At 37.5% G+C, this 66,150-nt stretch overlaps 1 protein-coding gene across 1 annotated transcript; it reads right to left on the bottom strand.

The window, feature by feature from the left end:
• Positions 1-7,566: 7,566 nt before the first annotated feature.
• Positions 7,567-20,478, bottom strand: LOC310641646 (phospholipid scramblase family member 5-like; the record flags this gene model as incomplete). Its single annotated transcript, XM_083364883.1, has 7 exons — positions 7,567-7,751; positions 8,459-8,620; positions 10,374-10,535; positions 11,918-12,138; positions 14,354-14,396; positions 18,350-18,492; positions 20,466-20,478. 7 exons carry the CDS (start codon positions 20,476-20,478, stop codon positions 7,713-7,715), a joined length of 783 nt encoding a protein of 260 aa, XP_083221009.1. The 3' UTR covers positions 7,567-7,712.
• Positions 20,479-66,150: the final 45,672 nt, after the last annotated feature.

Here is a 66,150-nt window from a genome sequence, read left to right as displayed (position 1 = left end):
TTCTAGGCAGATAAAGCCACTTGTGTGCACTCTGATTAGATACCAAATTGGAAGAACCCACTGAGACGGGTAAACTGAGACCTTGTAGCGCCGTTTTTTCTTTTGAGCTTGTATTGCCTAAAGTGCTGCATAGGATTCTTTCTGTAATTTGAACCTTGTGTTCTACAGTATAAGCTGAATTAATAATAATAATAAGTTGGAAGGGACCTTGGCGGTATATAAATCCAATAAAATAAGTAAATAAAATAAAATCTAGTCCAACCCTCTGCTCAGGCAGGAAACCCTATACCATTTCAGACAAATGGCTGGCCAGTCTCTTCTTAAAAACTTCCAGTGTTGGAGCATTCACAGCTTCTGGAGGAAGGTTGTTCCACTGGTTAATTGTTCCAACTGTCAGGAAGTTTCTCCTTAGTTCTAGGTTGCTTCTCTCCTTGACTAGTTTCCATCCGTTGCTTCTTGTCCTGCTTTCAGGTGCTTTGGAGAATAGCCTGACTCCCTCTTCTTTGTGGCAGCCCCTGAGATATTGGAACACTGCTATCATGTCACCCCTCACCCTTCTCTTCGTTAAACTACACATACCCAATTCCAGCAACCGTTCCCTATATGTTTTAGCCTCCAGTCCCCCAATCATCTTTGTTGCTCTTCTCTGTACTCTTTCTAGAGTCTCAACATCTTTTTTACATTGTGGTGACCAAAACTGAATGCAGTATTCCAGGTGTGGCCTTACCAAGGCATTGTAAAGTGGTATTAGTACTTCATGTGATCTTGATTCTATCCCTCTGTTAATGCAGCCTAGCACTGTGTTGGCTTTTTTGGCAGCTGCAGCACACTGCTGGCTCATATTTAAGTGATTGTCCACTAGGACTCTGAGATCTCTCTCACAGGTTCTTCATGGCAGGATTAAGAGTGAAAAATTACTTAGCCAAAGTGAATCCTGATGAACAAGATGGACCAATTGTTTGCTCAGAATATATGCCCAGCTTGGTAAATACATCATGATATCAATCGCTATCATATCATTACAATATCGATGATTTTGTCTATTGTCAAGCTTTCTAAACAGCTTACAATAGAAAGTAATTCAATCATGGAAATTAGTGCAAAGCATATATATGTTATTTTGATAAGAGCTACAGTATTTGTTCATAATGATAACAAAACTAAACAAACAACTTGCTTTCACACAGGTAGTGTTTGACTTACAACAGTTCATTTAGTGATCGTTCAAAGTTACAACGGCACTGAAAAATGTAACTTATGACCATTTTTCACAGTTACGACCTTTGCAGCATCCCCATGATTGTGTGATCAAAACCCAGATGCTTGACAACTGGTTCACATATATATGTGACCATTGCTGTGTCCCAAGGTCATGTGATCACCTTTTGCGACCTTCTGACAAGCAAAGTCAATGAGGAATCTAGATTCACTTAACAGCCGGGTTAGTAACTTACCATCTGAGTGATTCATTTAACAAAGATCGTAAAATGGGGCAAAAGTCGCTTAACAAATTCTCACTTAACAACAGAAATTGTGGGTTCAGTTGTGGTCTCAAGTCGAGGACCACATGTATTGTGTAAAATTATTCAATAAAAATGATTAAGAAAAAAACCTGGCTTCCACATAAAGTCCAATGTTTGGAACTTATATGGATATATTCGTGCAATTTTCTTGCCAACAGCACAAAACTATACCGCCATTGCCATTTTCAAAGTTTTTTTTAAAAAAAAAAAAACACACACACTAGCCTTCAGAGTAGAACTTCTCCAAATACATACATCTCCTGTCCAAATATTAAAAGGCAACCTTGTTAAATTTACTTAAAATTAGCTAAGTGCTGCCACCTAGTGACCCTTCATATATCTATGTATTATTGAGACATCTCTCTGTCTCCCTGTCTTCCCTCTAATCACAGGTAACTTGGTGGCTGTGGAAAGGAGAAGCTACTTTCGCCAGTGATTTCAGCAAATGGACCGTCCCTTTTTAGGCAACAATCTAAGGCCATTTCAGGGCAAGATCAATTTGAATGTATTCTTTTCAGCAACTATTTTTGTTGTGTACCTTTCTATTAGCTGAACCAAATTGATCACATCCCCTTTTTTATTACTGGGCTGCACAATACAATTTCCCCTGAATCCATATTTTAATATTTTCAAAGTTAATTTATCAAGTGCACTCCATACTTTTTCTTCTTCTCTTCTTCTTTCTTTCATATGCTGCTAACAGGGACTTGAATTTAGAGAGAAGTATCTTAAAATGAAGCAATACTGTCCCCTGCTGTTCAGATGTAACTTTGCAAGCTATAATGCTTTGAGCCTTTAAGCTGTTTCTTTCCTTCTCATCTGTAAGGGCACAGATAGGGATGTACTATGTGAAATTACTAATAATAGTATCTCTGCCTCAGAGATGACCATTTTTATCTGTAAATAGTAATTAGTAGACTATTCTTATGAACGTTGCACTCTACATAAGAAAGACTTGTAAGACTAACCCTTCTTTAAAAAATTATACGTTTGATTTCAGATACATTTCAAAGTGATGTTTTTGTTCTATAGAGCTGTTTCTGTCTTGGCATCTGGATACCTATAGGTCTGCTTGCTCCAACTGGAATAAGCCTGATCTATTAAGTCATATTCTGGAGAAATCCTTCTTTGTGCCTTATTTTCAGGTGGCTGAGGTCCAAAGGAGCTGCTTCTTGGTAGCTGCCTGGTTCTCTGTAACAGTCTCTTTATAAAGACCAAGCTGACACCTCCTTTCCACCCCCACCCCCCTTTGCATTTGAAAGATGTTGGAGACAGAACTACTTAGAGATTTTGCAGGCAGAACTAACCACAGGTGAAAATGATGTGCTAAGCTAAGCTGTTGATGAACCAGCTCTTTTGAGATCTTTAACCATTTAAATTTATTTGGAGTCGTTGTGAGGGATAAGATTAAATAATAAAAATGTCCAAAAGAGAACTTTACAAAGAGGCAGAGGAATTAAAACCTAAATGAAGAAACCGAGTGGAATTGCCCTTTAGTAATAAGAAAGAAGGAATGGAAAAGGAGAAAACCTTTTGAGAGATGCTAAAAAATTATGAGTTTGGATTTTAACTCAGTGGCATATACAATTAAGCAACCTAAACAAGAGATGAAGGGATAATGTGGCAACTGAGCTACCAAGATATATGAAAGAGCTTGGAAACATTAATAAACAACTTACAGAAGTGCTTTATCAAATACCAGAGATTGCACAGACTTCTAGCAAAACATATGCCAATGGTATGAAAAATGAGCTTGATATTGTAAAAGTTCAAAAAGATATTACAGACATTAAACAAGATTTAGCAGATGTCTAAGACCAGAAGAGAAGAAGTGAGAGTTAAAGGCATCAGAGAGAATGTAGAAAAGACTGATTTAATTGGATATCTTATCTCCAAGATTAATAACTTTTTGCCTGATATATAGCTTTCAGGCAAAGACTGTAGAATTCTAGGCTCATCTGAATATAAAAGCCAAGAAATGCAGTCACAAGATTTGTAAATACTTTGGATGAAAAACAAAGTTATTCAAAGAAGTTGTGAGCTAGAAGAAACAAACTAGGAAAGATATTGTTTTCAAGATATTAATTAATTCATTTATAAGACTTATAAGAAGACCCATCTTAACAGAAACATTTCCGAGCAGCTCACAGCAGGGGTGCAAAGCCAAAAATCCATAAAAGCAATTAAAAATAACTGGCACTACAACTAATCTCCTTCAATGAAGCCAAAACCTCCACTTCCAGGCTCTGTGCAAACTCTATTAAAATACCTGGAGGGAAGAACCGTCTCTTTAGGCCTTCAGAAAGATTTAGATGGTAGGGATCTACTGGATCTCAAAAGGAAGGGTATTCCACAGGGCAGGGGGATGTTATGGAAAGGGCACATCTCCCAGGTACCAAGATATGACAACCTTTAAGGCAAGGGACCTTGAACATGCCTATTGTACCTGATTTGGTGGGATGGGCAGACACCCACATGGAGAGATGATCCTGAAGATTATCAGGTCTTGTTCCAATAGGACTTCAAAGGTAATAATTAGCACCTTGAATTACATTGTGAAATAAATGTGGGAGGCAGTGCAGTTTGCAAAATAGATGGTAGAACTTGGGTGGAGGGTAGAGTGTAGAGTGCACAGAAGTAGTCCCGTGGGGAAATGACAAAAAAACCAAGGCATATATGACCATGAGCAAAGCCTCCAACATTTGATGCACAAGATGAATCTTTATAAAGTCCCCCCTAGCCACTTGTTCCTCAAATAGTAGCTGTGAGGACACTCACATCGTGCAACAGTTCTGTTGGAAATGTGGTACCCATCTAGAGTCAAAGATGACACCAGACTGAGCATTCAAAATGCAAAGCCATTCCAACTTGCCATACTTGAGATAGAGTTAGTTCTTCCTCATCCAGATCCACATAGCCTTTGGGCACTGAATCAGAACTACAGCAGTATCCCCTACCTGGAATCAGTGAGCAAGAATTCATTCACTCTTGCCCAAATGTTTACATAACTTTATGAATGGATTGGAAAAGGTAGAATTAAAAAAATAATTGAATTAGAAAGGAGCAAAGTAGGCAAGTAAAGAAGTTGCCTAGTAATTGCTAATATGTGTCAGATCCTTGAATTGTTTCATTACATTGCAAAGCATCAATATCCCAATGGCCAGATAATAGAGGAAATTCTTACCCTACAATAAGTAACATGTAAGAAGGAGATTTAAAAGAAGGCTAAAGATTCAGATGGAGCCGTGAATCCAGGAGGACGCCCAAGTTGCGAGCCCTATCAACGGGGGGTAACACCTCACCCCCCATCATTAGAGGTGGAATAACATGGTTAACCCGAGACGCCGATATGCACAGCCACTCAGTCTTGGCAGGATTGAGACGAAGCCTGTTTCTCCCCATCCAGACCTGAACCGCCTCCAGGCACCGGGACATCACGGAGAGGGCATCACTGGGTTGGTTCGGGGTAGAAAGAAAAAGTTGGGTATCATCAGCATACTGGTGATACCCCACCCCAAAACCACGAATGATCTCGCCCAGCGGCTTCATGTAGATGTTGAACAGGAGAGGTGAGAGAACCGACCCCTGAGGAACTCCACAAATGAGAGACCTCGGGGCGGATCTCTGCCCTCCTGTCAACACCGACTGTCAACACCGGGTCCTATCTAACAAAATGAAATTCAATGGAAAGAAAAGTAAGGATTTACATTTAGGCAAGAAAAATCAAATGTACAGGTACAGATTAGGTAAAACCTAGCTCAAAAGCAGTAATTGTGAGAGGGAACTTGGAGTCCTAATGGACAATCACTTAAATATGAGCCAACAGTGTGTGGCAACAGCCAAAAATCCAACACAATCCTACGTTGCATTAATAGAAGGATAGAAACAAGATCACATGAAGTATTAGTATCACTTTATGCAACCTTAGTAAGATCACACTTAGAATACTGTATCCAGTTTGGGTCACTATATTATAAAAAAGATGTAGACTCTGGAAAGAGTGCATAAGAGAGCAGCCCAGATGATTGGAGGGCTGGAGGCTAAAACATATAAAGAATGGAATTGGGTTTGTCTAGTTTAGTGAAAAGGATAGGGGTGATACGACAGCAGTGTTCCAAAATCTGAGGGGCTGCCACAAAGAAGAGGGGTTCAACCTATTTTCCTAAGTTCCTGAAGTCAAGACAAGAAACAATGGATGGAAACTAATAAAGGAGAGAAGCAACCTGGAATTGAGGAGACACTTCCTAACAGTGAGAACAATTAACCAGTGGAATGGCTTGCCTTCAGAAGTTGTGGGTGCTCCATCACTGGAGGTTTTAGAGAAGAGATTAGACAGCCATTTGACTAGAATGGTACAGGGTCTCCTGCTTCAGCAGGGGTTGGGCTGGAAGACCTCCAAGATCCCTTCCAACTCTTATTCAATTCCTTATTGCCAGCCTTACAAATAGATCAAGCCAAGAAAGAAATGCTATTTATGGCTAAAACCACTTTTATTAATATTGGCTGTAATAATATTGCAAGTCTGAGTGTGCTTCTCCTCCTCTCTTTTATTTATGTGAATTCAGGAGGTGTTTGAGACTTTTCAGTGTTTATCCCCTTATCTTCCTTCTCCCCGTCAAGGTCATCCTCTGTATTTTCAACAGTCAAACAGAGCATTACCTGGTGAAATCTTTACCACAAGACATGATTATGGACACTGAACTGGATGGCTTTAAAACTGGATTGGGAATTCTTGGAGGACAGGTATAGCAAAGGTCCTTGCTCCTGGAGACTCACTGTTACTTTACAGTTAGGTGCAAAATGACCTTTCTTGCAATTACGAGAGGGAAACAATAGCAGGAGCCTCATCTTTGGCCTGCAAGTATGTGGGAGGCATCTGGTTGACTTTTGTGAATGTCAGTCCTTCAGGGTAATTGAGACAAGAAACCAATACCATGAGTAGTAATACTACCTTTATTGTAAGGTTACAGTAATAGAATCATGCTAATGTTAAAGCATCTCTCTCCCCCCCCCCCGCCGCCTTTACTTTCCAGAGAACTAGGGAGGGTCCCTCTAAAATGCTTTCCACACTCCATTCCTTCTGTAGACTTTATCTTATCCAACTGTTGCCCTGACTTTTGCTCCTCCTGTCTCCAAAGGGTATTCCCACAGATCATTGCAGTGATCAACAAAATATTTGAAGAAGATAAGCCTGAGCTTCTCCTGCATGGCTGTTCCCATGTGCAGATAGAATAACTATGGCAATGGAAGCATATATTTATCTGTAAAGCACCCAGAGGCATGCATGTATGATGGGCAGAATAGAAATTTGATAAATAAGAAATTTATTTATTTATTTATTTTTATTACATTTATATCCCACCCTTCTCCAAAGACTCAGGGCAGCTTACAAGCTTAGCAGTAGCCTAAATTTAAATAAATAAATTTCAGAGTCACAGTTGTCAACCAAACATCCTTACCACCCTGTGCATTTGAATTATTTCATTTCATGTGTTATGCTCCTTCACATATTGCAGGGGGGGGAAAGACAAGCTTGTCAATGTGGATCTTTAAAAAGATACTGTCTTGTTTATGCATCTCTTAAATTTGAGCAATTTATCCCATCATCCACCATTGTCCCAAGAGATCGCTGTGTTAAACTTTCCCAGTAGATGATGTCTCTGTTAGTTACTGTTAATTGAACTCTAAATCTGAAAGCTTCTTGGGGTATAAGGAAATAAAACTCTCGCTCTCTCTTTTGCTAATAGCTGGGGCCAATACTTGCAAAACTTCAAAGGGGTTGTGAATCAAAGCTTTTCATCAGTGGGGCAGCTCGTCTGAGTTCTAATCTTTCATGCTTTCTAATGCAATAAGATCAAAGGAACCCAAAGAGAATTGCAGCCGCTCCAAAGCAATGTTGCACACACTCACAATAAAACAGTTAACAACCATCCCACAATTAAAAGAAGAAAACAATTATTTACATGAGTTTAATAATCATGATTATTGCCCCCTCCCCCTTCCAAAAAAAAATCAGATTGTACAGTTCAAAAGTAATATCCAGTGCTCAAGGGACTGCTGTAAGAAAATGAAAAAGAATTAGGAAGTGTCTTATGTATAAGTCTTCAAAGCCAAAGCAACCAATTTATGTTTCATTCTTACTTACTGAAATGTCGTTTGCATATTTTATTATTCCTATCATCTTGCTTGTTACAATCCATCCAAGGAATTCTCAAAGAACATTAAGTCCTACAAATAAATAAACTGTGAATGATGAACAAGATACAAAATGGCAACAATTAATATCAAAAAGCTGACTTGTAAGGTTTCATTACACCAAAGACTTTTATTGTGCTTATTATTATTTTTATTAGACGGCTGTTCTTCTGTGTGGTGCCTCTGGGCCAAGACAAATTTGTGCTAGAAGAAATTGGAGAGCCTTAAGTATCAGGAGGATATTATTTCTAGTCTTGTATGAATAAAGTAAGGTGAATAGCAACTAGTTGGTATGTAGTTTTCTTTAAAAAGTTATATCACAGCTCTTGGATTGCAGAAAGGAAAGCAGAGGTAGAACATAACTTGTCCAGACAGCCTTCCTTGCTGATAAGATTTTCTGGCAGGGTTTTAAAAATGCCATGTAATACATTTCTATCAATATTACACATTTGATATATTAGGGCTACAGCTCCCATAATTAATCTGCTTGTCCACCCATTGACTTTGATAGGACACAGAACAATAATTCCAAAATAGGAACAAAGGGATATACATTCCAATATAAGTCTATTGTATTTAGCACAGAGTTCACAAGCCTTGGTAGTAGCACAGGTGATTATCTGGATATACCTTTAAAAGCTATTACGTGATATGTAGCTTATTTTGGGAATGCATCAAAATATTATAAAGTAATCAGAAGAGAAGACTTGACCTTGTAAAAGAAGGGTAAACATACTTACTAGGAGAAAACAAGCACCGATCATCACAGCTTTGATTTTTACATCAAGGTCCACAGGAATCTGAATGCCAAAGTTGGCCGTATTAGTAAATATGTTATTGACAAATCCAGACCAATACTTAGAAATCTTGCCGATAGTTGACATATCATTTACGGATTTTACCTGTCGGGAAGCAAAACAGCATAGAAATTATTTGGAAAACTTCACCTGTGTATTCCTAAAACATTTTGCAACATAATTTCTCTAACTGTGATGAATTCTTCTAACACATTGTTGGTTAACAAAGTAATAAAGTGGTATTTACTGAGTATTTTATCTCCATTTGGCCAAGGATATTTGTAGCATGCTAAATGTTAGCATAAGTGAAGCTGAAGGTCAATAAAGGGGAATTCAGAGCAGATGAGGAGCGTTGTCCTTGTGGAACTAAGAGTTTTCCCTATGGTTTTGTGATTTGATGTTAGCAGCATTGTTTGTGAGCCATCCTGGATTATAGTACATCAGATGGGAGGGCAAGTGTTTAAAATAAATAAATGTTGGGATGGGCAATCTGTGTTCCCAGGCTGGATATTATTTCCAGCCATATTGTCTGTGTTCTCTGGAACCTTTTGGGTTGCGTTACCAAAGTTTATTTCCTTGTCATTTGGAAACAGTCCAGAAATAATGTGTATGCCTCAAAGAGAAATAATTTAAAATGAAAAACAAAGCAAATATCTCAAATCCCAGGAAAACCAAAAAAATCATGGTCCTGCCTACACATGCATTATATGGGGTTGCTTCTGACCCTGCAGGCCTTAAGACTTGATTGTTGTCTTGAATGTTGTATTGGAGTACATTTCAGCCTAGTTGACATTTTCTGTCTTTAGCTGGTGTTTAAAGCGTTATGTGCTTTTTGTATTTGTAATTGACTTTTCTAGTTATCCAGAGTCACTTTTGTTGATTTGGGTTATCAATAAATAAATGCATAGCATGGACCCACTTTTCCTCATCATCCTAGTCCTTGTAGTTCTTACTGCTTAAAACCATTAAGTGTGAACTCAACTACCACCCCTCTTTTAAGTGATGGACAAGTAAGGGCAAGAATATTTCAAGTGATGGATACCTGGTGTGCCTAAGAATGCCATTTTCTGAGAAAAGCCTTTTTCAACTATGGCACTTCTGCAAATAATATTCAAAAACTCTCTCTTTCTATCCCATTAGCAACATGGCTATGCTATATAGCAATTGCATTAAGAAAACCACCGATGGACTAAATTTTTCTGAATTTGGAATTATCTAAAACATTTATACCAATGGCTATCTTGTAAAAGCTAGTTGCAATCATTGATTTTACATTCACTGAACAGGTACTTTCTATTCTGTATATTGGCAGTGTTAGTGTGTGAGTATTATATTAGTCTGTGTGTGTGTGCGTGTGTGTGTGTGTGTGAGAGAGAGAGAGAGAGAGAGAGAGAGAGAGAGAGAGAGAGAGAGAGAGAGAGACTAACTTCCCTTTATTCACTTTTTCAAAAGTAGTATATCTTATTTCTCAGCTGCTCTGTAAATAATGGAACTATTGTTGATAATATATTGGTATAAATCACATTCTGTGGAGAATGGATATTGCTTTTCCAGGCTTTCATACATATGCCTATCTCCTAGGAGCTAAGAGAGCTAGAAGAAGACAAGGAATATAAGAGTGACTTGCATATAATTATTAATTGAAATTGTATTTATGGACTGCAAATCAGGATTTTCCTGAAACCAACGTCCTCCAGAGGATGTAGGTACTGCAAATCCTTCAATTTCCTGTCAGTTTGGCCAAACATGAACATTCCAGATAAGAAAAGGCTAATTCATTGACTCCCTCAAACTTCTGCCTGATATTTCTGATGCAGATTCTTATTACTGAAAACTTAAGTAATGTTGCGAAAACAACCTCGAAATCAACATCTCCAAAGCAACCGCATGTGATGTAAGGACCTGTGATCTTCAACACATCTTCATTACTCCCATTCCTGATTGTAAATATTGGTAGAAAGGGGTCCCATTTCTGCACAATGTAGCCAATTGTGGTTCCAGGAGGTGATTGAACTTCTAACTAGTAGGCAATGAAAAATACAATTAACAGCATATGGACACACCTGATGCATATATTCATTTTTCATTTGTTTTGTTCTTTAAATGGTATAGGTATAAAATGGGAATTCCCGCCAAGCTTTGCATTCAACCCTTAAGTGCTTCTAAAATTTGGGGCTGAATAATTATGTTTGACTGCTTATTAAGCTTATTATCTTAACAATTAGCAAATCTCCTGAGGTTTTACAATGAAAACATAAAACTATAGTTAGAACTGAAAAAATTAACATCACAATTAAAATACAATAATGTATGACTGAAGATGAAATTCAATAAACATACATATTGTACTAATTACTTTGCTAATTGATGTAATTTAGATTAACTACATTATTTTTTCCTAGTTCCACCCACCTTTGTTCTATCTCTTCTCAGTTTATGGAAGAAGAAACTCCAGGACCAAGTGGGGCCCTTTGCCATAAAAGTTCTCTTATTTTAAGGCATAATCTATTTATAAGTTACAATTAATCAGAGAATATGTGTTTATCCATTAATATGAAATGTCTGGAATTTTCGTATTACATTACAAGCTCTTTAGTCAATGTATATTCACCCACACATATAGATATATAGTTATATTTTCAGTTGCTCTCCTTATATCAGACATGTCAAACACAAGGCCCGGGGGCTGGATCTAGCCCGCGAAGTGGTTTCATGTGGCCTGCAAAGCCATCCTGGAAACAGTGAGGGAACAGCCCCCACTGCCTTGGCCCTGGCCCAGAGACCCTCCTTCTGCCAGAGACCCTCAGATCTGTCCCACTCCTGCCCAGGCCTCCATAGGCACCCTTGATGCAAACGATGTAGAGCTGGCCATGCCCACCCAGTAGGCCATACGCACTCTAGCCATGCCCACTCAGGCCACACCCACCTGGCCCCTTGAGGGCAACCGCAATGCTGATGCGGCCCTCAATGAAATTGAGTTTGACACCCCTGCCTTATATCATAAGTTCTTTCAAGACAGGGCTACTGGGCAAGGGAATATGGTTTTATGCTATAAAGTTGATGCTATATAAATGCTATTATTATTGCTGATTGTAATTATCATCACATCACTCCTTAGTGGGAAAGACTCACATGTGGACTGCTGGGCACAGAAATTATGGAAGAAATAAAACTGGAAAAGAATATCTCTAGAAATAGGAAGTCTTGCAAGACATTTATGAGTTTTGTTTTGTTTTTTATCCTAGCCCTCTAAAAATCTTACTGGGTTGAGCTGAATTGTTTTGAATTGAGTTTTCAATAGAATCCACTTTCAAATTCCAAACCATTTTCTCATCAAAGTATGTTATAAATTCAAATTAATCCAGTTACTCTATAATTAAACTATTCTTAAACACTACAAACCTGTTGAAGATAGCATGGAAACCAACAGCTACTACATCTTAATGGTCTGTTCACTGTGATCACTTCTTGACCAGTATTGTCTGTGATTCTTATGGTGAAAGATCGTAATGGTGCACAGAAATTCCGATCAAAGAAACCATTTTCTTCCACAGCAAAATAAACTCTTTGCCCCATGTGATTTTTTATCTCATATTTACTGCAGGTTTCAGTTCCGAGTATAACTGCAGTTAAAGGGATAGACATTTTGAACAATGCTATATTTACATTTAGAGCTGAACCAAATAAAAATGTCTCAACTACCAAATAGTCTGAGGTTATGTTATTAGCTCTGGATGCATTCCATTGGCACGAATACCATTCCAGTTGTGTGTAGCAGTTGATGTTCCTTATATAACAGACTGCAGCATGAGGATTATATTAACATCAGATGGAACTGATACGTTATACTGCTAAATATAACATGGGGTACAGGCTTCCGGTTTGCCGAGCTAGCCGGCATGGATATCTGGAGGATGGCTCTCGTCTTCCACGTCCAGTTTTGCATCGCTGGGGGGGTCCTAAAAGGGCCGAGGAGTTGCCCTGGAGGGGTGACCAGAAAGAAGGGGCTTTTGCAGAAATGCAGGGGAGCCACAACCCCCCCCCATTAGTGCCTGCATTCCCTTCGTACCGGCAGATGAAAGACTGGCCAGTTACTAGGCTGCAGACAGCCAAAGTCAAATTTACCATCAGGCAACATTGAAGCAGCGTGGAAGAGACAGGGTAAGATTCCTCACTTAAACCTTAATCTTCTTCTTTTCACCTAAACAAGCTGCTGTGTGCCTTCACCCCTGTGGAGAGAGAGGGGGAAATCCAGCCCTCCCTTTGGGCAGGTGGCGAGCAAGCTCAGGGGTGTTTTTTTCAATGTTGAGGGAAGAAACAGACTAAAAGAAAAGAGCTTTCAGGGCACTTGGGGGACACCCAGTGGCTAGACCTGAAATTGCAATCTGATTTTCTTTTAAAAAAAAATTAAGAAAACATTTAAGAAGAATAAGATAAGATTAACCTTGAACACCAGATGTAAAGCTCCACCATGGAAGAGTTTCAAAAACAAATCTATGCTATGTGGGAAATATCCTACCAAACTTATCAGTTCCTTTCTGCAGCTGGCGGTGAAATAAGAGCTTTTGGAAAAGAATTAGAAGGTGTCTCGAAGAAACAAACTCAAATTGTGACTACAACCAATATTTTATCGGGACAGAACTTAACAGAAGAATCAAATACATTGGCAGAAGAATTAACTACTCAACAAACACAGATTTTCGAAGACAAAAATGAGAAACAGATGGAACAAGATTTATTCAGCCCAGTGCAATTATATCAAGAGGCAAAAATAATGAAAAGATTTGGTGTTGTTAACAGACCCCTCAATCCTTCAAAAACGGAGACTGGAGGGCTACTTAAATATGATACAACAATACAAGAATGCTTTGATGACCCCGAGGCAAAGAAGCAAAAAATGACATGGCAAAGGAAGAAAGCAAGAATAAGATTGAAGAAATATGGATATACTTAAGAGGCCTGAAATAGATAACACCAAAATATATAGGATTGTACTTGGACTATGAGAGATGGATAAATTTTGGTTAATTTTCAATATGTGGAAATTATAAATGAGAAACAAGAATATTATATTGTCCTCCTCCTCTTCCTCCTCCCTGCAACTGGTATTCTAATGACTACCATTCTCATATTGTACTACTAACTTGTTGATATGAAAATGAGATAAATAAGTGTATTTACATTACTAGGTGTTGGAGAAAATTGTGTAAAGGAAAGGAGGTTATTTACAAATATGAAAATGAGAAACTTTAAACATTTAATCTTAATATTAATATAAAATTAAAGCTGGAAAATATATAAGGTGTTTTGATAACTTAAAAATGGAATGTTAAAATATAAAATATACTAAGGTATTGATAAGTATAAGAAAACTATTAAATGACTGATGGATAGCAATGAGAAGTGTGTTAATTTAGATAAGAGATAATATGTAATAAAGGAAATAAGAGAGAGGGAATATTAATTACAACAACTTGGAGATCTGTAATAATATCTATTTGTCTGAAATGGAACTATTGTAACCTAGACACCATGTTGCTTTTTAAAGATATTATTGTAATAGTGGAAAATTAATTAAAAAAATTAAAAAAACAAACATGGGGTACAACTCCTTGAGATTTACATGAACTGTCTCATTCAAGGAATGCACCAGCATATTATATTTTTTCAAGATTACTTGGTTTTAGTGAGAGAAAAGCAGATAGTTAGTTCTGTAAGTAAACAAAGTGACAAAACCAACCACTTGCTTAAAACTTGACAAATGCAAAAGTTATATGAACTAGAAACAGGCAAATATGGCTATCTTCTATTTGGTGCAAGAATTCAGATTTCAAATACCTTGAAGAAGTTCCACTTGCTGGTGAATAATGATCTGATCCAACTGTTCAAAATTGAAGAAATAGCTTGAGAACAGTGAAAATCTGAGGACAGTTAAAGAAATTCATGCTTATCAACTACCTTCATTGATAAATCAAATGTACAGTATAATAAAAATTCAATAACATGGACTACTTGAAAAAAAACTAAGCCAAATCTGCATAGGGAGATTCAGAGAATTTATTTTAAAAAATATGTTGGAAATGTTTACAGCATTGTTTCTGTAAGAGGTTGGCTCATGTAAGATGTGAGGAAAGCCTAGGAATGTGACACCTAAAATTAAGTAGGGTCAAACAGTAAAAAACGACAATGTCCTTCTATTGCCCCATTACTACTAACTAGATGGTAGTAGTGAGCATGAATCTTGAGTCCCTAGCTATTCTGATGAGGACTCTAATAAAGATCAGCTGGATGAAAAAAATAACAGCAGAGCTAGGTCTGTTTGTTATGCTTCTGATAATTCCCAGCAGAAACAATATTACACCAGAAAAACCTTCTTGGAGAAAAACTAAGAATAGGCTGCACTGATGATTTACACATTAATTTTCTTCCATTTAAATTTGAAAGCAAGAAAAATATTGCATCACCCAATAATTTAAGTTACTGAAATGACTCGTGGACCTCTAAAATAGGTGATCATTCAGAAGTAATGCATTTTTTTTACAGGGATATGATATTTAGTGGGAGGAGGGAGGAACTTATTATTCAGACCCAGAAACTTAATCATACAGAAGAGAGACACCTCTCACAACACTGTCAGTGTCACAAACACTTTTGACATCGAACAAGTTTATTCCCTTCTTTCAAGATATAGAAAAATCCAAGTCCAACCCTCATTATTTAATGATAGAAGGTTTTGGAATCTGCTATGCTGTTATTACTGAACAGGATTTCTAGCAACACTTTTCATGAAGTATTTGAAAGTGTTTGATCAAATTTGATAGTGCTAGGCACAGAGCCTTAGATCAAACTGCAGTGATGGTGTGACAGACATTCTAAGGTTTCATAATTTGAAACTGATTTCACGAGTTAGGTCCAGCAGTAAATCAAAAGTTGTGCTTTGTAGAAAACTTCAAAACCAGCTTCTTTCATTCTATAATCTGAGCCTGGAGCAGAATATTAGATGGGTTAGATCACATTTTTTTTTTGCAGAAGAAGGTAGATCATAACAAAATCATAAAGAAAGTTCCTTAAACCTTTGTTCCTCTATCATGAACATTGCAATAAGAAAGAAATTGTTCTGTTGCTTCATCAGAAAAAAAAGATCTCCAAAATCAACAAATGGCATTGGCAAACTTCAGTCTTGCAAGATTCCCTTCACTATTTACAAGAACATTAGCCCAATCAGTGAACTAATATTGGACCCTTTCTTTTGACAATTGTTACATCGTAGTTTCCTTGACATTTTGATGTATTTTCTTCTTGATCTGTTGTTTATACCCATTGGGCTTTGTTTTAGTTTTCTTTAATCACCTTAATAAATTAGCTAGCAAAATTTGTTTGATTTGTTTGACAACATTCACATTTGTTCCTAATTTTTTTCAGACTGGAAAACTACTGCTTGAATTATAATCTTAATGGCTAGATATTTTTTTTCTCTTGATCTATTGGCTTTTTTAATTACATTATGGCTACTTCAAAAATCCACATTTGACTGGATTCACAGATCATGATATGTCATAAAGCAATGTTTACAAATTCACATTGGTTGACTTTATTCAGTTTGTTAAACTAAAAGCAAATAAATCATAGTGGTATAGTGATTAAGGCACCAGGCTAGACACTGAGGAGAACTGTGAATTCTAATTCTGTCTTAGGCATGAAAGTTGACTAGGTAACTTTGGGCCAATCACTCAGTCTCGGGCCTAGGAAGAAGACAGTGGAAAACCACTTCTGAAAACCTTGCAGGAAAACAGCAGGGGAGTCAACCCTTATGTGAAGATGCATGCACACACAGATTGCACGCATGCACAAAATGAAGTAGCAAGTTAACTAGCCTTTATTCTTATTGTCACATTTTATTTCTTTATAAGCAAAAGGAAAGGATTTCACACTATGTTACCCTCTTTTGTTTTCAAAATTTTAATAATTCAATTTTAATAACTGAATATTCTGGGACCGCAGAGTTATAGGCAGATCCCCAATCTTTATTAAAGAAGAAATGTTGCTATATTCAGCGAGCATTTGCCTTGCTTGAAGAATACCCAAGGGAAGAGAAAATACTTTGGAGAACATAAAACATCTCTGCAATTTGAAAGATACAGAAAACAATAAAAGGACCCTTGAATCAAACTGTTCCCTAAGATCTACATGAATATCCATGCAATTTTCTTGGCAGCAATGGGAAAATTGTTTGCTATTGCCTTCTTCCATGAAGTTTTATTGACTTTCCAGTCTAGAGTACAATTTTGGGGATCTCTAGTAGTTTCCCATCCAACCTTAGCCAGATGCTGCCATGAAAAAAATTCTGAAAAATATTCCTATTCCACTCTTTTTCCTCATTACTGAACTTTTGCAGTAAAGTCAAAAGCAGCAGTGGAATATATGGGCTTATTTGCAGATCATATTTTATAGACCATCTGCAAAATTCATGAAAGAAACAGGCACTTCCAGACATTCATTTTAGTCCACTAGTGGAATGCTTACTGTACATATTGTTTAAATCAATGGCTTTCAAACCTGGCAACATTAAGTGTTGTAGACTTCAACTTCCAGAATTCCCCAGCCAATATGTTTTCCAATCTCTTGGATCATGTATATAACCCCTCGTCTATCATTTATACTGACATGTAAAATATGTTTTCTTTTCAGTTTAACCATTTCTGATCTCTCTCAATTTCTCCTCACATCCCCATTTATAAGCATGCAGCCATCCTGCTACGATTTATGGAGGTATTGAAAAGCAAGCTTGTTGCCATGGTAACCATGCAGCTTTTAAATCCATTCATTTATATTGCAAAAATAAAAACGTAAGACATTTGCACGAATGTGAACGTCAGCATAGATCAGGGGAAGAAAAGACTAAATCAGAAACTTTTTTTATTGGATTTTAACCTAATGATTGTAAGGGTTTTGGAAATGGAAGGGCCAATAATCTGAAAGAGCCTATGATAATTACATTGTAAAAGTTTAACCTAGACAGGTTTTCAATTCTTATAGGTTTTAATCCTTCAGTCATTAAATAATAGAAAGACAGACACCATTGTTGATCTACACAAATCTTTTGGTAAGTCTACCGGCAGATATTGATTGGCCTCACTCATAAACCACTACATACAAGATTCAGGTACCTCACCTATTTCCATTAAATTGAGCTAAACAAAGAAACAAGGGTTAAAAAACCCTTGGCGGTGCATTCATAAAGGTTAGGGTTAGCAGTTTTCAAGATGAAGAGCAAGAAAAGTTTTCTGTATTAGGACCACTCTTTCTACGCTGCAGGCAGATACAAGACTATAAACACACAACCAAATGAATAAATAGGAATAAACCCTCCCTTATACTTAAAGTGTATATTTCAGGAACAATATGTTTCTTCTAATTATTGTTGTAGACCAGCAGTCGCCAACCTTTCTGGCTCTGCAGACAGGCAGTGGCTATAGTAGTAGAAGAGGCAGGAATTGTTTCATGTGCACAACCTAATGCCCCGTATGTGAAAATGGAACTTTGTGCACCATACCCTCCACTTGCATGACCCAGTTCCCAATAGGCAGTGGACTGGTACCGGTCTGTGAACTGGGAGAACACCTGTTGGGAACACCTGTTGTAGACAACACAGCAATTTTTTTAGAGTAATAAGTATAGCAGCAAATCTGGACATTAATTTTATCATTGTACCATAGGCAGAAAAATACATAAGGCATAACAAATATTTTTGTTAAGATGAAATAAATGTTTAAACAGGAGCTCATAATGCATCTAATATAGCTTTATAGTTATTATGTGGAATGGGAACAGGACCTGTCTTAAGTATTCCAAACCAGGTGGAAAAGCAATTGGAAGCTGGGTTTGTTTCCAGATTATGGTTGCTTCTGAAGGCTTTGATTGCTCAGACATCTGCAGAGAACCTGGAAGAAGATCTTGCATGGCTTTATTAACTGGACCTAGAGCATTTGCATGAAACAGAATGTTTATGTTAGGAATGAAAATAGATTGCCATTTTAAGAAATATACATACATAAGGCCGCGGCCTTAAAACTTTACTTTTTCATCAGGCTGACCTGGACTGATGACAGGGTTTTTTAAAATGTTTTTTTTAATTTTTAATTGTTTAGTTTAACTTATTTATTGGGGCTGTTTATTTAATTTCTTTTAAACTTTTGTATTGTTGTTTTTATTGTTGTTAGCTGCCCTGAGTCCTTCGGGAGATAGGACGGCATTTCAGTCCCAAAAATAAATAAATAAATAAATCAAGTCTTCAAGTTTTTGTTTCTTCCTTATCTACATGATTATATACCGAGGACTCATATTTTACCTTCTTTTTCCAGCTCATATTCTGGTTACCATTCAAATTTTTCCTGAATTAAAAATAAAAAGAGGTCAGGCACCTCATTTGAAGAAACCTACATGATGGTTTTTTTCATTCTGGACTGAAAAGTTAAATCCATCTTTCTTGCAGTTATAGACCATGATGAATTTGCAGTCCTTTATTTGAATGTGTGCATTGGTCCTTCATCCTATAATTATATTGGGACCTTAATTATCATTGCAGCCACAGCTTTCCTTCAAGACCACAGGAAGGAAAAATAATCCCTTTGAATTTTTCTTTAAATATGCATAACTGGATTGTAAATATTTCATTGGTTCTTCTGCATCATGTTACCTCACCAGGTTGTGCTATTGCCAAAACCTGTGTTACATGAACTACTGTGAGGTTTTATTGGTTAAAAGTTCAAACAAAGTGGAGTCTTTCCTTTCAGTTAGACTTAAATTAACTCCAGAAAATCAATAATCAGGTATACTGGAAATATTATTGGAAAAATGAAGACATTTTGAATCATGATTTGTGTTGTTTTCTCAATCTGCAGATCTTATTTCTCTTTCTTTCTAGTCACTTAAAATATATTAAACTGCAAATAAAGTGATTTAATCAAAATTTAAAAAATCAATATACAATTCATATTCCTTTGGTGTGGGATAGCTCCTTGGAGGGTAATGATTTTGCTAACACAATTGAAATATTACATAGATAAATTTCTGTTTTACCACATAAACCGGAATATTCATTCTGCAGAATGTTTTATAATAGCTATTTGAATTTTTCTTTTCTTCAGAAGGTTGACCATATACTTTCCATTTTACAAATAGTACCTTTTTGAGGAAACTAGAAAGTGCCAAGAGGAAAGTATTTTGATTTCTTGGAGCAAGCAACAAAAATCATGCAGGCCTGAAGACTGCATTAATGAAGCATTTCGTCTATGATTCTTCCATGATGGGAAAAGAGTGGAGTGAACTTGTTAATACTACTAGAGAATTCCTCTACCAAGATTTCACACATGCTATTTAAAGAGACAAGCTGCAAGGTGTAGGAGAGAAATTTGACTTCATTTTTAAAGTGTAACTTTTTTTTATTTAAAGGGGGGGTGGGGAGGAGATTTGAAAGGCTTTTCAGCCAGGCTGCAATTTTCACCTTTAATGAGAAGTTAGCTGTCTCAGACTAAAGGGAAGACATGGCATGAACTACCCTTCAGTTTGATTGCACTCAATTGTCCTTCAGAAGCTTGTTAGCAGGAATTTTCTCAAGCATGTTTCAGAATGATCAGGAGTTGCTGATGTGAGATTTCTCAGGTGAAGTGTGTTTGAAGGATGCAAACCTTTTTAATGGAAGGCTGACATTTCTAAGTTTTCTTGTTGAATAAATAGCATGGATATATACTTGCAGACTAGAGAAGGCAGTGGAGCATAATCAATATCGAATACCTATGAAAACATATTCAGATTCAAATTTATATAATATACTTGACATTCTATTCCACCTCTATTCAGAGCAGAAATTAAAATGGATTTTCACCTTTCCATTTAATCACATTGCTATAGGAATATTATTTCTTTTCATATTTTATATATCAGCACTTACCTTGAGAAGCCATAAAGCTGCCTGGATCACTTCTTCAAAGTGAGCAGGATTAAAGGGGGGAAAAAACGTGTTACCTGATTGCAACTGGACACAAGGGGAATGGAAAAAGCACAGTATGCAGAAAGTTCACATAATGTCTGTCTACTTCAAGTCAGGTTGCAAAAGAGTAGCATGGAAACACAGCACCTTTCTTATATTACTGATTCCTGCATTTTGCTCTTCTGAGCAACAGGGGGAGATAATGCCTGGGACTGAGAAAAAGAATTCTACATCTGTGTGAATAATGAAAAGAAAGAGAAAATATAAACGATCATATTTAACAAACTAGCTATTGTATTAATGGCTGTGAATTAATTTCACCTGCATATTGTATCCAGTATTCTGCATTTACATCATCCACTATCTACATCAATATTAAGATGCACAAATTAAAGAAAGATGATGTCACAATGTTTTCTAGGGGAACAGAAGAAAACATGCACGTATGGTGGAGGTTTTATCCTCCTGTCAGTCAGCTTTTATCAAGGGAGATTGTTCCTTGGCAGAAGAAAACCATATCAAGGAAACAATGCTGTTTGTCTTACAATGGAAATTGAATTCAGATATGGAGATATTTCTTCAGAATCTAGAGACTAAATTATAAAACTAGTGGTCATCCTAAAAGCATTAGGAAAAAAATATCCTTGAGTTACCAGCTTATATTTCTAACTCATAATCAAGTTGCCATGGTGATTGTGTCCACGTCTGACTCACACATGTCTGACTCACACAGCCATGATTCACAACTATTAAGTGACCACAAAAAGGGCAATAGAAGAAAAAAGTTGTCATGCAAATCTCAGCAGGTTGAAAGTCATTGTTATATAATATTGATAGTTATCATACATGCTCAAGCTCATTTTATGATCTTTTTATTTCTTGCTCAGGATAATTACATCTAAATTGTATTTTCATGGCTCATGGCAGAACTACAATTTAAACCTTTTGCCCCCATACATTCAGAGAAATAACCTGTGGCTTGAGATTCATTTTATATACTGAAAAATTCAGGATATACAGTAATTTTAATTTATAGAATTTGTTGGTACAAGATTCCACTCAAGATTTATGGATATCTTACTTATGCCATACATTAGTATATGAAGACAGTTCAAAACGTTTCCATATAATATTTGTTGACTAATGACAAATTAGACATTTTTTACAGAACACAAGTATATTAGTAGGTCCCATTAAAAGAAAGCCCTGATCAATATTTTAACTCTTTAAGAATTGGTTCCATATACTGTATACACCAGTTAAAATTTAATTGTGTGTAAATAGATGGAACATGATTTTATAGTTATAATTCTAACCCCAAAAGAATATCCTCTGGCACAATCTGAGCTATACAAATAAGGCTGGAGTATATATAGTTTCTGACCTTGCATATAGAAATAGGAGAGGAGACAAGGCTTTAACATACCACATAGAAACAAATAAAAAAAGTCCTGGTTTTTTTTACATATTTATCCGTTTATTTTCTGTAAAGATGTCTAATATATTTTTCCCTTGAAAATCTGGTTCCTCTCCCCCTTTCTTTTTATCTGGACTCCTCCCAACCTTTAATTTAAGACTCCAGGTAATTAGATTAGTCCCTTCTTTTCTTAGCCTTACTTCAACAACTTGGACAGATTTTAAAAGGAGAAGCAACATTTTATCCCTCAAATAAAAGGAACGGATTAGCCACTCTCTGTGTATGTGACAGCCAGCCTGTCTTTCCTGAATAGATAGACTTTACATCTGCCTTATCTGACATGCTACCTGGCTGTTTGTCATTTTGCTTTATTTCTTCCTCTCTTCTTTTTTTGTTCCTCTCCTTCCCTCCCTGTATGATTAATAAAATAAAAAAAGAATTCTGAAGAAGAGTCCCAATGAAGACCACTTACTAGAGGCAAAAACAAGAAAGGTCCCACCATCATGTGTATCAGCTGCCAGGAACTAGTATTATGTTCCAGATCAGGCTGTTTTTGACATCAAGAAGCCTAACATTGGAAGCCCCAGAAGGGATTGGAGTGGACTAGTTGAAACCACAAACTAATTCTCCATTGTAAGGCATAAGTTTAAAATAGTTTGACAGATGGTTTAAATTTCATCCTGCATTGAATGCTTTGGAAAAGGAAAGTAAATTTAAGAATAAAAACATGGAATAGAACAAAGAAACATGAATAATTCTCCATTTTGAAAAAACTCAAAGGTCTGTTAAAGTTGGAATGCTCCAACCTAACATTAGATTCATCTCCTCTGACAATGAATGTTTGGTGAGGGAATTATATAGAAAAGAAGGATGAGGCTAGGGTCAGTATAAGATTTGGTCTGAGAATTTAAAGTACATATAATAGGAAAAGAAAAAAGTTCAATACTGTTTTTATTTCAAAAGAGGATGACTTTTAAAAAAAACAAAAGCAGGCTAAAAATACATGTTTGGGTTAAACCCAAGAACTAGATTCTTCCCATAGTTTTTAACATTTAATTAAGTCTTAAAAAGTTCAGCTTGGAAATAAAGGATCAATTTGAAACGATTCTCTCTATATTTTTAAAAAATTGTACACTGCCTTTCCAAATAAACTTTTCCAGATTAGTGAAGAGCAGAGGACCCATTTGTTTTTGCTGAGTGTAATGAAACAAATGTAAACTACTCACTATAACTCTGATAAAATGGCCTGTTAAATGAGAGGTTATATAGCAATGTGTGCAAGATGCTTCTAAGGATCCAGTTCAAAAACTGACCTTTTTGTATTACACTTAATATAAGTTAGGAAATATTGGTTCCTCAGTAAGCTTTGTTCCTAAGCCTCTCAGCTATGAAAATCATTCAGCACAGACAGAGTAGGTTCTTATTATGGGATTTGCAGCGGAAACATGTTTTTCTAATGGAGCGATTTACAATTTGAGGTGTCAGAATGATTGTTATCATGGGCAGCTGATGCTCATTTGATTGTTTCAAGCATACTGTAAGGTCTTTTTTTCCCTTTTTCAGGAAAGATAATGTAAAAATAAAGGCCAGTATAGGAATTGTAGGGGGTGGTGGTAACAATATGTTTATTCCTCTCCCCCCCCAAAAAATTTCTCTCTTTATTCTCACCTTATTCCAATGGTAGGTTTGCTTTTAACAAATAATCGGGAAGAGACAAGAAAATTGCTTTGGCTTGCACTGTTCTGGAGGGTCTCTGTGTGCAGTAAAAGAAGCTGCTAGTCTACAAAACCAAGTGTTACAAATTGAAGTAACAAATCTGTTTGCAACATAAAAGGGCCCTTCTTCTGAAGAAAAGACCAAACATTATGATCAAAATGGAGAAGAGGAAAACAGTTGTGTGATAGGGGGAGGGAACCATAGAAAAAAGAAAGTCTATTATGCTTGCGAAGTCATACCAGACATTTTCAATAACACACTTTTCTCCAAAATAATACTTACAAAAATAATGCTACCTGTTTATGTTTTCAGAACATTTTACAAGGTAGAGGATGGAAGAAGGTTATCTCCTCGACAATGGCTTCCCTGGCTGCGCTAGATTTCTAAAAACGTTTAGTCCTCCCCAAAAGCACCATTGTGGAGGTGGATATATTGAGCAATAATACACTGTCACTCACTTCAGCCATATTCCGTTTTTCTCCACTAAGCATACAAGGAGCCTCATAACAAAACTCAGTGGAAGAAAACACTTGAGACCTATTATCTTGAGAGTCTATTCTATAAGATAACTACTGCTTCCAAAGTATTCCAGATCATAGTTCCTGCCAGTTTTCTACATTAAGATCCATTCATGCGTGGGATCAAATAGCTTCAATAGAGGCTTGCAAAGGAATTCAGCCAATTGCAGCCTAAACAGCAAAAGGAAATGATTGTAGCTTAGTACATGTCTCGCATGAAGTTCCAGAGTTAACACTTGACATCTACAATTAAAAGATTGTAGTGATGAGAAGAAAGAGTTGTCAATACTTGCTAAATAGACAATTAGGGAGAACATAATGTGTTTTTCATGTATGTTCATAGGTTCATCCATATATAACATTTTAACTGCTTTAGGTACAGCTTTTTTGGTACTTCCTAGGACCTAGGTCATCTGCCCCACTCTGTTTTCAGGATGTGAAAATGCTACTTTAATTGTAAATGTAATAGAAGGAGGCAGTTATGCAGCAAAGAAAAGTGTGACTATCTGAATTTCCAAGAACATTATTGGATTATATATAGACCTAATAGTCTTGAGAAGCATTTTGATGTATGGGTTAAAGGCATCAGGGTAAAAAACTGGGAGACACTGAGTTCTAGTTCAGCCTTAGGGACAAAGCCAGTTTGATAATTTTGGCCTAGTCAGTTTCTTTCAGCACGGGGAAGAAGGCGGTGGCAAACCATTTCTGAAGGTGTTGCTCAAAAAAATAAATTTGCCTGTAATCCAGAAATCAAAACTAATTGGAGGATGCATGCACACACACACGCACACACACACACACACAAACAGTATTTGAAAATAAACCTAGTGGGTGACCATATCCTCTTGCTTACTTTGTAAATTCATACACCTCTTTCTTACAAAAAAGTAAAGTGTGGTATTAATACTATCTATTCTGGGGAATTAGAGAGGGTATGAGGGAACATCCTTTTCACTGTGGACCTTTAGCTTTTGGCCTTCTCATGATGTATTCTTAAAATCTCAACTTTCTCTAATGGTTTCTAAAAGGTTGGGGATTCTTATGTCTGAGTGTGGACTAAATCTTGACTGCTCTTCTCTTCTAGGCAATTTCCACCATTTGTTTTTACATCCAGTTCTCATTGGATGTTTTATTCTCATAGTAATTCTGTCTTTGCAGTTTTGGAATTTGTTTTCCAGTGTGAGCTATATCCGCAACTAGATGTTCTGAGGTGTTTATAAGGATTAGTTAGCACTCCAAAAGATTCCCAGCTCTTTCTGAAAGCCTAGCATCTAGCACTATATCATCAATCATCTTTATATAATTTAATCATGTGACTTTCTTGCCACCCCCCACCGTGGGTGTATGGAGCCAACTAGATGGTACCGCCCCAGGCGCTTAATGGATCCTGATAGGTTCCAGGCAGCGCTGGGGTCCCCACCTGCCTCCGTTGCTCACAACTCGGCGGATGCCTTAGTGGAAGCCTGGGAAAGGACAGCCACGGAGGCACTTTGACCAAGTTGTACCCTTGCGGCCCCTGACCCGGTGCAGATCCCAGTGAGCTCCTTGGTTCTCCGCGGAGCTTCGGGAGATGAAGCGTCAGAGATGGGGCCTAGAGAGCTGTTGGAGGTCCAGCCGATCCGAATCTGACCGATTGCGACTAAGAACCCACATTAGGTCTTATCTCACAGTGATAAGGGTGGTGAGGTCTAATTACTTCTCCGCCCTTATCGCGTCCGCAGATAACCGCCCGGCCACCCTGTTTAGGGTGACCCACTCCCTCCTTAATCAGGAGGTGAGGGAGGAACCCTTGCAGGGTCGTGCCGAGGAGTTTAGTCAACATCTGTCAGATAAAATCGCTCGGATTCGGACCGGTCTGGACTCCAACTGGGCAGAGTCTGACGATCAGGACACGGGCGGTCTTGTCGATGTTATCTGGGAGGAGTTTGATTCTGTGACCCCTGAGGAAGTGGACAGGATTATGGGGAGGTTGAGCTCCACCACATGTTTATTGGACCCGTGCCCTTCCTGGCTGGTTTATGCAGCTCGGGAGGGGACACGAGGCTGGTTCCAGGCGGTTATATCTGCCTCTTTGAGTGAGGGTAGTTTCCCCACCGTCTTGAAGGAGGCCGTGGTGAGACCTCTCCTCAAGAGGCCTGCCTTGGACCCAGCTGTGTTAAATAACTTTCATCCGGTCTCCAACCTTCGCTTTCTTGTGAAGGTTGTTGAGAGTGTGATGGCGCATCAGCTCCCTTTGGTCCTGGATGAAGCGGATTATCTAGACCCGTGCAATCGGGTTTCAGGCCCGGGTACAGCACGGAGATGGCATTGGTCGCTCTGGTGAATGATCTCTGGAGGGCTTGGGACAGGGGATATTCCTCTGTCCTAGTCCTATTAGATCTCTCAGCAGCTTTCGATACCATCGACCATGGTATCCTGCTGCGGCATCTCAGGGGATTGGGAGTGGGAGGCACAGTTCTTCAGTGGTTCTCCTCCTATCTCCTGGGACGTTCGCAGTCGGTGTTGCCAGGGGGGCAGAGGTCAACCCCAAGGTATCTCGTTTGTGGAGTTCCTCAGGGGTCGGTCCTCTCACCTCTCCTGTTCAACATCTACATGAAACCGCTTGGTGAGATCATTCGTGGTTTTGGAGTTGGGTATCATCAGTATGCTGATGATACCCAGCTTTTCATTTCGACCCCAAACCACCCCAGTGATGCCCTCGGTGTGATGTCCCGTTGCCTGGAGGCGGTTCGGGTCTGGATGGGGAGGAACAGACTTCAACTCAACCCCGACAAGACTGAGTGGCTGTGCATACCGGCATCCCAGGATATTCAGAATATTCCACCTCTTTCCATGGGGGGTGAGCTTTTACCCCCCGTAGATATGGCTCACAACTTGGGAGTCCTCCTAGATTCGCGGCTTACCTTGGAAGATCATATAGTGGCTGTGACTAGGGGGACTTTCGCCCAGGTTCGCCTGGTGCACCAGTTGCGGCCCTATCTAGACCGGGATGCCCTGTGTACGGTCACTCATGCGCTCGTGACCTCTCGTCTGGACTACTGCAACGCTCTCTACATGGGGCTTCCCTTGAAGACCACTCGGAGGCTCCAGCTGGTACAGAATGCAACCGCAAGAGTTGTCTTGGGAGTTTCCCGATACTCCCATGTTACACCTTTGCTCTGCGAGCTGCATTGGCTACAAGTTGTCTTCCGGGTGAGATTCAAGGTTTTGGTAATTGTTTTCAAAGCCCTACATGGCATGGGTCCGGAGTACCTCGGGGATCACCTGCTGCCGGTGTCAACTTCCCTCCGCCCTGTGCGTTCCCACAGAGAGGGCCTCCTCAGGGTGCCATTCTCTGGAATGTCGGCTGGTGGCCCCCAGGGGGAGGGCCTTCTCTGTGGGCGCCCTGGCTTTATGGAATCAGCTGCCGGTCGAGCTCTGGATGGCACCTGACCTTCGCTCCTTCCGACGCGGTCTGAAGACCTATCTATTTGAACAAGCCGGCCTGGCCTGATGGGGGATGTGTTGGGGTTTTTATTGTGGATTTTTTATTACCATCTATTGTTTTAGCTCAGGCTCCTATTTAATTCTTTTTTAATTTTTGTATTCTGTATTTTTATATGTGCCCTGTTCACCGCCCTGAGTCCTTCGGGAGAAGGGCAGTATACAAATATAATAAATACTAAATACTAAATACTAAAATACAGCTTTGGTTTATCGTTGACTTCTCCTGCCCAGTGTAATATTATGCCTTTATCATTATCACTAATGAACATCTACCACCAGCAACTTTTTATATCTCTGTTGTTCAAATTAGGTGCCTCTACTGTAGTATTACAACATGGGATACTTTATGAAATCTTAGCTGTAGTCAAGATATATACATTGCATTACCACAATCTATACAGAAAATGATCAAAAATTGAAATAAGGGTAACTTGTCAGGACTTTTTATTGAGAAATCCCTGTTGGTTTTTAATAGTCATTGCATTTCTAAAGTGCTTACAGATATCTCTTTATGATATGCTTAGAACTTCAAATGTGTTCTGAATGAATGGTTGTAAATTGAGGACTACCTGGATCCTCACTCAAATTTGTATTTTTCTGGTATTTTCATATATTCTCTGTATTCTTATGATTGCTGAAGAATATCATGTAGGCATAGCTGTTTTCAAAACAATGTAGTGTTAATATCCAACACATGATCTTCCACAAAAGAATCATATATATTTTATTTCTGAAAGCAAATTATCTTTTTTATTGCATAGTTTCCTATGAAACTATGTAATTAACTTCCAAAAGTTTTTCCTATCAAGCTATCTATGATTTGATTTTAGAAGCTGGAACTAATGACCAGTGACCTGAAGTACTGAGGCTCCTAAAGACTTTTTCTTGGAGATAATTGCTATCCTTTCACCAGAATGTCTTTCTTCTGGAGTATCTGCACTTTCACACGATTCTTCACAAACACTTTCACACAATCTTTCAGTTCAGAAATTACAGGATTGCAGCCAGAAATTCTTGGCTAATAATAGCAGCAGAGCATACGAGTATATAATTTTCAAAAAGCAAAACTTCAGAAATATGAACTTTAAGCCATTACCAAATATCAGTTTCAATTTCACATAAGCTATTTCACATAAATCTCTTCCATTTGGCTTTATTTATTTGATTGTGAGAAAATATGTCTCATCAAAGCAGGTATGGGCAATGTTTTTATGAGAGGATTTTTTTTAATAACACCTGAAGTCACAGAGTTGGGTAATGATATGATGACATCACTGGGGGATAAAACTGACATTTGGATGACTTATGTTTTTTTTATAACATTCTAGAGACAATGTTATTAAACTAATATAGATACATAGGCCTATTGGATGATAAATGCCTCTGCTTATTTTGTTCTCTATTCTGCAATCTCCCATGAAGTTAAATTTCAGCACTAAAGTTTAGAGAGATCCATGGACTGTAAAAAAAATCTGATTTCCATAGGGAACTAGCTGTTACTCTTGACTTAAACAGTTGGATTATTTGAATTTTTCTTTTTTGTGCTTTTAAAACTTGATCAATGAACTTTACAAGTACAAAACTAGGTTTTATATTTTTATTTCACCATTCTTTGTGAGTTCAGAGAATTTTCTTTGATTATTGGCTTTCAAAAATGAAATCTTCAAGTGCTCCACCTAGTCACTCCATGGACATATTCACATAGTTTTCCTGACAACAGTCTAGAAGTGATGTGCTATTACTTTTCCAGTCTAGCCTGGAATGTAATAGCACATCACTTCTAGACTGTTATTAGGAAAGCTATGTGAATATGAACATGAAGTGGAAGTGGACAATGAAAATTTCCTGAAAGTATCTTATCCAACTAATAAACAAATCCTGAGTAGCTTCTCAGCCCAGGCAAGGTTAGGCCCAGGCAAGGCTATAGTACTGGAGATTCTAATATTTCCACATCACTAAAAGCTTACCTTTACTTCACTTTTGATTGATTCCATCTAAAACAGGAATGTCAAACTTGCAACGTATCGAGACTTTTCCCCCTATTTCTGGCAATGGAGTGGGCGTGGTTCTGGCGTGACACATCTGGCCCGTGGGCCGGCAGTTTGACATGCCTGATCTAAAAGGATAAAGAGATGAAGCAATGTTGTTAAGTGAGGATATCTGTCCATTGTGTTTCTTTTTTTACAAGGCTTATTTTCAGAAAAACTGAAACCAAATGGTAAATAGAGGTTAGTTATTCCTTTGTAGTTGTGTACAGACAAATCAGTCAGCTAGAGCACAAAGATTTATAGTAACAGAGAGGGAAGTGCTAGGAGAAAAAGGAGAAAAAAGAATTATGGTCTACCATTTGAATTGACACTCTATCTTAAGGATGGATCTGATCTGTATCAAAAAGAGGAGGAATAAATTGAATAGATGACTTCTAGAAAAATATCATCAGAGGGATAATTCAGTGCTCATAGTACATATTGATAGTTAATACAAACTAACCATTGCTAGAATCTAGTGAGAACAACATTTTAGTAGTTTTGCTTTTAATTATTTTCTTATGATTTTTTTTAAAAAATATATAATAAATATTTGCTAACCCTAACATAATAGACAAGTTTGGTGTAGAAGGTATGGCAATAGGCTACAATCTCAGAGATTGCGAGTTCTAGTCCAGTCTTAGGAACAAAACCAGCTTTATGATTTGGGCCAATCTTTTTTTTTCAGGATTTAGGAAACAGGCAATGGTAAACCACTTCTTAAATCTTGCCAAGAAAACTGCAGGGACTTTTCCAGGCAGTTGCTAGGACTCAAGATTGATGCAAACACACACACATGCACATACTCTTAACATATTTATATTAGCTTTTTAAAAAAATGTTAACACAGATATTTTTTAAAGCATGAAAAAATGAGGCCCTGACCTTTATCATGATTCTATTGCTAACATACCACTAAGGTTTTCAAAGATTCATCATCTCTCATGTGCAGATTAAGTCTTTGTATATTGTCTATTATCTGTTACAGTACCGCATACGGAAAACTGTAAACTGATCTACTAAAATATGGAATACATGGTGTTACATGACCACAAATCAAAGCTCAGTCCATCTGAATGCCCAAACTTGAAATCCATTTTGGTGAGCCTCTTGGTTGCAACTGCCACAGTTGGACTTGGGCCAGGAGAAGCTAGGCTTAAGTGCTCACTTTACCATAGAGCTCAATGGGTAATTATGTGCCAGTCATTTTTCCTTAGCCATCCCATCCATAGAAGTGTTGTAAGGATAATATGGGCTTACCTCTTACAAAAAAGACAGGATACACATACCTACACAAAATATATGCCCTGATGCAGGTTACATTTGTTGTTGTGTACAAACTTAATTTAATGTTATCAAACCAGGTTCTTTTTTCTTACTGCTAAAATAAGGAGAATTATAGAATTATAGAACTAAACTAAGGGGGCTACAATATGAATAGGCTGCAGTCTTAGATTTGGGAGGCAGATTGATCAAATGCCATCATACCATATAAAATATCTTTCAAAGTGTTCTACAGAGCCATTAGTGTTTATGTCACTGTTCACCGCCCTGAGTCCTTAGGGAGAAGGGCGGTATACAAATCAAATCAAATCAAATCAAATCAAAAAATAAATAAATAAATAAATAAATAAATAAATAAATAAATAAATAAATAAATAAATAATGCCACTAGAAATTATTCTAATTCCCACGTCCTCCCATATCAGTTTGCATGCTTAGCAAGGAGTACACTTCAGGAATCAGAAGGATTCAAAGAGATGCTAATGGATAGTCCTTCTGCTATCTGCAAAAACCTTTTTACAGGCACATACTAAGATCTCAAGAGTTTACTCATCTCTAATCAAGAACACTTACAATGGTTGGAAACTGATCAAAGAGAGAGAGAAGCAACCTGGAATTAAGGAGAAGCTTCCTGACAGTAAGGACAATTAACCAGTGGAACAGCTTGTCCCAGAAACCGTGGTCGTTCCACCACTGGAGATTTTTTTTAAAAGAGGTTAGACAGTCACTTGTCTGAGATGATATAGGTGCTTCTGCTTGAGCAACGGGCTGGACTAGAAGGCCTCCAAGTTCCCTTCCAGCTCTATTCTATTCTGTTCTGTTCTGTTCTATTCTGTGGTGGGATTCATCCAGTTCGCACCACTTTGGCAGAACCGGTAGCTAATTTTTGTTGCCCAGGCCCAGAATGGACTTCCAGAAGCAGCATCTGCACAGAGGACCGGTTGTTCACATATTTGAATCACACCACTGATTCTATTCTATTCTATTCTATTCTATTCTATTCTATTCTATTCTATTCTATTCTATTCTATTCTATTCTATTCTATTCTATTCTATTCTATTCTATTCTATTCTATTCTATTCTATTCTATTCCATTCCATTCCATTCCATTCTATTTGTCATTATTAAAAGTGCTAAATATAAGCAAAATGCAAGAAACTATCAGCTCCCACCTTATGCTTGCTGTGCTTCACTGCTAGGTGGTGACAGACTGCTATGGACTATGGGAAGGGGGAGCTATGGGGGAAATGTTTGGACAATAGAAAATAGTGGCTGTACTTTCTCAATATGGTGCCTCAAGAAGGGAGCTGCATACCAACCTACACTTGGACTGACTGTTATGAAAACATTTTGCATGAACTTGATTGGTTACACTGAGTGGGCAATGAGAGAGAGTAAAGGGTGGGCAAAGTAGAACTTAGGGATTTTGATTCTCAGTTTTGGCTATGCAGTGCTGCAATACACTTGATCTCTAATAAAACTCTAGTAGTAACTGTGAAAGGGATCTTGTAGTCCTAGTGGACAATCACTTAAATATGAGCCAACACAGTGCTAGGCTGCATTAACAGAGGGATAGAATCAAGATTACGAGAAGTGTTAATACCACTTTAAAATGCCTTGGTAAGGCCACACTTGGAATACTGCATGCAGTTTTGGTCACCATGATGTAAAAAAATATTGAGATTCTAGAAAGAGTGCAGAGAAAAGCAACAAAGATGATTAGGAAACTGGAGGCTAAAACATATAAAGAACAGTTGCTGGAATTGGGTATGTCTAGTTTAATGAAGAGAAGTACTAGAGGTAACATGGTAGCAGTTCCAATATCTCAGGGGTAGTCACAAAGAAGGAGTCAAGCTATTCTCCAAAGCACCTGAAGTAGGACAAGAAGCAATGGATTGACAACTAATCAAGGAGTGAAGCAACCTGGAACTAAGGAGAAATTTCCTGACAGAACAATTAACCAGTGGAACAACCTGCCTCCAGAAGTTGTGAATACTTGAACACTGAAAGTTTTAAAGAAGAGATTGGACAACCTTTTGTCTAAAATATATAGGGTTTCCTGTCTGAGCAGGAAGTTGGAATAGAAGAACCTCCAAGGTCCCTTCCAACTCTGTTATTCTATTCTGTTCTGTTCTGTTAAAAAAACATACTTCTCTCAACAAATAGAGCCAAGGATCATTTTTATATAGAGGTTCAAGTGGTGGGCAGTCTGATAGCTATACTGGAGTTTGAAGCTATTGATTTCTTAAAAGATTTCTAACCACAATGCTATTTTTCCTTATTCTGGTAAATAACTTGTCGTATTCATCTAAAAGGATAAAAAAGTCTGTATTAGGATAAAAGTATTATTAGCATGAACTATGTTTTGTGACTTGCCTGTATTTTGTCTTCTTTGATTCTCTTCCTACATCTGGTATGTATAGTAACTTCACTTATATTAGTCTGTTTTCAGAGGTATTGCAGATAGTCTAGTAGCAATTGTAAATGCTGTCCAATATTTTTGATTTTTGCTAGCTGCATTTAATTCAAAGACTTGCTCACTGCTTGTACAGCATGTTCTTGATAGTTTATTATGGAAGGAATAAAAATCTTTGTTTGGAGCTGAAATCAGGACTTCTTGCAAAACATAAAGAAGAAAATCTTTAAAATAACAATTAACAGTTTATTGCAAATTTTCTTAGTAGCTATAGCTAATTCACTATTTATGTTGGCAATTAACTGAAATGAAGAACTAGGTCACAGTGATAATTTAACCATAGATTTCAAATGGCAGGGCAAAACAAGAGCAAATGTTTAAATCCTAACACTAATTGTAATGAATTTTAGAGAAGGAAAACTTTTTGCTTTGTTTTCATCTTCTGCAATGTCATAAAAAGGATTATGGTCTGAAAATGGCTTTTTTCTCTGTTCTGGAGTTTCTAAGAGAATCAGCTGACCACTGGCTTTTACTCTATCAAATATTTATTGAATCAGGTTTGCAGTTTAATCCTCAGAATGATTATTCCACTAAGCTTACCCCAACTTTAAATGCAATGCACAGCCATTTCTCAAGCCTATAGACAATAAACATTTGCTAACACCTTCTTGTGTCCCTGTGCAAATGCAAAGATAATATGGATCTATGGCAAGGATAGGCTATCCAAAGTTTTCCAGATGTTTTAGATTTTTTTAGACTTTATCATCTCCAAGCAACATGGCAAATGGTAAGGAACTGGAAATTATATTTTTTTTAAAAAACCATAGAGAATAAACCAGGTTGTTTACTTCTGCACTAAAGGGGCAATACATTCAGGATCGGTATTAGAGATAGACAAGCAGAACCTGTGTCCTAGATGCCAAATTTAAGGAAGCAGTGGGGAATCAGTGCCCACTGACCATGTGTGCTGCAATAGGTTTATGGCAGAGGAAAAACAAACATCTTCAAACATCTCTTCCTTATGATTGTGCAGATCATATAGTTTATAATTGTATTTATTCTCTAATTATAATTATACATTTCTGCTTCCAATCAGCTGCATTTTTGTTCTAATAAACATTAACAAAACATGCTTTTAATGCTTAGAGTTACCAAATTCTATAAGTACTAGAGTTCATTTCAGCCTTTTGACTGAAATCAAGTGTAGATCAAGCCTGTATACAATACTTAGAAGAATTAGAAATTATTTTTGAAACTAATAAGTTAAGTGATGTGAATGAGCATCAGAGACATTCCTTGTCCAGAGGATTGTTTAATCTTGGGCCACCAGAGGAATTTGGTGAAAAAAATTAAAACAGTTCAGTGGCAAAATGCATGCTTTCCACGCTGAAAATCCATCTTTCTAATTGCTAATTTACTTATTTTTATCCTGTCTTTATTGGAAACCCGAGGCCGCATAATCATAATACGCTTTCCTCCTATTTTCCTCACAACATCAATCCTATGAGGAGAGTTGGGCTGAGAGAGGATAACTGACCCATGGTCACCCAGCTGGCTTTCAGCTGGGCAGGACTAGACCTCATGATCTCCTGCCTTCCAGGCCAGCATCTTAATCACTACACCAAACTGGCTCTTCATTCTAATTTCTAATTTCATTCTAAATTTCTAATTTCATGCAATTAGCACAAAAGATTCTGTTAGGTTGAGACCCTGGGCAGGAACGTAAAATAAATCAAGAAACAAAAAACATGGAAGAAATCTAAGCTAGGACCAAAGAGTAAATTAATTCTTAAGGACAAGATCAAGATTATGGACTGAAGAAGAAATCAATAGCCAGGAAAAAATGATGATGTTATGGACACATTTGTTGTTGTTAGCTGCTAAGTCGTGTCTGACCCATCGCGACCCTATGGACAACGTTCCTCCAGGCCTTCCTGTCTTCTACCATCTTCTGGAGTCCATTTAAACTCATGTCTACTGCTTCAGTGACTCCATCCAGCCACCTCATTCTCTGTCGTCCCCTTCTTCTATTGCCCTCAATCTTTCCCAGCATTAGGCTCTTCTCCAGTGAGTCCTCCCTTCTCATTAGGTGGCCAAAATATTTGAGTTTCAACTTCAGGATCTGGCCTTCTAAAGAGCAGTCAGGGTTGATCTCCTCTAGGACTGACCAGTTTGATCACCTTGCAGTCCAAGGGACTCGCAGGAGTCTTCTCCAGCACCATAGTTCAAAGTATGGACACATGCTTGAACTTAAAAAAATGTATTGTTGCTCAAGAAAAATAATTAATTTTTAATTAATCCCTATTAACAGTCTTATGCAGAAGGATCAATAACAGCTGGATACAAGAGACACAGGACACTGACCTGCTTAAAATATCCAACTATGGAAACAGACAGCAAAAAGGTCAACTAGAAGTCACAGGAAAGATACATTAAAAGATCTGGGTTCTAGCAATATCAGGGCTTCTACAGGAAGTCCCAAGACCACCGCTTAACATTGTCCCATTTGGAGTATGGACTCCAAACTAAGAGTCTGCCGATGATCTGTTAAGAGTGGATAATGTTTTACCCTTAGATTATCAAGATTTCCATTCTTGTTGCATCCACAGTTGTTATTCTACTGACTCATCACATTTGCCCACATTAAAATTGTGTCATTTTACAGTTCTATTACAAATGCAAACTACATTTTTAAAAAAATCTACTTCTCTTTTTTAAAACAAACAAAGTATTGGGAAGATTTAATGACATAATGGTAGCTCGATTAGGACATCAAAATTAATTTCAGTTTCCCTGAGGTGTTGTATTTTAATTAACAATTCCATGATCTTACTCTATTAATTAGCATACTGAAAGAATAATAAGTTTAAGATGAGTTTAATTGTAATAAAGCATTTCATCTCCTAAAAAAATAATAAAAGGAATTAAAAGTCTCCATCCAATTTATTTTCTGCATTTAATAGCAATGTTTAGAGACACTATTCAATGTAGTTGCAGAGTAATCTTTTTTAATTCATAAAAGTTTTATTTTTGGTACTTAATTCCTTTCAAATATCTTCCTGATGGCATGTTGATGATATTATTCTGTTCCCCTGCAGTAGTTATTTCTGCTAGACATCACATCAGTTCATTCCTCATAATGTTTTCTCTGCCATTAATGCAGATAACAAAAAGAAGGCTATATGCTCTGTTAGGGAACCTTTTGCACTGATCAGCTCAACTGACTGTTTCCCATTAACATTCCACCAGAATGAATAGCAGCTTCAGATGTTGCTGATGCATTCCCAGCACAGCAGGTTCACTATGTCTGAAGATACCTGGTAAATTCAGTGGTCAGTAAGCAACTGATAAATTACCAGGCAAATCCCTGAACATTTTTTTTCCTAAGTAGAAGGAACAGGATTGCCCATTAAATACTGTGAAATGCACAAGAGACAAACCTATCTCCTTAATTTATCTCTGAATGTGTCCTGTTATTTCTTTCTCCCATGTGTAACCCACAGGGAAAAGTTGCTGTGCTCAGCAAGATTTTCAGATCTGATCAAGAGTTTTTGAATAAACAAGCAAAAATACTGGAACATATCCTGCTCCCACTTATTGGGGGAGGGGAGAAGAGTTTTTCCTATATTAAGGGGCAATTGAACTCAACCACCAAGTGAAAGAGACTGCTAAAATTATTGATAGAACAAAAATCATCCTGAGCAAATTTTGTGTGTTTATTCTATTAAATGCATTTGTGGTATGGGAGAAGAAAGGATAAAACTGGTTATATTTATTTTTCAAGTTTTAATTTACTGAGAATAGATGTTACCCAATCTGGTATTTTGTATGAACTTTTTGAATGGTTTACTGTAGCAAGCCATTCCTTTTTCCCTATTTGAATTTCTCTTATCCTAGATGACAAGATGAAGGAACATGGTTGCCTGAAAGCTTTAGATGCTGAACAGGACCAAAAATACTGCAACGAGCTTTCATGACTCAGGACACAAATTTTCTCTTAAGGTTGGACCATACATATCTGCATGTACATTCCATATATAAATAAGATCTGTTCACAGAGGAACATTTAGCCAAGATCTTGCTCTCTTGTTTTGCACATGGAACTTGCTTCTTTGTCAATGACAATATGGAACAGAGCAGAATCAAAAATAGATTGACAATAAAACAGCTGTTTTGCAATCCAGAGGATTAATAAATATACCCAAGGCCTAAAGAATAGTATGCATATGTGTTGTTGTTTTTTTTTAAAAAAATGTAATATATTTGACAAGGTATATTTACAATAAAATATGTGTATACAAACTTTTGCTGGATGTGCTAACCTTTTTTGTTTGTCAGTATCCCTGAGCTGTTTCCAAAATGACAGACATTTTCTCTTAGAAATATTATGGGAGATCACTGTTCAGAGAAAAGACACCATTCTAATATAGAAGTAACGATAACCTTGGGCTTCTGATGCAGAACTCAAGCATATATAGGTTCCAGCATTTGGAAGTCATTACTAAATTTGGCATTTATATATATAAAAAAGGATATGGTTGATACTTTATGCAATTTTCTTTCTTTCTAAATGATACATAGAATTTATACCACTTCACAATGGAGATGATTATAGCTGCTAGATAAGGAGACCTCCTGGGAAACTAAAAAAAATATCAATAGCAGTGTTTAACTACATGAACCTTATTTGCATTATTAGCTCTGCTGTGCGGTACCCACATAAAGCTAATGGCATGATTTTGAAGAAGCTTTTTAGATTATGGGTAAGTAAATAACCTTCAGGGTTGCCACTGACCACACAACTCATTTCAAATGTTGCACATTATAGTTATGAAAACTATTTTTGTTTACTTTTACATTTTACATGGTATGCAAATGTGTTAGAAGATGTATTCCTTCTATTCTGATTTGGTGCTTCCTGTATTTTAATGGGCACCCACAGTGGAGGGAAGCATAATCAAAGTTTTCTTAGACATTGAGAACCAAGGAAACAATCCCGTAAATTCATAGGATGAGATGCAGAGTATATAGATAGTCAAAGCTTAGAAATCTGGAGAACAAATTCAGTCAATGTCCTGGCCACAAAAATATAAAGAATAGCTACTGCAATTATTGTTTCAATTACTTGCTCTTTGATGTAAGTTCTTAAGCTTTACTAATGAACTAAGGATTCTGATCTTTCCAGAGCTTGGCCTCATAGGCTGATATTCTTATTTTTGTTAATCCTAATCCTCAGCACAACAACTGTTACCACTTCATGCACTTTTAGGGTGGGAAGCTTTTCAGAAGCAGAGATTAAATACCTTCAACTAACTTTCAGAGGTTGACTGTCATTTAAATCCACACAATACAACAACTATAAATGCATATATAATATATAAATGTATATGAAGAATGGTTGCAGGAATTGGGTGTATCTAGTTTAATTAAAGAAGGACTAGGGGTGACATGACAGCAGTGCTCCAATATTTCAGGAGTTGCCACAAAGAAGAGGATAGTCAAGCTATTCCCCAAAGCATAAGGCAGGAAAAGAAGCAATGGATGGAAACTAATCAAGGAAAGCAATCTAGAACTACGGAGAAATATCCTGACAGTGGAATGACTTGCCACCAGAAGTTGTGGGTGCTCCAACATTGGAGGTTTTTAAGCAGAGATTGGACTGAAATGGTATAGGCACGGGTGTCAAACTTGTGACATCACGTGATGTGTTGTGATGTATCACAACTTTTTTTCCCATTGCCAGCAATGGGGTGGGTGCAGTTTTAGCGTGATGCATCCGACCTGTGGGCTGGCAGTATAGGGTCTCTGCTTGAGCAGTGGCTTGGACTAAAAGATCTCCAAAGTCACTTCCAACTCTATTATTCTTTATTCATATAATGTAAGTAGAAAACTATGGTGTTATATAAATATACATTAATGATATGGTCTGTGAAATAACCCATTTTTAAAGGATTTTAAGATTATATCAGGGATGCGGTGGCTCAGTGGGTTAGGACGCTGAACTTGTCAATCAGAAGGTCGGCAGTTTGGCGGATCGAATCCCGAGTGCCGTGTAACAGAGTGAGCGCCTGTTACTCATCCCAGCTTCTGCCAACCTAGCAGTTCGAAAGCACGTAAAAATGCAAGTAGAAAAATAGGGACCACTACGGTGGGAAGGTAACAGCGTTCCGTGCACCTTTGGCGTCTAGTCATGCTGGCCACATGACTATGGAGACGTCCTCGGACAAGTGCTGGCTCTTCGGCTTTGAAATGGAGATGATGACCGGCCCCTAGAGTTGGAAACGACTAGCACGCATGTGCGGAGGAACCTTTACCTTTACCTTAAGATTATATCAATACAGATTTGGAAATAGCAGGGGGAGGTTGTTCCATAAAGTGGAAAACACACTGTCTTTGGAATCTCCCTTCTTTCACTTCACAAATGTGGAGAACCTCACAACCTGATGCATGTACACAACAGGTGATGCCACCAAGAGAAGAAGGTCTTCAAAAGAACTTCAGTGTCACATTATGTGGGGTAATAAAGATTAAAATCAGCATTTTAAGTTAGACTGGAAGCCTACTGGCAATGTCTGCAGAACTGGACAGTTGTGACATTTCATATTATGATTTTGATCTTCTGATAAGGGAAGATTGACAGACTCAGCGTTCTTCAACTTCTGACACTGTTCTTTCTTTTTTTAATAAAGGAACCAAAAGAGTGGCTTTTGAAGGAAAGGTAGGGCAGGAGCAGTAAGTGATAACAAATTAAGCTGCAACCTTACAACAGCTGACTTTTTCTTCTGAAGACAGAGTGAAAAGTCCAACCTTCAGGAGAAAAAAATAAACCTGCACAATAAAATGTTGCCACCACATGGTGGCTCTGATATACTTTCACCAGAATGTATGAAATAAACACTATATAAATATATAAACTCAGCTGTCATATTAGAACAATGAAGGATTTTTTATGATAGGTAGTAAAATGAAATAATGTGTCAATAATTGTAGGTACTTGATAATTTGAGACCAGCCAAAGCATAACACATTAAAAAAGGAGGCATTTAACTAATATAAATGAATGCATTTACCGGTAATACCCATGTACTGTAAACAGTACTCTATTAGGTTGTCATGATCATTTTTATAACTCAGCCAAAATTATTGTGAACACAGAATCTTATTATCAAAGTTTTTAAAGTCTAAAGTATTTGTTTAAATAAAAACTATATAGACAGACATATGTTGCATCATTGAGCAAATCTATGTATTGTTTGCATGCGTGTGTGCTTATTTGTTTATAACACTTTTTTTCTCATATTGTTAATATGTTTCTTGGATGGGATGGGATTTCCAGTGAATATAAGCTACTGGTACCAATAAAAATTAGAAGAATGGAAAATATATATTTCAGGCATAACATCTACCTATAAATAAATAAAATATTTAGAAACAATGGAACCACAAAGCAAATTACTTTCATTGCCCCAGAATGAAAATTAATCATGTGTGTGTTTGTATGTGTGTGTGCATGTATGTTTGTGTCACATCTTAAAAATGTTACGTCAATGGAAAAACTTAAAAAAAAAATCATATCCAAAAACATAGTCTTCCTGCAAGCATTGGTGTTCCATTAATGCCTAAGTGAATGGACAAGTAGATAGTTCAGTGCTTTTGACACCTACAAAATGTTATCAGCTGAAAGAAAGAGAGATGAGGCCATCTAATTGTATAATATTGGAAGAATACTTGCATAATTATGGAGCTGCAGTGACAGTTGCTTGCTATGTCCACTATCATGCACTATAGGTGGCAATTTATCTCTGGGTTTCCCATTCATTTGTATAAGAAACAGCAGGAGGTGGTCCCTGGACATCCTGAGTAATGGCAGACTTTTTAAGCAAAGCCCTATTGTAGATTCTTTTTTAAAGGGATTGTACATGTGCCATTTAAAACATTTTTAGCCTTTTTCCTGTTTGAGATGTACATATGTGAAAGACAGAAATCTAATTTGTAAAAAGCTGAATGATATAATTATATTTCAGCATTTTATTTTTTATTTACAGTATTTGTAAAATTTATTGGCTAATCATCTTCTTCAGAGTAAGATTGGGTTGCTTATAGTCATAAAATCAGTTTTATCAATCAGTTGGAGGACATGTAGGATAGTATATTTACAAACGTATGAGGTCTGCATTTGTCCTCTGAGTGGCATGTTAGGAACTGTAGTGAAATTTTGATGTAATGTAAATCTTCCTTGAATTTAAATTTCATTAATTTTATGTAGGTACTTAATATAATATTATCTGTGTGTAGAATAATAATTTTCCTCTTCTGCAGATTAATTTGTAAGATTTCTGAGAGTTATCCCTCAAGGTTTTGGCGGGTGGATACAACTGTGGTGACACAACTTGTATGCTTTACCCTGGATAATAGGTGACTATAGGAAGCCTATATTAAGAGCTAAAACTCATGGCCACCTTTTCTTGTTGGTGAAAGTTCCTTTATAACCATCAATCTGATAATCATGTGCCTAATATCTTTTCTAAGTTATAAAAAGCTAAGACAAGCAGTACAGAAGGAACCTAAATGATCTGGACAGGAGTTTGTTTGTATCTCACTGTTGTGATTCAGGGTCAGCCTGTGGGTTTGGCAGTTGGGTCGAACGATTCAGAGGAGGAGGACGGGGTGTTGGAGAGCCTCCAGAAGATAGCCCTGAGGCTCCACAGAGCCCTCAGCCAGGCCCCTCCCATCTGGTTACGATGCAGACCCAGCTGTGTGAGCCTGACAGCATGGATGAAGATGACCCACAGCTGGCCCTGCTCAAGGACGCCCGATGCAGGAGGCAGTCAATCAGGAGTAAACAGAGGAAGGCAATGGGGCACCTTGGAAGGAGGCAGAGAGAAGTCACGCCTTGAACTGTTTAAAAGGGGAATGTGTGGGAGGGCTGATTTGCTGAAGGCAACCATTTGAATAGCTCCTGTTTCATGGTTCGTGTTTCTGTTTGCTCTGTTTGCTCTGTTTTATGTCAATAAATTTGGCAGGCTTAGTTCCAGCCTCTTGCCGTTTTGTAAAGGGGTTGTCCCTGCCTTTTCTGCAGGGCTGGTAGTAGGCTGGTACAGAACACTCACCTTCTTTTCATGAAGCTCAGAGCAGCATATCTGGTTTTCTTTTTCTTTGATTTTGTGAGTGATAAACTATATCACACATCAACTATATGAGATAAGATAAATGACAAAAAGTATTAAACTCCAAATCACTTCTTCTCTTGCTAGAGATGGTTATATATTCATTCAAATGTATGGATTTTAACATTTAATTTTTTCAAACATTGACCAGCCTAGCAGTGCTCTCAGCATTTTAGCTAAATTTCACAAGCCAGATGTAGATTTGTATTGATATAATTCTAAAGCAAAGTTATGTGCAAACTACAAAGTTGCAATAGATTGCTCATCATAACAAGGGCCACTTAGGTGAGGGTTAAAGGTAAAGGTAAAGGTTCCCCCGCATATGCGTGCTAGTAGTTTCCGACTCTAGGGGCCGATGCTCATGTCCGTTTCAAAGCCGAAGAGCCAGGGAAATGTAAAAAATTAATAAATAAACAAACTGTATAGATCTTTTCACAATAAAACTGCTAACAATAGAACGATGATTGATCAGAATGGCAGATTAACACCTCACCTAATTAAGACTTTCATGTGTAAAGAAATTAATATCAACAAAATGCATACACGTCTGGGGAGCTTGACTTTAAAAATAAATTTTCCTGTTTTTTTTCACATATTGTGTTCTCTTTCTCAATTAAGTATCTTCTACAAATATAACTCCGTGCGCAGTGTATGTGTCAGAGTGCCTCCTTTTCCTTCTTTAATGCATAAGGGTATACAAAATGAACTACAGGGTAGGCAAACAAATAGTGATTATAGCTTCAGAAATGACATCTCCTATATAATGCTTCACGGTGCTGAGCAATATATACTCTTTATCTCTTCAATTTCCATCTACTTCTTTGTTAATAAGCACTGAGTACAAAGCAGAACAAAACCTTAACCCTAGAATTAGTCTGAACCTACTGTGGGCTGGTCTCACTCATTCAACCTCTACTGTCATAGTAACAGCATCTACAGGGTCAAGTATTATTCCCAGTCTTTGCCATTCTTTCATCTGCGTTCATGGATGCCCTTGGATTGGCAACCTCTTTTACTGAACCTATATTTTTCCTATATATTTTTTCCATTCTATAGTATATACAGAATAAACTCCCTTATGCTAGCTGGAATATGTTTTTAAGTATGTATGTGGGAGGGATAGATGCCTGTTTGTTAAACATTCAGTGTGGTTAGTGTACTGTATAAGCCAGCCAAAATCCTTAGTTCTAACTTTAGCCCTTCTGTTAATCCATAAAATGAAATTAAGAAGTGGTTATTCATCTTATAATTATGTGGGAGAGCTGTAAGACTGGTAAAACCAATGTTATCTTCACTTTAAATCTGAAAACTAAGATTTAATAGAAGCGTTATAACACCCGGAGTTAATGAAATGTTCATGAGCTGATAGATCATCATGTTCTTCAGACCAATTCATTATAAACTGCATGCCTCATTTACATGCATTTCAGATATTTTTTCCCAGAGAGATAACAAAATATAGCTCTCTTCTGCAAACAAATAAACATATTTTTCTTGCAAGAAATCCCTCCCACCATATCAGCATAAGAATTATCATAGAGAAAAAAATGTGGAGACAGCTAGAATTAAATATAGACAAATAAAAATAAAATAAGAAGTTTTAAATCAGTTAATTTTATTCACTGGCCAGGAACAAGCTTGAATATGAACTGTATGGGATTTTTCAAACTAATGGTCTGGCTTTTGCTGCTGCTTGTGGCCTACGAAAAAATATTAGCAGGTATGGTATTAATGTTATTAACTTGGGAATCATATCCATAGTTGAACCTGGTCTTTGGATAATGAGGAAGTGTGAAACAAGAACAAAGGACTCGAAAAAGACATGACTGCACAATAGAAACTATGAAGTAATGTTGTACAGGTTTTACTTATTCGTATAAATGAAAAACTATGATTTCTCTGCTTGTTTCTTAAGAACGTATAAGACCCTGGTTACCTAAAGGTTGTCTAAAAACTCTTATCAGGCTACCTGTAGAGGTCACAGCTGTGCAGCTGAGAATATTTGATGATGTTACCTACTTGAGTAATGAAATGTCTGCAAGAAAACAACAAAGCTTAGAGAGAATTTATCCCTGAACCAGACTTAATTCTCTATAATTCCTTTAGATCAGGGGTGTCAAACTGTCGGTCCACGGGCTGGATGCACCAAGAAGAAACTGTGGCAACCCCATTGCCGGCAATGGGGAAAAAAGTCAGATACATTGCATGATGTCATGTGACCTCGCGAGTTTGATATGTCTGCTTTAGATCAATGTTTCTCTACTTCATGCCAGCTGGGGATTATGGAAACTGAAGTTCAGACATTCTAAAGTTGCCAAAGTTGAGAAAAACTACTTTAGATTAGGAGTTTCTGAGTATGCATATTTTAAAAATGTAACCACCCAAGCATATATGAAACATATATGAGGCTTATTTCTAAGTACTGAACTCCTATTTTTAAAAATGCAAACATTTTCATTCATATTTATGTAAATTGGACTAGCAGACAATATTCTTTTTGGTGAGGTATGTACAGTTCTAATACCGAAGTCAGAATGTTGTCCTAGCAAAAGACAGTCTTAAGGCAATATGTTGCTTGTAAAACTCTCTTTGCAACCTTCAGAAATTTAATAAAAGCATTAAATATCAGTTTTCTATTTATAGTATATGTATTGATTATTGTTTTGTGTTACTTGCCAAAAATTGAGTGTAGTTTCTACAAGTTTGATGAAGGAAACACATGAAAAGTTTCAAGCCCAAAGTAGGCAGTTACACACAAAGAGAAATATTGGTCAAAGAACTCCTCTCAAAAATTTAGTATCTGCACCAGCCAATATTTTTTGCATCTCATTATCCAACCCATTGCAGTCTTCTGCCCCCTCCCCTAATTCTTAACATTCCCTGACTTCCAAAATATTCCCATGATTGCCTTATGCTTATTTTTTTGGTATCAAGATTCCCATAGCTTTTGACACGAGCAGACAAATTTACGAAGTATAGGACAGTTCATGTAACTCATGCAACTTTGTAGTCTAATGTCAGATTGCTTCCAGATCAAGTCAAGATTTTGGTTATCACTTTTAAAGCCTTTTATGCCATGGGTCCAAGTTACTTGAGGAACTGTCTTACTTCAGGGATTGGTCTGTGCTACTCACACCGCAGAAGAAACCTCATTAGTCAAGGTATTCTGGCTTGCAGGGTCCAGGAGAAGAATCTTTTCTGACATGGTTCCTGACTTCTGGAACATAATGCCCCTCAAATTAAGATCTGCACCCACTCTTTTGGCCTTGTGAAAGGGCTTGAAAATCTGGTTTTGCCAGTTGGCCTGGCATCCCAAAGGAGACATGTCATACTGGAGATGGTTAACAAACTGAGATAAGACCACTCCACCCCATCTGCATCTTGCTTCCTTCTTTACTGTTTCTGTTAATTTTAAATCAATTTTAATGTTAATATTTATTATTGTATTATTTTCCTGTTTTATCTTGTTGCTTTTACTTGGTTGTAAACTGTTACTCGTCCCAGCTTCTGCCAACCTAGCAGTTCGAAAGCACGTAAAAATGCAAGTAGGAAAATAGGGACCACTATGGTGGGAAGGTTACAGTGTTCCGTGTGCCTTTGGCATCTAGTCATGCCGGCCACATGACCATGGAGTCGTCCTCGGACAAGTGCTGGCTCTTCAGCTTTGAAACGGAGATGAGCACTGGCCCCTAGAGTTGGAAACGACTAGCACACATGTGCAGGGGAACCTTTACCTTTACTTAAGCTGCTTGGAGTCGCCTTTGGTGGTATTGGTGTTATATGAATTTAATAAATAAATCAAATAAAGAATAAATAGTTTTTGGTCCTTAGCTGATTTAGGCACTTTATCTCATCAAGCAGTCATCCCACAATGCCTTATAGAAGAGCCAGTTATATAGATAAGTAAGGATTAAGATTCTTTTCTGAAAATCAAAGAAACTCGCAGAGGCTGATGCAGTATTATTTGCCAGTGTAAATGTAATGACTCTTCCTTCCAGCAACTAAAATGATTTTTGAAATAAATACGCATGCCTCTTGTGATGTTATTTCAAGAAATTTCTTGTCACTAGGAAGAAATGCAATCTATAGAGAATCAGGGTCAGCAAATCCTTATTTCCATTGATCCAAAGCAGCTGTAAAATAGCACATTTAAATGGTGGGTGGTGGGAGATATTTTGTACCAGCATGATGCCTTCATGGCTATAAAGAAAAGAAGATGGCAAACAGTTGCATGAGAATGTTAAGAAATTAAAATAAGCAGAATAAAAGGAATAAACAATGAAAACCACTTTTCCATCTTCAGAGAGAATAAGAATCAAGATCAAAGCACAATTGCTTATTTTACTAGTTGTCCAGCCAATCAGTTCCATTTTCCGCAACAACTGAATAAACACATATCCTTCAAATGAATGCTTTGTAGGACCACCTGCACCCAACTCAACATTGAACCTAAGTGACATTTTAAACATTCTCATGAGAAGTCTATTTCTTTCTCATAAAACAGGATATAGTATTCCAACAAATGATTGAAACACATGTAATATTTTCCAAGTGGGTTATTGCAGTTCAAGATGGTTTTTTTTTTCAAATCATGTTTTCAGAACTTCTCCAAGACTCAGCTCAAGCAATTTGAGATACAGGGAAAGAATGTTGCTTTTTGATATGATCCACATGAATGGGAAAATAGAAAGTATTATCTTATAGACCCCCATAATTGCAGATTTATAGAAATGCAGGGGCTTTGCCATATACCATATATCATAAGTATTATAAAAAAGTAACTCTGATACATATTGTTCTGGAATTAGAATTAGAATAGGAATGGGAAAATTACAGGAGTAAAGAAGTTGGTATGTTAATGTGCAAATGATTCCTAAAACCAAGACTATCAAGCTTGAATATTTGTCTATCTCAAAACTGTGTGTGATTATAGTAGCCTTGTCAAGCTCAGTGTCCCCCAGCTGGAAAAACAGCTTCCACAATTCCTTCTCAGCATAGCCAATAGGTACATATTTATAATTTCAAAATCTGAAAGACACCTGGATAGAGAATGCTGTACACTTTCATACAGATGCCTTTTTCAACCATAGCTGGTAATCCATTTTAAAGAAAAAAGTCCACTGTCTAGACTTTGGAGAAGCAAGATAGGAAGAGTATTGATGCCTTTGGGCTTTGTTGTAGAAAAGACTCCTGAGAATGAATACCATGGCCAACAAGAAAATAAACCAATAAATATTGAACAAATCAACCCAGAGTTCTCATTTGAGGTACAAATGACCATGCTCAAATTATCCAACTTTGGACACATTATGGAAAAAATCTAGTTCTTTGGAGATGGCTGTAGTCTCAGAAAGGTGGAAGCAAAGAGAAGAAGAGAACACAGCAGCAAGTTGGATGGACTCAGTAACAGTGCTGATGAGTACATTATTTGCAGTGATCGTCAGGGAGAAAAACCTATTTATGCCATTAGTAGGAGATGAAAACAACTTGATGGCACAATCACTAAATCAATCCAAACAATGTCACTGGACCTTAAAATGGCAGATTAATCTACGCTTACCTGAATTCAAAGACCTTGTAGGACCTCTATAGCTTAGTAGCACCAGAGTCAAGGAGAAGCCTACTAAAGCCACCTTTAGAACCTCCAGTAGAGGTAGGAAAACCTTTAGCCCCCAATAGTCAGTTTAGAAAATATAATATCACACAAACTATCAATAATACAGGAATATCAGCACAATTGCATTCACTTTTTCTAAGAGCAACTAATCCTTAATAGGCAAAGTTAGAAGGGAAGGATAGTGGCTAGGTATACTTTCCTAAGGACAATATATTACCTATTGTCTACTTTTGAATAAATGTACATAGGTTAGATAACTGGGATTCTTGCATTACAATGGAATTTACTTTACAACAGTTTGAACTATTCTACTTTTTTCATCTTTGCAATCATATTTCTACATCTTTCTTCCTAACATTTCTTTTATGCCAGCAGATCTGCCCTAGAACTTTTACAGTACAGAGCAATACTTAACTGACACATTACTTTTTTATTTATGTTTGTTAAGGATTTTACATGAAGTAAAAGATAAATCTAAAGAAAAAGAAAGAAAAAAGAAAATGTGCGAGAAAAAAATAGAAGGAATCTAAAGTTATGAAATATAATTAATTCCAACCTCTTCAACAAATAATTATAATCTTATAATCTTCCCTCCTCTTAGATGTTATACAAACTCCTCCAAATTTACATCTTTTTAAATACTCAGATTGATAAACCATATGATTTTGTACTTATACAAAATTAATCTGCCATCAGTCTGTTCCAATTAATTTGCTTGACATTTTTTACACCTATGTCCCATCGGGCAGTGCGATTGCTCAGCGGTTAAGATGCTGGGTTTGTGGGCAGGAAAGCCGACAGTCCAGGTTCAAGATCTGAGTGTCATGCAACAGGGTGAGCCCCATCACTTCACCTAGTGCCTGCCTACCTAACAGTTTAAAAACGTGTAAATGTGAGTAGGAAACAGGAAACAGCACTTTCTGTCATGATGCTGGCTACATAACACAGAACCATCTTTGGACAGTGCTGGTTTAAAATCCTTGAAACAGAGATGAGTGCTGCCCCCTATAGTCAGCAACAAGTAGTGGAGTAAAATCCACAGGGACTCCTTTTCTCATTGGCCAGCCCTAGGTTTTTGTGATCAACACATATTTCCTCTGTACTTTACAACTGATGGGCCTACATTATAGAAAAACAATAAATATCTCTTGTATTTAGTGCTGAATTAAATTTAATTTATGGGAGCTTCATTTGATTCTCACAACAATATACTGACACTGAAGAGATCCCATGAAAAGAAGAAAAATGCAAAAATAATGGAAAATATTTTGAGAAAAAGACTGAAAAACTTTTTTAATTTTGTTTTCTTTCAGATTTATTTAAATAATTTCTTTACTGCATTTAAAATAATGACAGAAAAAGAAGAAAAAGAGAGAGCCAATTTGGTCTAGTGATTAAGGCATCAAGCTAGAAGCTGGAGATTGTGAGTTCTACTACTGCCTTAAACATGAAAGACAGCTGGGTAACCTTGGACCATTCAGTCTCTCTCAGTTCAACTTACCTCACAATGTTGTTATTGTGGGAAAACAGGGGGAGGGATGAATATGTTCATTGTCATGAATTATTTATTTAAAAAATGAGTTGGATAAAAATAAAAAAGCCAAAAGAAACACGCCACAAAAATACATACTATCAATGCTTAAAAATGAGTGAAAACATACAATAACAACAAAAAACCCTGATGTATAATACATTGTTACAATATATATATATTGGTCGCGCTGGTGAATGATCTCTGGTGGGCTCGGGACAGGGGTTGTTCCTCTGTCCTAGACCTATTAGACCTCTCAGTGGCTTTTGATACCATCGACCATGGGGGGGAGTGGGTGGCACTGCTCTACAGTGGTTCTCCTCCTACCTCCTGGGCCTCTTGCAATCGGTGTTGATGGGAGGGCAGAGGTCCACCCTGAGGCCTCTCGTTTGTGGAGTCTCTCAGGGGTCGGTCCTCTCTTCCCTTTTGTTCAACATCTATATGAAGCCACTGGGTAAGCTCATTTGTGGTTTTGGGGTGGGGTATCATCAGTACGTTGATGATACCCAGCTTTTTCTTTCCACCCCAAACAAACCCAGTGATGCCCTCGACATGATGTCCTGTTGCCTGGAGGCGGTCCAGGTTTGGATGGGGAGAAACAGGCTTCGACGCAATCCCGCCAAGACTGAGTGGCTGTACATACCGGCATCTCGGATTAACCAGTCTATTCCATCATTAACTATGGGGGGGTGAGGTGTTATCCCCCATAGATAGGGCCCGCAACTTGGGCGTCCTCCTGGACTCACGGCTCAGTTTGGAAGATCATATAGGAGCCGTGGCCAGGGGGGCTTTTGCCCAGGTTCACCTGTTGTGCCAGTTGCGGCCCTATCTGGACCGAGACGCCCTACGTACAGTCACTCATGCACTTGTGACCTCCCAGATAGACTACTGCAATGCTCTTTACATGGGGCTGTCCTTGAGGACCACTCGGAGGCTTCAGCTGGTGCAGAATGCAGCCACGTGAGTTGTGATGGGGTCTCCCGATACTCCCATGTAACGCCTCTTCTCTGCAAGCTGCATTGGCTTCCAGTTGCCCTCTGGGTGAGATTCAAGGTGCTGGTGATGTCCTATAAAGCCCTAAATGGTATAGGTCCAGATTATCTTAGGGAGCACCTGCTGCCAGCATCCACTTCCCATCGTCCTGTGCGCTCCCACAGGGAGGGCCTCCTCAGGGTCCTACTGGTCAGGGAGTGCCAGTGGGCAATCCCCAGGGGGAGAACGTTCTCGGTGGGTGCGCCTGCCCTATGGAATCAGTTGCCTGTGGAACTCCAGATCACCCCCGACCTTCGCTCATTTCGCCAGGACCTAAAAACTTGGCTATTTGACTTAGCTGGCCTGGACTGAGGGGTTTTAAGGTTTTAAATTTTAAATTTTAAACTGTTTTGGGGCTATTAATTTTATTTTATTTTAATTTGTACATTGCACTGTTTTAATTTGCCCTGTAAACCGCCCTGAGTCCTTCGGGAAAAGGGCGGTATATAAATCGAATACATATACAAACACACATACACACACCTACAGTATACTGTATACACATATCTGTAATTGTTCATTGTAATTCTGTTCTTTTTCAGGTAAAGAGATTGCATGGTTCAGCAAGGCAACAGATGATTACAGATAAATGTTTTTTTTCCTGTTTGTGTTTTTGGAACTTAACTGAATGTGGATACAAGTATTTAAATAAAAGTGCAAGTTTCTTTGTCCTAGGTGTAATTCAATCATGGCAAATGTGCTACTGATAATACAATTCACTTGGACAATAAAGCTGTATAGCATGGTCATGTCTAGGTGCAGAGGTTTACCTTACTGTGGCATGGATACAATGTAATTTGTCTCATTAAGCACCTTGCATTACCTAATACACTTGCTTGTCAGTGCCACGAGCTGGAAGAGGATTCTGCATGGGTGCAATGCAGGCCGAGAAGTTTCTTCTAGTAAATGGAATTGCCAAATGAAGCATTAAAACAAAGTAATAACATTTTATCATTTTTGCTGTGTGAAGCTGCTTCAAATGAATGTTTGTTGAAATTAGCTTTACATACGTAGTCCTAATCCATGGTCTTCAATTTAGAATTGAATTTAAAGGGCATGCCTCATGGCCTAATTATTGGACTTTCTTCTTGCTGATCTTTCCTCAAGAGGAGTTCTGGAGTATGCAAAACCTTGCACACTTTTGCTGTATCCCTAATAAAGATATCCATATGTACTGTATATGTACATATACTCAGTACATTAGAGTGACTGCATGGGGTACAAGATCAGACCAATAATTGTGGTAGAATAATTGTCAGACCAATAATTGTGGTAGAAAAGGGTGTTAGAGCTTTCATGATATTTTAAAAATCTATCGACTCTCAGTGCAATGGATGAGTTGGCCTTCACTGAATCTGTAAAAGAAGTCGGTAAAATAGGTGATTTTTCTCATAAAAGACCCAACCAAATGTAGAAAAATGTTATTTGGAAAGCAGATACAATTTTGTGTGTGTGTGTGTGTGTGTGTGTGTGTGAGAGAGAGAGAGAGAGAGAGAGAGAGAGAGACTGGCAGATTTAAATAGAAAAGGTACATCTACAGCAATTATAGCAAGATCATATCTAAGACAAAAAGAAAAAAAGAAAACTCTTAATTATTACATTGCAAAGTCACTTTGAAGCATTTTATCCTTCTGCCATCTTGTATGACAAGTTTTATGTATATTTTATTTGTATGGAAGTGAAAGGCATTTTATTGTGTCTCAAAGGAGAAAGTATTAAGGATCATTTGCTTCCTGCTGTGTGGCCTGTCATAATTTTTTAGAAGACTGGCAAGAGTAATAACTAATCAGTATGTTAATATACTGCTTGACAGAGGATAGTCAAGTCCACTTTATCTTAGGCTATTTTGATACATTCTTAATGTAATTTTTAGCTTGGATGGGGAGGGGGACTTTATTTTTGAAAGGATCTAAAAATTGCTATCTAGATGCCAGAAATGGCAGTAAGGCTGTCTCTCAGTTGGTATAGGGGGTGGGAGGGAGAAGTCAGCATTAGAAGAAGTCTTTTTTTCCCTCAATGAAAGCCCCCATATTAATAATTTGTTATATCAATATGGTAACATGAAAAACAATTTTCGGAGCATCTGAGAATTGAATCAACTTCCTGACAAGTAAATAGCTGGCAGAATCTTTTGAAAATGATGGTGGAAAAGTCAATTGTCAAAAGTTCTTAGAGGTTTCTCTGAAAAGACTCTATTCATTTCTTGTCCTGAGCTTCATTGTATATACGTTTCCTTTTACTCTAATGCTGCGGGGTGGTGGTGGTGGAGGGCAAATACTAGGTAGAAGCAGTTTTTTTTACATCTCTAGACATATAAAAAGCCTAAATTTCATTAGTCATTTTATAACACGCAGGTTCTTTTTGATGTATCCTCCTTGCCACTCAAATTGAGTCTGAAAATGATTCCTGAATGTTTGCACAGCATGTCAATTCATGATTATGCAGAAGATTAGTGGATTTAAACAGTGATGATCCAATAACATGAAGCAGTACACAAAATGTGCAAGGCTTCCTATGAAAAGAAAAAATATATACTAAAATTACTTTCTCTTAAATAACTGCTTCATTCCAAATAGGGAGGGACTGACTAAGTGTAGCAGGTAGCTGTACACTACTTCATTAATTAAAGCCAACAAACAGATCTGAACAATATTCATTTTGTTCAGTGTATACTAATCAGGAAACTCTTATTGTCATTAGCAAGGCAACAATGCAGTGTGTTTGACGTGCCAGAATTTGCCAGTTTGAATTTATTGACTAATAAACAAGGAGGTTTCCCTGGAAGGGTCCAGTGAATTTGAGAGGAACAGGCAACACAAGAGAGGAAGTAATGTAATATTATATATTGGGCATTAAGCTACATGTACAGAAGTAACTGGACAAATGGTAACATGAGTGTTAAAATATAAAAAAGCAAGCAAATAGAAGGCCTATCTTGTGCTGAAGGAAAAGTCTTCATCAGGGTCCAGTCCAAGCCGGGAATAAACAACATGGGGACTGCTTTAGAAAAAAGGTTTTAGTTTATTGAAAAGGAGAACCAGACAGAAAGATGGCTCTGGAGGAAAAAAGAGAGAGCACATGTAATAGGAAGTGGGTTTATATCCTTTTTGGCTTTTGTTTGGAGTTTCCTGTTTGAGGCTTTGTTATTTCCTGTGTCATGTACTTTGACCTGAGTGTGCCCCTATGACATCTGTGGGTTAATCCTATTATGTCCTGTCCTAGAGTTTGGATGGGATATGCAGATTTTAGGTGTCTTTTTCTTCCTAAGCTTCTAGCTGGAGGGCTCCAACCTTCCTGAATGGATTATTACATCTGCATTTCTACAGAGCTGGTTTCTGCTTGGGGGAGGAAGACTTGGGGCTATTAAGACAAACAGGGCATGCTTTTCTGCCTCTTTAAGATCCTTTGAGGAAATATAATATTCTGCCCTTTTAATATTTCATTCTCGGGGGGGGGCTGACTTACCACATTTGCTCAGAGTCTTCAACAGAGTGCTACACCAATCAAAAGGGGTAGGTAGATGAAGATGTTTTAAAGCAAATAACTGAAGCCTCAGAAATTAGGGTAGTTTTGATGAGAGATCAAGGCATCTGTGAGAAAACTAATTTTACAAAGCATAATGTGTGTGTGTGCGTGTACATACACATGCACACACACACAAAAAAACAGACAAACATTCATTTAAAGGGTTGATGTGGCATTAGTGAATCAACTATCTTAAATCTGATCTTTATTAATTGAGCTCTTGATTTTCACAAGAATTTTAGTTAAAGACCACCATGGATTTTGGAAATGCAGATTTTAATAATTGAAGAAAAATAATAAAAAAAATTCTAGTGGACATCTAGAACATCCATTTTTTTAAAAATAGGTATTGGACATAGAACCTGAAGCTAAAGAAGGCTGAAATTTTGTAGAAATGAAAGGAAGAAGTCTACAAAGCTTCAGCTCAAAAATGAAGAAATGAAGACAGGAAGGAAGAAAATGAGCTAAGTTTACAAGCAAAATCCAGCAAGTTTTTTTTCTCAAAAATGTCATCATCTATTTTACCTCCGCATTTGTAGCCATAACAATGCAAATTTAAATCATATAGATCGACAACAAACAAAATAGGAGAGGATGGACTTCAGTAAGGACACAGGAAAGCTGATTTGAATGCTACTTCCTCAGGTCCTAAAGAAACCTAAGAGCTGTCAATTATCTCTGAGGATTTCTGGAGAACTACATAAGAAAATTGGAGAAGGGCAAATGGAAAAGGAGAAGAAAAAAAAGGATGAGCCAGGACTGATTGTCATTGAGCCTAACTTTAACATCTGGAAAGATGTTAGAACATACTGTATAATTAATCAAGCCATTTGTAAGCATATTGAAAACAATGCTGTGATTGCTAACAATCAGCATGGCTGTGTAATCTATTACCATAATAAAATACATTCTATTTTGTAGCATAGCTGTCAAAAGTAATAGCTGCCATGTGAAAGAAATCTTGTCTCCTTTGCCAAGGTAATGGTTAGTGTGGGTGGACACCACTGCAATAAAGTGAGTTCACAATTGACTAATTAACCACACTCCAGAGATTAGCATTGGTGGCTTTTATTGAGTGGGATAGGATTGAGTTGAATAGAAATAACAAGTGGGGGAAAGGGGGAGGAAAGAAGGAATCATAGGAATCTTGGACCCGGCATCATTCAATATTTTTACTAATGACCTGAAAAACAGAATACATGGGCTGTTTATCAAATCTGGATGATGTAAAAATAAAACATTTGGCCAACACTGACTATGCCAGAATAAAATTGAAATCTAATCTCAAACAGATGAGTGGGCTGAGAGAATTAAGATGTCTTTCAACAGAGAGAAATATAAGCTATTACAAAGAATAAGAAAAAATATAGTATGTATATATAGGATGTCCAAATGAAAAGGAATGTTTTCAACTGACTTTGTAAAGATATTGATGTGAGTGGGTGTACATATTTCCTTGTGGAGATGCTCGTCTAAGGAGACGTCTCTATTACTATTTAAAGTGTTAAAATGGTGAAGTCAGAATATATAAGAATATGAGCAGAGAAGGCCATTTTGCAAATAAGACACAAACTCTTGAACCTTCAAGATTGGGAAATAAGCAATTATATGCTCACTGACTTGAAAAAATATGAGGAAGAGGTTTAGATTTTAAATCTTGGCACAAACACATGCATATGTGTGTATCCAGATTCTGGGATGATGTTAGGCAAGCAACTTATTAATAGAATATGGGTTCCTAATTATCTGCAATAAATCAATTTCTCTAATATTCTTATCTCGACTTCAGAATATGGGCTGGGGAAAGAGTGCAATGGTCATATCTAGTACAAAGCCTTGGCATGTAGTCTGTTGCCTCACTTCATTTTGTGATTCCTTGAAGTAAAGTCTCCAGGATTGGCTGCAGGAACCAAGGTTACAGTCACAGTCACATGGCAAATATTCCACTGTCATCTGTTTTACCATATGCTTGCAATCAATAATATGAATGATTGGTCATAATTATTATCTAGACCCGTACCAATCGGGTTTCAGGCCCGGGTACAGCACGGAGACGGCATTGGTCGCGCTGGTGAATGATCTCTGGAGGGCTCGGGACAGGGGACATTCCTCTGTTCTAGTCCTATTAGACCTCTCAGCGGCTTTCGATACCATCGACCATGGTATCCTGCTGCGGCGTCTCAGGGGATTGTGAGTGGGAGGCATGGTCTTACAGTGGTTCTCCTCCTATCTCCATGGACGTTCGCAGTCGGTGTTGACAGGAGGGCAGAGGTCGACCGCGAGGTCTCTCGTTTGCGGAGTTCCTCAGGGGTCGGTCCTCTCGCCTCTCCTGTTCAACATCTACATGAAACCGCTGGGTGAGATCATTTGTGGCTTTGGAGTTGGGTATCATCAGTACGCTGATGATACCCAGCTTTTCCTTTCGACCCCAAACCACCCTCAACGTGATGCCCTCAACGTGATGTCCCGTTGCCTGGAGGCGGTTCGGGTCTGGATGGGGAGGAACAGACTTCAACTCAACCCTGACAAGACTGAGTGGCTTTGCATACCTTCATCCCGGGTCTATTCGGATATTCCATCTCTTTCTATGGGGGGTGAATTATTGCCCCCCGTAGATAGGGCTCGCAACTTGGGAGTCCTCCTAGATTCACGGCTCACTTTGGAAGATCACATGGTGGCTGTGACTAGGGGGGCTTTCGCCCAGGTTCGCCTGGTGCGCCAGTTGCGGCCCTATCTAAGCCGGGATGATTTATGCACGGTCACTCACGTGCTCGTGACCTCTTGTCTAGACTACTGCAACGCTCTCTACATGGGGCTTCCCTTGAGGACCACCCGGAGGCTCCAACTGGTACAGAATGCAGCCACGAGAGTTGTGTTGGGAGTTTCCCGATGCTCCCATGTCACACCTCTGCTCCGTGAGCTGCATTGGTTACCAGTTGTCTTCCGGGTGAGATTCAAGGTACTAGTAATGGTGTTTAAAGCCCTACATGGCAGGGGTCCGGAGCACCTTAGGGAACACCTGCTGCCGGTGTCAACTTCCCTCCGCCCTGTGCGTTTCCACAGAGAGGGCCTCCTCAGGGTGCCACCGGTCAGAGAATGTAGACTGGTGGCCCCCAGGGGGAGATCTTTCTCTGTGGGCACCCCGGAGCTATGGAACCAGTTACCGGTTGAGCTCCGGACAGCGCCCGATCTTCGCTCCTTTCGCCGCGATCTGAAAACATACCTGTTCGAACAAGCCGGCCTGGCCTGAGGGGGGATTGGTGGGGTTTTTACTATCATTTTATTGGGGTTTTTATTATGTATCAACTGTTTTTATGGGCATGTATTTAATTACCTTTTAATTTTTGTAACTCTGTGTTTTATTCTTGCCCTGTACACCGCCCTGAGTCCTTCGGGAGAAGGGCGGTATAGAAATATTAATAAATTAAAATTAAATTAAAATTAAATAATATTGTATATTAGGAATGAGTTATTTTGAGACAAAATCATTGTGGAAGTATTTATTTCAACTCCCAGAGAAGTAAGTACCATATCAATATTGCGAGATGTGTAGTTCTCTTGCTTAAGAAAAATTGCCCCTATGGTCCATTTGATTTTACTCATGCAATTTTTAAAGTTTTAGCAATATAGTTTTACCCAGGTTTTGCATTTCAATCAGTCTGAAAAGAGTCCAGATACATGATACAGCTATTGTATCTCCAAGCATGTAAATAGTTTTGAACTACTTCATGTACTCTCTCACATATACACATCCATTCAGCAAGGGTGAATAGCTATAATTATATTGGAGTGCATCTAAGAAATCAGCCATTCTGTTTATATATCTATATCTATATATATTGCCTCCTTGAATTTATTGGCATATCAAGCAAACATACTGTAAATTGATTTTAATATGAAAACTGTTAACCTTGATATAGCAGTTTAGTGATTATTTTCCTTCTGATTGCTGTAAACCTGCAAAAATATATACAGTCTAGGTGCACATTTGCAACTGGCAAACTCCTGGGGTGCTCATAAATGATCTTAAGAATTGCAGCTAATAGCTTTTGAAACACACCATTTCCAGAAATATTTCTGCTCTAAATAGTCAGCTCTGGATTCTACATTAACATGCAATTTGTATAGTCCAAGTCTGGTTTCAAATTATAGATCAAAGCTGCGGTTCACAATTAACTGAATTTGGCCTCTGGTTTTACTCATAGTCAATTATTTCTTAAAATAATTTGTTTTTCAGCTATAAGCTTCAAAGTAGATTTGTTATGTAAATAACAAGGAGAGAAGAAAATCTTAAAACACAAGAAGGAGAAAGACTATAGTTCAGTGGCACAGAACATAGAGGTCTTGTCTGTGATACCTTTAGGGCTGTTAAACATTACTATGTATGAACATTGTTGAGTTAGATTAGCTGATATTTTTACAAGGTATAAGGCAGCCACCAGTTTCCTTATAAGAAATGCAAATTCTAGAATCCTACCCATTATAAGCAGAAATATTCATTTATGCAAAGTCAAATTGTTTATTTATTTCAATTACTTTTAGTATGTTTTATGAATTTATAAAGAAAAATGTAGAGAGTCATGAGATTGAAAAATAAATTTCTGGAATTTTGTGAATTTTTTATGTCTATGACTTTTTAAAATAATCATGCATTATTAATGCATGTTAATTAATAATCATTAATTGTTGATTAATCACTTAATCAAAGAAATATTTTTTGAGATCTGACCATTTTCTACAGGGGAACGATCGAGAGCATCCTGTCATACAGATATCACAGTCTGGTTTGGAAGCCTCACTGCTTCAGACAGGAAGGCGGTGCAGAGAGTGGTGAGGATGGCAAAAAGATCATTGGCAGTTCCCTCCCTCCCATCCAGGACATAGCACAGAAGCATTGTTTGAACAGGGTCCGTAAGATTATCTGGGACACTACTCATCCTCTTCACAACCTGTTTTCCTTGTTACCTTCTGGGAGGAGGCTTCGTGGTATCCGTAGCAGAACATCCAGATTCAGCCATAGTTTCATTCCATGCAGCATTAACCTTGTGAACTCTCAGGCTTCCTCCTTCCATTATATATTCAAGTTGGACAGTATTTAATATTTTATTGTTATGTATATGTAGGGGTGTGGGTCTATACATATGTTATATATAGTATGTTTTAGGTGTGTGGCATGTATGTGTTTCACTTTGAGAGTGGGCAACTAAATTTCATTTTTGATGTGTACTGTTAGCCCACAGTAAAAAAAAATGACAATAAAGATTATCTAAAAAAAAGATTTCTCATCAGTATTTGAAAAATCTTTATCAGTTATGATTTTGTCAGTATTAATTACATTTATGTTGCTAAAAGTTTTATTCATATCAATCTTCCTCTTCATATTTCCCATATCAAAAAATGAAGAAAAAAATGCTATTTTAATTCTAAATCATATCTTTCATTATAAAATTCTAATTATATCTAAGGGTCATCGATTCTTTTAATCTTATTCAAACAAGTATTTAAACATATAATGCCCCCTCTAAAAGGTCAAATCTTCTGTTTTTTAAATCTGACTCTCACTTTCTTTCTTTACCAAGTAGCTTTCCAAGCCAGGGCAATTAGATTGCTCAGGAATTTTCTTTCTATTTTTGTAAAGATTACTTTGATTGTGTGGATCATAACAAACTGTGGCAAGTCCTTAAAGAGATGGGCATAGCAGACCATCTTATTTGTCTCTTGAGAAACCTATATGCGGGCCAAGAAGCAACAGTGAGAACTGGAAACGGAACCACTGATTGGTTCAAAATTGGGAAAGGAGTCCGGCAAGGCTGTATACTGTCGCCTTGCCTATTTAACTTATATGCAGAGCACATCATGAGAAAGGCAGGGCTAGATGAATCAAAAGTTGGAATTAAGATTGCCGGAAGAAACATCAACAACCTAAGATATGCAGATGATACCACTCTAATGGCAGAAAGTGAAGAAGAACTAAAGAGCCTCTTGTTGCGAGTGAAGAAGGAGAGTGCAAAACCTGGGTTGAAACTTAACATTAAGAAAACCAAGATCATGGCATCCGGCCCTCTCAATTCCTGGCAAATAGATGGGGAAGAAATGGAGGTAGTGACAAATTTTATTTTCCTGGGCTCCAAGATCACTGCAGATGGGGACTGTAGCCAAGAAATTAAAAGATGCTTGCTCCTTGGGAGGAAAGCCATGGCAAATCTAGACAGCACACTAAAAAGCAGAGACATCACCCTGTCAACAAAAGTGCGTATAGTCAAGGCGATGGTCTTCCCAGTTGCAATGTATGGCAGTGAAAGCTGGACCATAAGAAAGGCTGAGCGCCAATGAATTGAAGCCTTTGAACTATGGTGCTGGAGAAGATTCCTGCGAGTCCCTTGGACTGCAAGACGATCAAACCGGTCAGTCCTAGAGGAGATCAACCCTGACTGCTCTTTAGAAGGCCAGATCCTGAAGTTAAAACTCAAATACTTTGGCCACCTAATCAGAAGGAAGGATTCACTGGAGAAGAGCCTAATGCTGGGAAAGATTGAGGGCAATAGAAGAAGGGGACAACAGAGAATGAGGTGGCTGGATGGAGTCACTGGAGCAGTAGGTGTGAGCTTAAATGGACTCCAGAAGATGGTAGAGGACAGGAAGGCCTGGAGGAACATTGTCCATAGGGTCGTGATGGGTCGGACACGACTTCGCAACTAACAACAACAACAAAGATTACTTGGCATGAGTAAGACAATTTAGGTAGGGTATTTTTTTTGGAGGGGGGGGAGTTCCACCCATTTATATTCCTTAAGTAATTCCCATTTCCTGCTGTAATGCTTTTTATATTTAACAGTCATAGTGTTTTTGCTATTTATTATTTTTTTTAAATTTTGTAGCACCTGTACAAAAAGTGTTTGGTGAGATGGGTAGCTATATAAATTGGACAAATAAATAAGACAGTGGCCTCCAATAGTCTTAGAGTGCTAAAAGATGATGAAATAAACATATTCACTCATATCGTGGTCAATGCCTTTATGCGCCCTGGGGTTAACATACTTCCTTTTCTAATCACTTTTGGATATTGCTTGCTTACTGCTTTTCAGTTATTAGTAACTTTTGCTTTTACATCACCAGGTGAGTTTCCTTCAGTCCTCAGCAAAAGAAGTTTTCAATACAAGTTTAAGAACTTACTTTTTTCTTTCAATAAACAGCAAAAGATTATTAGAACTAGATACAAATGAACTAAGGGTTCAGATGTATTTGAATTAAGATTTTGGAATTAATTGTAAGAATTCTTCCCATAGAAAAATACTTTACTTTGAATTCTTTTTAAAAAAAGTGATAAAATGGGACTTTGAACACTGGACATTAGGAGGACCCAGAAGGAACTAAGGATTACGGTTAAAGGAAGAAAGCACTTAAATTTGAGCAAAATATATTGATTTTGGACATATTGAAGGATATTTTTCAATAATGAACCCAGAAATTAAATTTAAGAATGTCTGCTTCTATAGTTAGTCTTTGAAAGAAGGACATGTTTTGGAAGAAGGACACATTTTACAACAAGACTGAGACTCATCTGAAAGTGGACTTAAAAAGGATAGGCTACAAAAATGATATGGAAGAAGATGCTACACTCGATGTACAAAAGAAATTGGCTGAGGTCTTAATAATTGAAAGGGATATGCAAATAATAAACCCAGAGATTGATTCTTATACTGGATTTATAAAAGAGACTTGTTAAAGCTTTGAAGAATTTTGTGAGAAGAGACAAAGAAAAAATGAAAAGAAATCAAGTTATAGGACATTATTTTAAGAGACAAAGTTGATTTATTTGATCAAAGTTAAAATAGATATATTGTTATCTCTGGTAATAATTAGTAGACTTGATTGGGTTTGGATAACAAAGCTTTAAGGATTTTTTGTAGACAAGAGACAGATAATGGGAAGAAGAGATGGTTTGTTTTAAGAGAAGGTGATAAGTTTCTAAATTTATACTTGTGATGAAGGGAAAAGTCATTTTTTACAAATTTCTTTTTCTTTACTATATTTTCTTCTTTTCTACTTTTCTATTTTTCTTTCCTGCACTATTTTTTCTATTTTTTTAGTTTGTATTAGTTTTGTTTTTTAATCATAACTTCCAATACAATTACCAGGGCTTTTTTTCCTCATAGAACGCTCAGAATGGAGCTCCGGCACCTTTTTTTGATGGAACCTCGTAGGGTAGACAAGGCAGGTTGTATGACATGTGTGAGTTCTGGCACCTTTTTCTTTTACAAAAAAAGCACTGACAATTACTATAAAAATTCTGCTACCTCTGTGTTGTAGACTTGTGTTAAATTACTACCATTAAATAGAATGTGATATGCCATCATCAAAGGGAAAGGTACCTGTCATGGTTCCGACGGATGAAACTCTTCAAAAGAGCTTTGAGGCATTGTTTACCTTAAAGGATCTTTTATTTGAGTAGCATAAAATCAGCACTTACATAATCGAAGCCAAAAACTGATTTCCCCTCCCCTGGGCACATAATACATAATACAATTCCCTCCTCCAATTAATGGTCATAAATCACATCCCCAATTAGCTTGAAATAATAATAATAATAATAATAATAATAATAATAATAATAATAATAATAATAATAATAATAAGAAGAAGAAGAAGAAGAAGAAGAAGAAGAAGAAGAAGAAGAAGAAGAAGAAGAAGAAGAGGAAGAAGTTGGAAGGGACCTTGGAGGTCATCTAGTCCAACCCCCTGCTCAGGCAGGAAACCCTATACCATTTCAGACAACTGGCTGGCCAGTCTCTTCTTAAAATCTTCCAGTGTTGGAGCATTCACCACTTCTGGAGGCAGGTTGTTCCACTGGTTAATTGTTCTAACTGTCAGGAAGTTTCTCCTTAGTTCTAGGTTGCTTCTCTCCTTGACTAGTTTCCATCCGTTGCTTCTTGTCCTGCTTTCAGGTGCTTTGGAGAATAGCTTGACTCCCTCTTCTTTGTGGCAGCCCCTGAGATATTGGAACACTGCTATCATGTCACCCCCTCACTCTTCTCTTCGTTAAACTACACATACCCAATTCCAGCAACCATTCTCTATATGTTTTAGCCTCCAGTCCCCCAATCATCTTTGTTGCTCTTCTCTGTACCATTTCTAGAGTCTCAACATCTTTTTTACATTGTGGTGACCAAAACTGGAAGCAGTATTCCAGGTGTGGCCTTACCAAAGCATTGTAAAGTGGTATTAGTACTTCACTTGATCTTGATTCTATCCCTCTGTTAATGCAGCCTAGCACTGTGTTGGCTTTTTTGGCAGCTGCAGCACACTGCTGGCTCATATTTAAGTGATTGTGAAGTGTGGGCTTCCTCTCCAGCTCTCCAACCCGCCAATTCTTTATCAGCTCTGAGTCCAATAACCTTGGTTCTCATGCTAAGTTGTAGTGTTGTTATGTCTAGCTGGACTCTCATTCACATCCCCCCCTCCCAACATCATCTAACTCTAAAAGCAAAAGTGAGAAAATGGCAACATTTCCATCTGTTGTCAATGCAAAAACATCCGATGTTAGCAGCATTGACAGTATCATTACTCATATAGGTTAACAGATTGCAGAACTCATAAAACACTGAACTGTGATGATGCACATTTTATAAACTTTAAAAAAAATCTGACTAGTAGGAAACAAACTTAGAAAACTTCTGTTCTTATTTTTTCTTTTAGCTAAGCACTACAGATGTTTGAAATTATACCAGTAATGAAGGACTATCACATCTGTGAAATATAAATCAGAGATTTCTACAATTATACATATATTTTCATTTCTAGATTAATTCTATTAAGAGTAAATTTGTCCTTTTTTGCAATACAAATTGGATTAAACATATTAACTTGGGAAGACATGAGAACAAATTTACTAGGTTCATTAAGCTTGGGAAATTAAATTACAGAAATTTGTGTTTCTTAGAAATAGATTGAAGCTGTAATACTTAGCAAGTCTGCCAAAGAGAAGCATAATTCTCATGCAAATAGATAATGCTGTCTATGGAAAGCCATCTTATTTTGTAGTAAAACAATTTTTACTTCCTCTGGAAAATGCTGCTATTTTAAAGAATTCCCAGAAAGGAAAGTGCCAACCTCCTTAAATGAACTGTTGGCTAACAAGATATCACTTAAACATGTGTGCAAAACTGATTATCTGTTCTGGGGTAGTTCATAACACTAACCCATTAAATAAGCATTTGTTAAAAAGTTAAATTCAGAGAGGAGTTGTAATCTCCTCTTTGTGACTCCTTGTCACAATTTGATCTCAATAAAAACTGCTCTGAAGAGAAGATTTTTTAAAAATATTTATTCAAATGTATTCCAACAGTGAATCCTAGCAATTTGTCCCCCAGAAATGGAGTTTTCATTGATCACAATGAAAGCTTTCTTGTGGCAAGAAGCAACTTCAGGATCTATACATATGGAAGAAAAGATTTAAACAAACAAAGGTTCCCTGAATGCTTTTCTCTTCTACATATGGAGACTGAGTAACTTAATATTTAAATTATACAGCTTTGTCCTTTGGCAGTAATTTCTGCTATACAGTTTGTTTTCGATATACATCCAGTTGTTTACTGACCATATGAAGTTACAATAGCACTGAAAAAGTGACTTACCCCTTGTAACTGAGACCATTGCAGCATCCCCATAGTCATGTGGTAACTGGCAGTTACAGCATCGCAGTGTCATGTAATCACATTTGCCTTGAGACTCTGAGCTGGTTTCTGACAAGCAGTCAGTGGAGGACACTGGATTTACTTAGCAACCGCGTGATTCACTGAGCAGCTGCAGTGATTCTCTTTAACAATTTTGGCAAAAAAGATCACAAAATCAGGTATGATTCACTTAACTAACTTGCTTAGCAATTCTGGTTCCAGCTGTTGTAAGTTGAGGACCAGCTGTATTAGATAATGTGTACCCCAGGATAAAGGTATGTATTCAGTGGTGGGATTCAAATATGTGAACAACCAGTTCTCTGCATGGATGCTACTTCTGGAAGTCCATTCTGGACCTGAGCAACAAAAAATTAGCTACTGGTTCTGCCGAAGTGGTGCATATCAGTTGAATCCTACCACGGTATGTATTAGATAAAGTATACCTCAGGAAATCTATTGGATGATCTCAAAGCAATTTGCCTCTCATAATACTCTGTTTTTCAAGATTGCAAAGGCAGGATTTGGGGAAAAAAACCAACCTAGCATTGGAGTAGAAATACAAATACAAAACACACTGTTCAGTACTTTTCAGGCTTCACCTTAAACCTTTATGTCTCAAATATCTTCTGAAAGTGTCCTCATTATCCATTTTTAGATCAGAGTTGAAGAGATATTGAAAACTTGCTATTTTCCTCCAAGGAGATCTTTCTATTGAGTGAAAATCTGAGAGTGATACATAGCATGGTCATTTTTTTTTCTTTTTTGGCTAATGTATGTGTGTTGGGAGGCAAGGTATTAAAATGTCATGTGTGAAGTTGTCGTAAGGTACTGTGAATTACCAAGAAATCTGATGAGGTAGACAGACTGACATCTGCAACAAGTTCCACTGAGAAGAGAGCTAGAATATGACCAATTTTTATTTGTTACAAATAAAAACAGTCAAAGAGGTTATGGCTATAAATAACCAGTAAATATGGCTGGGAAACAAATTCTATGTAATATTAGAAATCAAATTATCCAGACATCCACATGCATGCACACATATGTATGGATGTGCATGCATACATAAATAAGTATCACTACTAATCTTACACTAGTTGGAGAGATAGTTTAGCTAGTCTTAATTCTCCAAGGATTTCTTACTGCTTCTACAGCTGGGCTGTCATTTTTTTTGCTACTGATGGGTATGCAAGCTAGTATTTTTTTAAGAATAAAAATCATGCTTTAATGTTAACT

Source organism: Vipera ursinii (genome assembly GCF_947247035.1).
Source record: "Vipera ursinii genome assembly, chromosome: 5".
Classification (NCBI taxonomy): domain Eukaryota; kingdom Metazoa; phylum Chordata; class Lepidosauria; order Squamata; family Viperidae; genus Vipera; species Vipera ursinii.
This window is presented reverse-complemented; position numbering and strand designations above follow the sequence as displayed.